The following is a 72,089-nucleotide window of genomic DNA, read 5'->3' on the forward strand; positions in this document are numbered from 1 at the left end:
GTGTTATTTTGAAAATCTTCTCAATAAATTAACTACATTTTTGGTATTTTATTGCAATTGTGGTTATACAGCTATAAATAGCTGACAAAACTCATTTAAATTTGCATTTAAATTTATTGAATTTTATTGCGTGCAAATTATACAGCACTAAATGTGATTTAATTTTTTTACAATGCAAATTCATTTCACCTATGTGCATGTACATATGTGTGTGTGAATGCATGCACATACAATACGGAGGAGGAGTCCGGGGAGATTGTTAGTGGAAGGAGTGGGGACCGAGGAACACAAGAGTGAAGAGGTGATAGTGGGAAGGAGGATGAAGTCGGCCTCCTGGTCATACCTGAGGGACACAGTTACATACACGAAAGGAACCAGAAGTTGAAAGAACAATGCTTCTTGAAACTACTTCGGTCCCTTCTTTTAAAAGGAAAACACAGAAAGAAGAAAAAACACAAAACACACAAAAATGCAAGCTTTTTCCTCCTGAACCCTTTCCCCATCCTCTGTCCACCAAGGCCTCAGCAGCCACCAGCAGACACAGGGGAGCAGAACAAGGATGACACAAACAGGAAAATCAAGCAGGCTGGTAACAAGTTGGGGAGCAGATTCTGGACTTTATTTCTTCAGTTTAGGCAGCAGGATACAGCAGTGTGAACTGTGGAGGAACTGGGTGTGTGCTTTGCGTTCCCAGGGAAGCCATGGATATGCAGAAGAAAGTCTCTGAACGCCATTAAAGAGAAAGATTTTGGGTTTCCTGACACCAGGCCAGAGAGATTCTCCAGGCAAGACTTCAAGCTTTTGCTGGAACCTCTCAGCTATTCAGGCAGATTCGGAAGGAAGAGGAAGTCAAGGTCCACTTCAGCAACAGCCTCCAGAATGCTGGCCGCTGCCCGCTCCGCAACAGCTGGATCCCCCTGAGGGCTGGCTGCAGCAGTCAGAGCTCTGGGGTCTGTGGCAGTGGGACCTGCGGCGCCTGTGGTGGCTCAGGCAGCAGCCACCTCCCCCAGAGCTGCAGCAGCCCCCAGAGCTGGAGCCACAGCAGCCCCCAGAGCTGGAGCCACAGCAGCCTCCGGAGCTGACACTGCAGCAGGAAGAGACTGGAGGGCACTTAGGGGGACACTTTGGGGGACACTTAGGGGCAGGGCACTTGGGAGTGCACTTGGGGGTGCACTTGGGAGGGGGCTGGCACTGCTGCTGGCTCTGCTGGCAGGACATCTCGGCAGTAGGTACTTAGGAGCTGAGGGAGAGTCAGACAGAAAATCAGACCTAGGCAGAGGTCACCCCTGCCCCTCTGACAGTCTTAGCATGACTTATACTTATAGAAACATCATGTCCAGTAGTTTCACTTCCAATACTTTCCCCAAATTCTCTCATCATCTCTTTGCAAGCTCTGGATACCCTTGTATGTTATCCGTTACACAAAATAGTAAATTAAGACCAAACAATATTACAAAATGCATTTGACAGTCTAAAGTGTTGTAAGTGAATGAATAAATTATTCCTAAATATGTCTTCACATCCTGAAATTAAATGATTTATAGGTCATTTAGGGAAAATTATTTCTTAAAGACAAAAAATAGTCACTACCTTTTGTAACTTGCAAGGTAGTTTTACTCTGTAAGATCCATACTACGAAAGATCTTGGATATTCCTGGCTCAGTAAACTCACTTTGTTGAAGCAGAGACAGACAAACCCATAAATTCCTGCAGCCCTGGAATTTGAATCCTGGCCTCTTGATCTCAGGCTGGAGCTCAGACTTCCTCAGCTCACCACTTGCTAAAGCTGATGGGCTGGCATGGTGGGTCTCAGGCTTGGTGTGTCCTAATCAACCTGAGAAGTTTGTGAACGAATCCCAGACCCATAAAAATGTCAGTTCCATAAGCCCAAAGGAGCCTCTGGTCCCCTGTCCATGGCTCCAGCTCTTCCCTGCAGACAGGGACAAGGTTGTATTTTCAGAGGTGGGCTCCCTTCCTGTGGCCTATCAGAGTGCCCCAGGTCTCTGCGCTTCAAGGTTTCCCATCCTGAGGGGCCTGCTCCACCCTAGAGCAGTGTTTTCGGAGCCCAAAGGCACAGCCAGCCCGTTCTTCTTTCTGTCCCAGTTATTACCAGTCTCCTCCCTGTCCCCTATTCCATCAGTCTTCTCAAGAAAACTCCCCACCTCTAACAACATGGCCTCCAGCCGCGGAGGCCCTGCCCACCACCCCTCCTACCCTGATCTGAGCATCCCTCTGTGGAAGCCCCTGCTCCTGTTCCCAGAGGACACATACCAAAGTCACAGGCAGCACAGGGTCCTTCAGCACCTCAGGATGTGAGTGAATGGGGTGCTCTGGCCCTGAGCCCTTTTATCCCAGCCTGAGTTTCTGCCTCCTGTGGTGAGACAGGGCCTGGGCATGAGAGGACTCGCCTCCTGATACCCACGTGGGTCCTGTGATGGGTGGTGACTGGCAGCTCCTCACCTGTCTCCCTCCCCATGTTGAGGGCAGCTGCTGCTGAATAGGAGTAGGGCTGCTTAAAAAAAAAAGGGTGAGGACAATTTATACATGACTTTCTGCCCCATTCTTCCTGGTAAATCCCAGCCTTGACTGCTTTTTAGTTCTAGTTTTTGCACATTGGCTCCCAATTCCTTTGTTCCTTCTTGTTGCTCATGGAACTCATTGGCTCTTGGCAGCTGAGTTCGGACTGTAATTTAGAGATTCTTTCACATATTCCCACTTAAGTCTAGGTAATCCTCCCAGGCTACCAGGGGTCAGCTAACTTCTGTCTGCAGCCCAAATCTGCCTGCTTCCTGATTTGGATAGCCTGCGAGGTTTTGATGTGTTTAAATTGTCGAGAAAAGAAAGCAAAAAAGGAAAATGTTTACAACATATAAAAATTATATTAAATTCAAATTTCACGCTCCATAAAGTTTTATTTCTCTGACTCAGAGAATGAGCCACATTCTTTATTTTACTGATTGTGTCTGTGGTTCTTTTCACACTACAATGGAGAGCTGAGTAACTGGGATAGAGATGCTATGGTTCCCAAAGCCTAAAATATTTATTCTCTTACAGCTTGTAATAAAAAAAAAAAAAAAAAAAAAAAAAAAGAAAAGAAAAGAAAAGAAATGCTGACCCCTGATGCATTCCATTATATTTAAGAGCTTGCAGTCAGACAGGCTAGAAAACTGTCCTGGTTCTGCCATCTAATGTCTGTGTGTACTTGTGAAAATTACTTTACTTGACTCCTTTTTAGTTTGTTGTTCTTGTTTGTTCCTCAGTTTAAAAGTACAGATAGTGATACAGATATCTCTAAGGGTATTGTGCCAGCCAGTAAAATAATATAAGGAAAGAGTCTGGTAGAAAGTCCGTGAGATGACAGACCCTTAAAAAATGTGATGCCTACATATGCATCAATAAAGGAATAGGTATCATTTTGAAGTCATAGCTGCTTTCCAAGATGGAGGGGGTGGGGTGTAAATCTGGGATTTGGGATTGTTCGGTTTTTTTGATTGTTTCCTTTTTTAATGTTTAAGACCCCTTCCTTTGTTCTGCTAAGTATATTGATGTATTTGACTATGAAGTAGGAATGACTGTGAGTGTGAATAGGGAAGGCATTTGTGTGGAGTGGGAGAACTCCAGAACTCTGTATCGTTCCACACGGAGTGAAAAATCCCGGAGTTTCCAAGGACCCTATGTCAGGAAGGAGGGAAAGGCACACATGGGGAGATGGAAGGGGAAAGAGGGACTGGGGGGAAAGCCAGGCCTTAGGTGCAGGACACTGTCCACGACATGGTAGGAGAGCCTCTAGGAGCTTTTCACCTCAGCAGCTCCCTCCTCCTAGGTTTCCCCCTATTGTCTCTGCTTGAAAAGTGTTTTCTTTCCCTCTACTTTCAGTAGATGAAGGGAAAGCGCAGGAGTTCCTATCTGGTTCAAGTTTGTATACAACAATATGGTGAGCTTTTCCAACATAAAATGAATTCATGAATTAGAAGAAGGCGCACTACAGCCAGAATAAACACATGAGGAAAAGCCCTCTCTTTCCTGTCAGGGGTAGAAACACTGGGGGAGCATCTAAAATTCTCCAGAGCCTGGAACAATATAATACATTAGTGATATCTAGGTCATAAGCAGAAGAGTGAAGCTAGTTCACAAGTAGTTGCAAAATATAAATATGTTTGTCATATGTATTCGGATATCCAAATAATATATACACTAAATGTGTGTGTTTATATAAACATACACACATCATATATTTTATAATGACTCTGTGTGTGCGTATTTTCTTAGCTGTTTCTCTGCCTCTTGCCTTCTTGGTTTCTCTCTCTAGCTCTTCTTCATTAGAACTGTTCTAGAAATAATTGCCTGTGACCTTAATAGAGTGACCAAACATCCCAGTTTGCCAGCAACAGTTTGGGATTATGCCTTTTGTCTCAACATATATTATCACAAACCTTCTTTTTCATCTCGAATGTGTGCCAGTTTGGATGAAAATGTAAATAGTCATGCTACCATTGAACAAGTCTTCTCAAAGGCTTTTGCTGATTCATGATAAAGCCAAAACTCTTACCTTTCACGTTCAAGGACCTGTGTGATGTGACCTTATTCTGTTTCTACAAGTTTTTATTTGCTTTGCTTTTCTTTTTATTGTTTTTTTCCTTTTGAGACAAGGTACTGCTCTGTCACCCAGACTGGAGTGCCATGGTACAAATCAGGGGTCACTACATCTTCAAACTTTTGCTAGGACTGCAGGCACACACCATCATGGCCCAGGTAATTTTTAATTGTTTTGTAAAGTTGGAGTCTCATTATGTTGGCCAAGGTGTTCTTGAACTCCTGGCCTCAAGTGATCCTCCTGCCTCAGCCTCCCAAAGTGCTAGAATTATAAGCGTGAGCCACTATGCCCGGCCGACTGCTTTGCTTTTTTAGAGAAGAAATCCTCTTCAGCTGACTTGGCCAGTTAACTCTACTTTGAACAAACTACTCCTTGCCTTAATGTGTTTTGCTTTATGTGACATATCTCTGAAATGAGATTGAATATTTTGTCTGGATGTGATGTTTGTATCTTTTATCAGCACTTAGAGCAAGGATATGCATGTAATCATTTCATCAGCATTTCATAGCACCTGAGAGCTTGCAAATAGCTTTTCCATCTGACTGGAGATCATCCCATGTGGGATTGGCCCTAAGACATGCACAACGATAAGTGCTTGTCATATCCCTCAGATGCCTCTGTATTATTCAAGGATGATGTCTGTACTTAGGTTGTCCCAAAAGGCTTTGTTATTGACGGAGAGGTCAGGGTATTGATTCCTTGGCTTACTCAGGAAGTACTACTCATATGTCCAGCTCACTGATTCCTGGTATGGTGGGGCTGACATGCCACTGAGCCATGCCTCTGTCTCCAGGAAGGGCAGCGCCCAACAACAATTACTCTGACTTGGGTTTGGTGATAAATCAGCAGCGTGGTTGTAGTATCATGAGGACTCATTGCTAAGCCTTGGCTATTAGATTTAAACTGGCTGGATATCATCTCAATGGAAGAAACATTTCCTGATAAGTGATTGGCTTTCTGGGGTTATCTTTTCATGAAAGGTATCTGCCTCTTATAATCTCAGGAGATGACAGGACACATGGCTGAGATCCACAGGAAGTAATTCTAACTGTATGGACTTCACTCTGTTCCCTGGACCCTACAGCCCTTTCCAGAGAAGGATCTTGTACATTAGCAGTTTTTGATTTGTTCCCCCTTTTTTTCCCCCAAAACCTTTATTTTGTTTTGTAAATTCCTTTTAATGCACACTTAGATGAAGATATTTATGTTTTCTAATTCGTTGATAAAAAATTATTTTGCGTGAAAAAGGGAAAAGGAAATATAAAAGAAAAACAAGTGCATTTTTAAAACTTAGAAATCGGCCGGGCGCGGTGGCTCACGCCTGTAATCCCAGCACTTTGGGAGGCCGAGGCGGGCGGATCACAAGGTCAGGAGATCGAGACCACGGTGAAACCCCGTCTCTACTAAAAATACAAAAAATGAGGCGGAGCAAGATGGCCGAATAGGAGCAGCTCCAGTCTCCAACTCCCAGCGCGAGCGACACAGAAGACCGGTGATTTCTGCATTTTCAACTGAGGTACTGGGTTCATCTCACTGGGGAGTGCCGGACGATCAGAGCTGGTCAGCTGCTGCAGCCCGACCAGCGAGAGCTGAAGCAGGGCGAGGCATTGCCTCACCTGGGAAGCGCAAGGGGGAAGGGAGTCCCTTTTCCTAGCCAGGGGAACTGAGACACACAACACCTGGAAAATCGGGTAACTCCCACCCCAATACTGCGCTTTAGGAAACAGGCACACCAGGAGATCATATCCCACACCTGGCCGGGAGGGTCCCACACCCACGGAGCCTCCCTCGTTGCTAGCACAGCAGTCTGTGATCTACCCGCAAGGCAGCAGCGAGGCTGGGGGAGGGGCGCCCGCCATTGCTGAGGCTTAAGTAGGTAAACAAAGCTGCTGGGAAGCTCGAACTGGGTGGAGCTCACAGCAGCTCAAGGAAACCTGCCTGTCTCTGTAGACTCCACCTCTGGGGACAGGGCACAGTAAACTAAGACACACAGACACCTCTGCACAGACGCAAACGACTCTGTCTGACAGCTTTGAAGAGAGCAGTGGATCTCCCAACACGGAGGTTGAGATCTGAGAAGGGACAGACTGCCTGCTCAAGCGGGTCCCTGACCCCTGAGTAGCCTAACTGGGAGACATCCCCCACTAGGGGCAGTCTGACACCCCACACCTCACAGGGTGGAGTACACCCCTGAGAGGAAGCTTCCAAAGCAAGAATCAGACAGGTACACTCGCTGTTCAGAAATATTCTATCTTCTGCAGCCTCTGCTGCTGATACCCAGGCAAACAGGGTCTGGAGTGGACCTCAAGCAATCTCCAACAGACCTACAGCTGAGGGTCCTGACTGTTAGAAGGAAAACTATCAAACAGGAAGGACACCTACACCAAAACCCCATCAGTACATCACCATCATCAAAGACCAGAGGCAGATAAAACCACAAAGATGGGGAAAAAGCAGGGCAGAAAAGCTGGAAATTCCAAAAATAAGAGCGCATCTCCCCCGGCAAAGGAGCGCAGCTCATCGCCAGCAACGGATCAAAGCTGGACGGAGAATGACTTTGATGAGATGAGAGAAGAAGGCTTCAGTCCATCAAATTTCTCAGAGCTAAAGGAGGAATTACGTACCCAGCGCAAAGAAACTAAAAATCTTGAAAAAAAAGTGGAAGAATTGATGGCTAGAGTAATTAATGCAGAGAAGGTCCTAAACGAAATGAAAGAGATGAAAACCATGACACGAGAAATACGTGACAAATGCACAAGCTTCAGTAACCGACTCGATCAACTGGAAGAAAGAGTATCAGCGATTGAGGATCAAATGAATGAAATGAAGCGAGAAGAGAAACCAAAAGAAAAAAGAAGAAAAAGAAATGAACAAAGCCTGCAAGAAGTATGGGATTATGTAAAAAGACCAAATCTACGTCTGATTGGGGTGCCTGAAAGTGAGGGGGAAAATGGAACCAAGTTGGAAAACACTCTTCAGGATATCATCCAGGAGAACTTCCCCAACCTAGTAGGGCAGGCCAACATTCAAATCCAGGAAATACAGAGAACGCCACAAAGATACTCCTCGAGAAGAGCAACTCCAAGACACATAATTGCCAGATTCACCAAAGTTGAAATGAAGGAAAAAATCTTAAGGGCAGCCAGAGAGAAAGGTCGGGTTACCCACAAAGGGAAGCCCATCAGACTAACAGCAGATCTCTCAGCAGAAACTCTACAAGCCAGAAGAGAGTGGGGGCCAATATTCAACATTCTTAAAGAAAAGAATTTTAAACCCAGAATTTCATATCCAGCCAAACTAAGTTTCATAAGTGAAGGAGAAATAAAATCCTTTACAGATAAGCAAATGCTTAGAGATTTTGTCACCACTAGGCCTGCCTTACAAGAGATCCTGAAGGAAGCACTAAACATGGAAAGGAACAACCGGTACCAGCCATTGCAAAAACATGCCAAAATGTAAAGACCATTGAGGCTAGGAAGAAACTGCATCAACTAATGAGCAAAATAACCAGTTAATATCATAATGGCAGGATCAAGTTCACACATAACAATATTAACCTTAAATGTAAATGGACTAAATGCTCCAATTAAAAGACACAGAATGGCAAACTGGATAAAGAGTCAAGACCCATCAGTCTGCTGTATTCAGGAGACCCATCTCACACGCAGAGACATACATAGGCTCAAAATAAAGGGATGGAGGAAGATTTACCAAGCAAATGGAGAACAAAAAAAAGCAGGGGTTGCAATACTAGTCTCTGATAAAACAGACTTTAAACCATCAAAGATCAAAAGAGACAAAGAAGGCCATTACATAATGGTAAAGGGATCAATTCAACAGGAAGAGCTAACTATCCTAAATATATATGCACCCAATACAGGAGCACCCAGATTCATCAAGCAAGTCCTTAGAGACTTACAAAGAGACTTAGACTCCCATACAATAATAATGGGAGACTTCAACACTCCACTGTCAACATTAGACAGATCAACGAGACAGAAAGTTAACAAGGATATCCAGGAATTGAACTCATCTCTGCAGCAAGCAGACCTAATAGACATCTATAGAACTCTCCACCCCAAATCAAGAGAATATACATTCTTCTCAGCACCACATCATACTTACTCCAAAATTGACCACGTAATTGGAAGTAAAGCACTCCTCAGCAAATGTACAAGAACAGAAATTATAACAAACTGTCTCTCAGACCACAGTGCAATCAAACTAGAACTCAGGACTAAGAAACTCACTCAAAACCGCTCAACTACATGGAAACTGAACAACCTGCTCCTGAATGACTACTGGGTACATAACGAAATGAAGGCAGAAATAAAGATGTTCTTTGAAACCAATGAGAACAAAGATACAACATACCAGAATCTCTGGGACACATTTAAAGCAGTGTGTAGAGGGAAATTTATAGCACTAAATGCCCACAAGAGAAAGCAGGAAAGATGTAAAATTGACACTCTAACATCGCAATTAAAAGAACTAGAGAAGCAAGAGCAAACACATTCGAAAGCTAGCAGAAGGCAAGAAATAACTAAGATCAGAGCAGAACTGAAGGAGATAGAGACACAAAAAACCCTCCAAAAAATCAATGAATCCAGGAGTTGGTTTTTTGAAAAGATCAACAAAATTGACAGACCACTAGCCAGACTAATAAAGAAGAAAAGAGAGAAGAATCAAATCGACGCAATTAAAAATGATCAAGGGGATATCACCACCGACCCCACAGAAATACAAACTACCATCAGAGAATACTATAAACACCTCTACGCAAATAAACTGGAAAATCTAGAAGAAATGGATAATTTCCTGGACACTTACACTCTTCCAAGACTAAACCAGGAAGAAGTTGAATCCCTGAATAGACCAATAGCAGGCTCTGAAATTGAGGCAACAATTAATAGCCTACCAACCAAAAAAAGTCCAGGACCAGATGGATTCACAGCTGAATTCTACCAGAGGTACAAAGAGGAGTTGGTACCATTCCTTCTGAAACTATTCCAATCAATAGAAAAAGAGGGAATCCTCCCTAACTCATTTTATGAGGCCAACATCATCCTGATACCAAAGCCTGGCAGAGACACAACCAAAAAAGAGAATTTTAGACCAATATCCCTGATGAACATCGATGCAAAAATCCTCAATAAAATACTGGCAAACCGGATTCAGCAACACATCAAAAAGCTTATCCACCATGATCAAGTGGGCTTCATCCCTGGGATGCAAGGCTGGTTCAACATTCGCAAATCAATAAACATAATCCAGCATATAAACAGAACCAAAGACAAGAACCACATGATTATCTCAATTGATGCAGAAAAGGCTTTTGACAAAATTCAACAGCCCTTCATGCTAAAAACGCTCAATAAATTCGGTATTGATGGAACGTACCTCAAAATAATAAGAGCTATTTATGACAAGCCCACAGCCAATATCATACTGAATGGGCAAAAACTGGAAAAATTCCCTTTGAAAACTGGCACAAGACCGGGATGCCCTCTCTCACCACTCCTATTCAACATAGTGTTGGAAGTTCTGGCTAGGGCAATCAGGCAAGAGAAAGAAATCAAGGGTATTCAGATAGGAAAAGAAGAAGTCAAACTGTCCCTGTTTGCAGATGACATGATTGTATATTTAGAAAACCCCATTGTCTCAGCCCAAAATCTCCTTAAGCTGATAAGCAACTTCAGCAAAGTCTCAGGATACAAAATTAATGTGCAAAAATCACAAGCATTCTTATACACCAGTAACAGACAAACAGAGAGCCAAATCAGGAATGAACTTCCATTCACAATTGCTTCAAAGAGAATAAAATACCTAGGAATCCAACTTACAAGGGATGTAAAGGACCTCTTCAAGGAGAACTACAAACCACTGCTCAGTGAAATAAAAGAGGACACAAACAAATGGAAGAACATACCATGCTCATGGATAGGAAGAATCAATATTGTGAAAATGGCCATACTGCCCAAGGTAATTTATAGATTCAATGCCATCCCCATCAAGCTACCAATGAGTTTCTTCACAGAATTGGAAAAAACTGCTTTAAAGTTCATATGGAACCAAAAAAGAGCCCGCATCTCCAAGACAATCCTAAGTCAAAAGAACAAAGCTGGAGGCATCACGCTACCTGACTTCAAACTATACTACAAGGCTACAGTAACCAAAACAGCATGGTATTGGTACCAAAACAGAGATATAGACCAATGGAACAGAACAGAGTCCTCAGAAGTAATACCACACATCTACAGCCATTTGATCTTTGACAAACCTGAGAGAAACAAGAAATGGGGAAAGGATTCCCTATTTAATAAATGGTGCTGGGAAAATTGGCTAGCCATAAGTAGAAAGCTGAAACTGGATCCTTTCCTTACTCCTTATACGAAAATTAATTCAAGATGGATTAGAGACTTAAATGTTAGACCTAATACCATAAAAATCCTAGAGGAAAACCTAGGTAGTACCATTCAGGACATAGGCATAGGCAAAGATTTCATGTCTAAAACACCAAAAGCAACGGCAGCAAAAGCCAAAATTGACAAATGGGATCTCATTAAACTAAAGAGCTTCTGCACAGCAAAAGACACTACCATCAGAGTGAACAGGCAACCTACAGAATGGGAGAAAATTTTTGCAATCTACTCATCTGACAAAGGGCTAATATCCAGAACCTACAAAGAACTCAAACAAATTTACAAGAAAAAAACAAACAACCCCATCAAAAAGTGGGCAAAGGACATGAACAGACATTTCTCAAAAGAAGACATTCATACAGCCAACAGACACATGAAAAAATGCTCATCATCACTGGCCATCAGAGAAATGCAAATCAAAACCACAATGAGATACCATCTCACACCAGTTAGAATGGCAATCATTAAAAAGTCAGGAAACAACAGGTGCTGGAGAGGATGTGGAGAAATAGGAACACTTTTACACTGTTGGTGGGATTGTAAACTAGTTCAACCATTATGGAAAACAGTATGGCGATTCCTCAAGGATCTAGAACTAGATGTACCATATGACCCAGCCATCCCATTACTGGGTATATACCCAAAGGATTATAAATTATGCTGCTATAAAGACACATGCACACGTATGTTTATTGCAGCACTATTCACAATAGCAAAGACTTGGAATCAACCCAAATGTCCATCAGTGACAGATTGGATTAAGAAAATGTGGCACATATACACCATGGAATACTATGCAGCCATAAAAAAGGATGAGTTTGAGTCCTTTGTAGGGACTTGGATGCAGCTGGAATCCATCATTCTTAGCAAACTATCACAAGAACAGAAAACCAAACACCGCATGTTCTCACTCATAGATGGGAGCTGAACAATGAGATCACTCGGACTCAGGAAGGGGAACATCACACACCGGGGCCTATCATGGGGAGGGGGGAGGGGGGAGGGATTGCATTGGGAGTTATACCTGATGTAAATGACGAGTTGATGGGTGCAGCACAGCAACATGGCACAAGTATACATATGTAACAAACCTGCACGTTATGCACATGTACCCTACAACTTAAAGTATAATAATAATAAATAAATTAAAAAAAAAAAAAAAAAGATATAAAAAAAAAAAAAAAAAAAAAATACAAAAAATTAGCCGGGCGCGGTTGTGGGCGCCTGTAGTCCCAGCTACTCGGGAGGCTGAGGCAGGAGAATGGCGTGAACCCGGGAGGCGGAGCTTGCAGTGAGCCGAGATCCCGCCACTGCACTCCAGCCTGGGCGACAGAGCGAGACTCCGTCTCAAAAAAAAAAAAAAAAAAAAAAAAAAAAAGAAATCTACATAGCAAATAACATCACAAATAAGACAGAAAGAAAAGTAATCGGTTGGAGGAAATTGCAATACATTTGCTAAGAATATAGAAAAACAGTCCTTACAATTTAATTGGAAAAATGCAAGTATGCCAATACAAAGAACAATCAAAGGCCATGAACAGGCAACACACATACTAGAAAAGAAACACAAATGGGAAAAACATGTTAAAAATATGTTCAATGTGGCCGGGCATGGTGGTTCATGCCTGTAATCCCAGCACTTTGGAAGGCCATGGAGGGTGGAGTTCAAGACCAGCCTGGCCAACATGGTGAAATCCGTCTCCACCGAAAATACAAAAAATTAGCCAGGCGTGGTGGCAGCACCTATAATTCCAGCTAGTTGGGAGGCTGAGGCAGGAGAATCGCTTGAACCCAGGAGGCAGAGGTTGCAGTAAGCCATGATCAGGCCACTGCACTCCAGCCTGGGCGACAGAGAGAGACTCTGTCGCAAAAAAAAAAAAAAAAAAAAATTCCATGTGACTAATAATCAAAAAATGAAAAATAACAAAAGGAAATATTTTGGGTTTTTCTGATGTAGGTTGTCTATCCAGTTTATTCATATCAGACTGGCAAAGATTACCTAATAAAAACTCAGTGTTGGGGAGCATTTGTGGAATCGAGCACTCATGCTTTATTAGTGTGAAAATAAATTGCCATAATTATTCTTCATTACAATGTGATGATCATTTAACACACACTTGATGGTGTGTAAATGAATTAAAAAGTAAAATGAACATACTCTTTTACAATGTTTGAACATCTAGAATTTCACCTAAGGAAATAAGGGAATGAAGGAAAGAATATATGCATAAGAATGTTCACAGTAGCAAATTAGAAATAATAGGAGTTCTGTAAGATTTCAGAATACAAGACCAATATTCTTATATCTCTGAAAATAATGGAAGATAAAAAATTTAAAGATGTGACTTTAAACAGAAAAATGCATGTTTTATAATAATATGTATATTTTTAATGAACTACATACTTAGGAAAAAGGATCACATGACAACAATGAGAAACTGTTTCACACTCATCACTGGACAATTATATAAACATCTAATATCACACAGTGTTGCCAGTATGTGAAGCCACAGGCATTCTCACACTGATGGAGGGAGTGTGAGCTGGAGATCAATGTGACAGCATATTGTAAAGTTAAAGATGAGCCTATCCACAATTCAATTGTGTGATCCCTCAGCACATATCCTAGAGAGACGTGCCTAGGCATGGATGACAGAGAATTTTAAATAGTGGAATCTTTTAGATTTGCAAGATAATTAGAAACAACATAAATATTCCTTAAAAAGAGATTGCTTAAATATGTAGTAGTGTGGTTGTAAGGTGAAATGTTGCATAGCAGTACGAAATGCACACAGCTAAGCCAATTAATAGGAATATCTCACAAATGATTCTGTGATAGGAAAGCAAGTTTGCATAAGATTTCATCAAGTGTATAATGTTTGAGTTGAAAATATGCAAACTAGACTGCATATTTTAAGGAAATGTATAATGTAATAGAAATTTAAAGAAATACATAGGAATACTGAACTCCAAACTCAGGCTATTCCTCTGGAGGGCAGGGAGAAGATAGGCATCAAATGTATACAACTGTTTACCTCTTTGTCGGGTGATGTGTAAGGAATTATTTATTAAACAAGTATTTATACTTTTTAAATATCAATTTCTCATAACAATTACAGATATTTTAACTAAAACTTTAAATAAGAACTTTTAAATTTTAACTTTTATTTCAATAATTTAATTTGAAATTTAATTTAAAATTCTAACTTTAAAATGTATATATATAAATTGTATGCATGCCCTTTTAATTATTAAAAAAAAAGTGAAACATTTTGTCTTTTTCTGATGTAGGGTGTCTATTCAATTTATTTATTTATATCAAATTGGCAAAAATTGAGTGCCTAACAAAAAATGTATTATATTTTATTATATGAAAATTCGGAAATAGTACTCATTGAAAATCTTTCAATAAAATCAAATCTATGTGTGCGGGAATCTTTTTTCTGTTTGCTCACTAGTATGTCTCAACTATCTAAATAAACTCCTAGAATATTGTATGCTCTTAGTAAACATTTATTGAATATTTTATTTACAGTGTTATGGCTTTCTAGTTTGTTTCTTTCATATGATTTTGGATGTACTGAAAATTCTATTTTGATGGTATTAGATCTATCAAAATTTGTCACTAACATTTGTTACGTTTCTTTTGTGCATAAAAACATTTTTCCACTGTGAGTTCTACTTTGTGATTCAATTTTAAAAATTAGCTCCTTAATCCTCCTGAAACTTGTTTTGTTAAAGAATATAATTTCTTTTTTTCTCCAGTTCAACTTACTAAATAAGCCATCCTTTCTCCATTGATCTATATGCTAACATATTTTAAATTCTTTTCACACAAAAGTGTCTCCTGGCTATTTATGGTACTCCATTTCCTCCCATCATATGTGTTCAAGATGAAGATATTTTCTTTGCACTTGTGTGTTTTATTGTGCAAAAAATCATAAGGTCTTCAAAACAGCCCCTTTCATCACTCTGAGACCCGTGGAGATGAGGAGTTTTCCTGAGTTTCTGTGAAGCTAGGGAGGGAAAGGGGAATTCTCAAAGGACTGTGATGGGGCCATCTCCTTAGGATCCTGAACAGTGTCTGTCTTTCTGGGGAAGGTCCACAACACAGCCCAACAGATACCACCCTAGGAGTCCACTCTCTGGCTATCTGTCATGCATTCGCTGAGCAGAGGAGGGAGACGGTGCTGGCATAGATAACTGTGGCAAATATCTTGAATAAATACTTGCATCTAATTCTCTGTGCCTGAATTTCTGACTTTTAAACTGAGGCTAAAAATAGACCTGCTTCATAGAAATTTCAAAGATTAAATAGTATACTGTGAGCACACAGTGCCTGGTGTATTGAAATTTCTCAGTCACTGATGCTTCTTATAATATTACCCATTCATCAGAACACAGAACGATAGAGAGTAAGAGATGTTCTTCAGGGAATGAGCAGATGGGAGTCAGCAAGGTGGCTGAGAAGGTTGTCTTTTCTCTAGCAGCCCAGGATGGTGGCACTCCTCGGCCACTGGTCTGAGTATCTAAAGTGGGAGGAAGTGCTCAGAGAGGGCTTTCTGGATCTTCTCATGCTGCTTGGACTGTGTCACCATCCTGGTCTCAACCTGAGTGGGAATTGTGGGGCATTTGTATGCATGAACAGGAGGGTCTTGTTAAAGTAAATTAAAATGGACACCAGACCTGAAGAGTCCCTGGACAGACAAAGCCAGTTAGGCCTCATAAATGACCTCAACTTTGCTTGATCTCCAAACATAAGGGAAACGTAACTTAGGTTATTTCTTGTAAATGCCTGTATTAAAGAAAAATGATACTTCAAACCAACCAATCAGAAGCCACCAGAGCTACCTTATAATTATGCACCTAGGGACTTTCAGCAGAATAGACTGAGTAAGAAAATGGTGTAAGAACAACCAATCGAATATTTTCTTCACTTTACTTTTGTGTTTGCTTTATAAAAACTTTCCCCTTGTGTTCTCTTGACAGAGCCCTCAAACCACTTTTGGGGTTCATGAATTGCTGTTTGCTCAAATAAACTCTTTAAGATTGTATTATACCTCAGTTTACCTTTTAGCAGTCCCCACAGGTGGAAAGCAGAGAAGAAATGAAGTCCAGCCCCACTCCTTGATACTGGTTTCTGGACTCATCAGAGAGCCAAAGAAGAAGGGAAGACTTACAGGGACCCTGCAGAAAACTGATGTCTTTAAATTTAAGGAGCTCCTGACCTTGAAGCATCTGTGAGTCCCTGTCTAAATAGCTCTGGTCCTTGGAGCTTGGAAAAAGGAGGAAAGAGATTAAAATGTTGTCAGTTTTAGTGGGAGTACTGTGAGATGTCTGCTCCTCCCTGGAGGAAGCCTTCTCAAGTTAAAGCACAGGTTCCCCTGCCTTAGGGAGCCACAGGACAAGGACAGAAGCCCAGCCCTTCTCCTCAGAAATCCCCAAGGATGGTGTAATAACCATATCCCCTGAACTCAGGAAGTCCTTACCCAAGGCCTATATGCTGACTGTGCCTATGGAGTATCCCTGATCCCAATGCAGAGAGGCCTGGTAATACAGGGGTTGCAATTCATAGGGATTCAAACTGCCTTTTCTTCAGGGACTCCATGCCAGATGGGGAAAGAGGAAGCACATCTGGGTGGTTCCAGGAGGAAAGGACACAAGAAGTCATGATAGGAGAGAGGATAGCCTGAGAATACTAATATTGAAGGACTGTAGTGTTAAAATAGTGTGAAAGTAGAGGAAATATGAGGGAAGCTTCCTGGAAATGGAGGAAGCTGACTGACATTCATCCAGGATCCAAACCTCAGGACAATCAGAAGGACTTCTAGAAGCACAGAGGCAGGGTGTCTTTCTTTCACAGAGTTGGACATTGCTTCCAAGCTCTTGACACCTGGGATGAACATTGGTGTGTTTGTGTGTGTGTGTGTGTGTGTGTGTGTTCGGGTGTGTGTGTGTTTGCGTGTGTGTGTCTATAATTTATGACTCCATTTGTATAGGCAGTGGCAAGAACAGAAACTCTTTGAAGTTCATTTGCAGAAGTGAGCTCAGGGGTTTATTTGTACTAGAGCAGTCTGCATTTTTAAAGTACAAGCTACATGGAATCATTTTGCTATGGTTGCTGAAGGAAGAGCATGGTAAAATTCTTTGGGAGAATAGATGGGGGGAGAGTGAGGGTATCAGGAAGAAGGAGGGTGACAGCTGAGTAGGATAATATCTGTCTTCCTTAATAACCAGGGTTATTATGTCATCATCGCTCCACTTCGGTCCTCCCTTCCACATCTGGCCTTGTGATGGAGGGTTGGGACTGCCAACCCTATTTCTCTTTGCCGGCTGTTTCCTGGAGTCTCTGCCAGTAGGGGGAGCTAGAGAGAACTTAGAGACTGACAGCTACAAGGACCAGGCTTCCTTAGATTCCCTTAGAATTCTCCAAGTCACCCCAATATTACTTCTCACCCCAGCAGGAGCAATTTATCCCAGTAGCAACAGTGGTTCCAGTGTGCAGTTTCTCCCACTCACAAAACCAACCTTGTTGGGTTATCATGGAGACAGACCCTAGGACCAGCACCAGCTTGTGCCCCTCCTCAGAAGCCTGAGTCCAGACACGTAGGGCCCCTCGTCTGAGCTCAGGGACCCCGGCACTCTTGAGAAGGGCCCCTTTCCTAGAGGCCTGAGTTTCAATTCATGGGAAACTGCTCCAAGTTTCTAAGTTTTGATAATTTCAAGACACTCCCTTTCCCTGCCATTGGTAGCATGGTGGCAATGGCAGTTACTGCCTCCACGAACTCTTTTTGTCCTCTATTGGTCTTGTCAGTTCTCTGATGCCAAGTAAGCAATTCTTTATATAAACTTCTGTCTGTTAAAGTAAATCTCATAATTCTCTTTCCTGACTTGACCCTGGCTGAGGCACTGAGCGGCGGGGATCAGCTCTGGCGAGGACCAGGAGTTGAAGGAGTCAAGCAAGCTATGCTGCTTCAAGGCCCAGATAACTGGATGATGGAGCTGAGATCAGGCATGCTTATCCCTCTCGGCACATTTACAGGCAAGAGTAACGCAGTCTAGAAAAAGATGATGAGCACATTATTTGTTTTATTGTTTCATGCACAATGGAGATTGCCAAGGAAATCAGGGGAATGAGGTAAGGTCTTCTATTTGGTGTTTCCAGGCCAGGTGCACAGATGGAATCAGAGGCTGGAAGATGAATTTTTGTGAGAGGGCAGATTTCTGCATTCTAGGTCAGAGGAATCTTCCAGGACAGAGTTTGAAGTCCTTACTAAAATGTCCCAGCAACACAGCCAGGCCCAAGGAAGATGAAGTTGCACCTCTCATGCCTCTAAATCTGCTCTTCTAGGCACAAGGTCCACTTCAGCAGCAGCCTCCAGAGTGCTGGCCACTGCCCCCTCCGCAGCAGCTGGAGCCCGCTGAGGGCTGGCTGCAGCAGTCGGAGCGCTGGGGTCTGTGGCAGTGGGACCTGCGGCGCCTGTGGTGGCTCAGACAGCAGCCACCACCCCCAGAGCTGCAGCAGCCCCCAGAGCTGGAGCCACAGCAGCCCCCAGAGCTGGGGCCACAGCAGCCTCCGGAGCTGACACTGCAGCAGGAAGAGACTGGAGGGCACTTAGGGGGGCACTTTGGGGGGCATTTAGGGGCGGGGCACTTGGGAGGGCACTTGGGGGTGCACTTGGGAGGGGGCTGGCACTGCTGCTGGCTCTGCTGGCAGGACATCTCGGTGGCGGGTGTTCAGGAGCTGAAGGAGAGTCAGACAGCAAGTTAGACAGAGGCAGAGGCCACCCCAGTCTATTCTTGTCCTTTCTGCATTATTTCTAGACCCTTCATTTTGAAAGCCTTGTATCAAACATAGAAAAATTACCTCTAATGTTTTTATCACTCTCAGTGTTTACCAAGTGCTTTCATTCATGGATTCTCACTTCAAACCTTATTTGAGATGTTGTCCTGCAATATATAATCTCCAAATATGTAAATAAAGTTTCTGCTCATTAAAAGCTCCTAAGTGTGGGAGAGAAGGCCAGGAAATAAATTGGCTCCAGGCCAACATTCATTCTATCACATCACCAAGAATTCTAAAAATGTTCAATGTTGGGACCAGTTTAGAGGTGAAAAATCTCTTTAAGGAAAAATCAAAAGGAATTTCTATTGGAAGAACTGATGTATTTCGGTTTGCAGAAATAGAGAAAACTATAACCGCAAAGGACGTTGGAGTCCATTTGTTCCAACAGACTCAATATATAAATAAAGAAACTGAAGCCAAAAGAGGTAACTTCACTGGCCCAAAGTTATTCACTAGCATGTCACATTTGTTCCTGGGTCCCCTGGTTGCCATCCTGGGCTCTGCCCTTTAGCACATGCTGCCTCCCCAGGCCTGTCCCCAGGCGCTGTCACATGCCTTCTAAACTTCAGTGTGGACTCAGTTTTCCACTACAGATCTTCCTGTTGGCATCTAACAAGATCCACAGGTGTCTCTGATCCTTTCTTCCTCTAAGTAGCAATGTCCTCAGCATATCTTTTCTACAAATAAGTATGTCTGTATTTCCAAAATTATATTCCCCCTATGCGACCCACTCCAGCGTAATCTAGTGGCCAATGTGTTTATTCTCTAAAACCAGAGAAACACACTGAGCAACTGAAAACAATTTGGTTCCTCTAAATCTGTGTCATACAGCCCTCCAGATCTTACCAGTTCTTCTTAAACTCTCTCACTCCACCCCACCCCTCTACCTCCTCTTTCCAATTTTCTTCCCCTGCCCCATTCCTTGCCAATCACAATTCCAGGCCCCTGAGGCCCTGACTAGACTCTACTAGACTCTACTCCTGCCTTGGTCTGAGTATCCATCCCCTCCCTCCCTGGCCTGAGCATTCCTCTGTGGAAGCCCCTGCTCCTTTTCCCAGGGCACACTTACCAAGATTACAGGCAGCACAGGGTTCTTCAGCACCACAGGAGGTGAGTGGATGAGATGCTCTGGCCCTGAGCCCTTTTATTCTGCCCTGGGGTGCTGCCTCCAGCTGTGAGACAGGGCCTGGGCATGAGAGGACCTGCCTCCTGACACCCACATAAGTCTTGTGACGAGTGGTGACTGGCAGTTCTGCACACACCTTCCTTCATGGGTGTTCAGGGGAGCTGCTCTCAGCTAGGAAAGAGCTTGGTGGAAATGGGGGCTTGTGGTGGGTGAAAATGAACATCATGGTTCCTGGAGTCCTCAGTGGCCTATATCCTATGAAGATGGCTCTTCACAGTCTTGTAGTCACGCTTATGAATTCTGCACAAACAACCCCTTTTTCCTTCCATCCTAGATACTAATTTTCCATCTAGACCTTTGGCTCCAGATAGCTTGGTTAAGAATCCACAAGACTGCATTGTGGGGTTTGTCTGTGCACACATGCGCATGTGTGTGCTTCATAGTAGTTGAGAAAAGAGGCCTTGGAGACCCTGGCCAAGTACTCAATATTTTTGGTCATTGGCTTTCTGATATTTTAAATACAGATAATAAGAGAAATATATTTTTTGCAGGATTTACAAATTAATTAAGATGGCAAAGGGGAAGTAGCTGAGATAGTATGTGGCATGCGGTTATAATCAGGAAATGGATGGATAGATAGATAGATAGATAGACAGATAGATAGATAGATAGATAGATAGACAGAGACAGACAGACACAAAGAAAAATAGAGGGAAACCTGAGGTTTTAATGGACATTGGGAATTTTTAAAGCCACAGGTGCCTTTTAAGTTAGGTGGCTCTTATTAAAACTAAAGGTCATTTGTTTTTTCTCCCACATGCCTCAGTGAATTGGGCTTTCTGAAGGTAGATCCAGAGTGGGTATAAGAAAAGAGGACTAAAGAGATGTATATTGCCCTAAATTACAGCATAAAAGAATTTGCAGTTTCCTGAGGAGAATCTGAAGGGATGAGGTAAAATAAAGATGGGAAGAGTGGAGAGAAGAGAACAGCCAATGAGGTGGCTTTAAACTGTGACTTGGAGTGGTGTAGCTGGTATAGACAAGAATAGACATAGTCAATATTTAATTTGAAAGTATTGGCTTTGTTGCAATATACATTTCCTGGGTTTCATTTTCCAGTTTCCCATGCTCAAAATTAACCAAATGCAAAATATAAAAGTGATAAACCAATATTTGAAAAATAAATGTGGTCAAAATTATATATAATATCAACGAATTATTGGATGTTTTTAGCAGATCATAAGTTGCAGAAGAACAGATTGGTGAACTTGAAGAAATTGTTCAAACCGAACTGAAGAAAGGGAGAAATATTGAAAAAATGAACAGGTGATCACTGACCTGTTGAATAATATCAAACATTCTGGCACCCATGTATTTAGAGTTTCAGGAAGAGAGAATAAATAGAATGGGGGAGGAAATATCTTTTTAAATAATGGTCAAAAACTTTCCAAAAGTGATAAAAATTATTAACCTATAGGGCCAAGAAATTAATAAATCCCAAGCAGGATAAATACATAGTAAGCCAATAAATTGTACTATAGGTCCAGAAAGAGGATACCATTTAGTCTTGGAAGACTGGTGGAAGAGAGAGGGATTCTGAGGGAGGGTGTCTAGGACAGGTTTGTTAAGGGTATCTGATAGGATACAGGCTTTAAGGGGTGGTGAGGTTTAGATAGCTTAGAGAGATGGAGGTGGTAGGGAGTAGGGAGGTATGTGGAGAAGAAGTGAGGGGTATGACAATATATACAGGGCAGGAGAGGTCTTTTGTGGTTGAAATGCAGGGCATGTGATAGAGAATAAGGCACAAAGTGCAGCTAAAAGAAAGACTGGGTTCAGCCTGTAGAAAGTACAGGGCAGGAGGGGCAGGTGGTCTTTTGTGGTTGGAATGCAGGGCATTTGGTAGAGAACCAGGCACAAAGTGCAGCTAAAAGAAAGACTGGGTTCAGCCTGTGGAAAGTCCATTGTCAGGGCAAGTCACTGGCCTGTCTGTATTGAGTGTTCACCAGAAATCCATCTCCTGAAGGCTTTAGTTTAATTTTATTTTTTTACTTACAGGTTTATTGTTTTAGAATGGGAAGAATGATCACATCAGTGCTGGATTCTAATATGGAAGAGGACTTTTAGGCAGACCCTGTGAGAGAGGGTGACATGGTTTGGCTGTGTCCCCACCCAAATCACATCTTGAATTGTAGTTCCCAGAATCCCCACATGTCATGGGAGAGACTCATGTGAGGTAATTGAATCATGAGGTTGGTTACCCCCATGCTGCTTTTCTCATGATGGTGAGTTCTCAAGAGATGTGATGGTTTCATAAGGGGTTTTTCACCCTTTGCTCAGTACTTCTTACTGCCACCATGTGAAGAAGGATGTGTTTCCTCCCCCTTCCACCATGATGGTAAGTTTCCTGAGGCCTCTCCAGCCATGTTGAACTGTGAGTTAATTAAACCTCCTTCCTTTATAAATTACCCAGTCTTGGGTACATCTTTATCAGCAGCGTGAACACAGAGGGCAACAGCAGTAGAAAATGAAATAAGAAAATACCATTGATGATACTTGCCAAATATTACTACATATCCACACTCTCATAGTCACAATTTCCAATTCTGGCACCCCTAAAAACTGACTTTTTGTCTGATTGTTGACAATATTCATATGGTGGGAAAAAAAAAAAAAAAAAAAAAAAACCTGACCTGAACAGACAGTGAGCTCACTTCACTGTAAATATTCTTATGTTCTGTTGTAAAAATATAAATGTCCTCCCCAAGGGGAAGGATCTGTGAAGCCTTAGGGATAACAGGTGGTCCTGGACTGCCCACCCTCACCTTGCCTGCCTAACATGTGTTCAAGTCCTTGGTTCTAATTCCATGGTATTGAGACTGAATATGGCCAATTTTGAAGCACACTTGTAGTGTTACTAATGAATTCGATTCACTGTATTGCCCTCCTTAAAAAAAAAAAAAGTTCTAAATTTCAAAACACATCTGTTGCCAAGGATCTAGGATGAGTCATTGGAGGAACAAATAAATCTAGCATTTTTCAGGAGTAACAATCTATCTCTAATAATCACCACTTTGTTTAAGAGAACCTTGTATCAGTCTGTCTCCCAAATTCTCAGACTTAAACAAGCCTCAGATTCTCCCCATTTTTAACTGACACCCCAAGATTTTCCCCACTCATAATCATATCACCAGCCCTAATTCATAATGTGCTCCTATACGTGTTTTTCTTTCTGTTTTTTCTTTTTTTTTTTACTTATTCTCAACTAGTCTCCTGTATTCAGTGGGCATCCAGAAGAGCATCTGTAGGCCTGCTCTTGAAGCCCTCCCAAGGGCCCTTGTGCATTTTTGTCTTTTTCTCCTTCTACCCATTAATCCCATTGACTAATCACCAATACAAATAATTCCTCTTTGTGTTAAAATGGCCTGTGTTACACTTTTCCAGGACAATAGAATTTCCTGCTTATATTTTTCAAGGTGCCACTAGCACTGCATGGCAACTAAGTAGGAAGATTAGAAAGTGAGTGTTCTGAGCTCTTGGACAAGTTTGCCAAATAATGATGATAATTACTGGCACAGGTAATCTACTCACAATTGCTATAATAGCCAAGATAAACTACTCTTCCATAATCAGCATGCAGATCCCTTGGGGAAAAATAAAAACCTTCTGTATATCCTTAAAGTTGTAATTGCTTGCGTGTATTTGCATGTATTCCTGCCTTACAGACAATTTTTATTTTTCATGAATGGGAGGTTCTTGGGATGGAGGCAAGGGGAAGATGTGATTCACTGTTGGCTTGGGATGGCCTTGAGGACAAAGCTTAAGACTTTCCTCCAATTCAGTGGTTCTCAATGGGGTGAGGTTGGGGATGGCCTGACTACCACACCCCAAAAGAGGGCATTGGACAATCTGGATAAGTGTTTGATCATCACAGCTGCTGTCATCTAATTGGTAGAAGCCACGGATACTGCTAAGCACCCTTCAAATCACAGAAAGGAAGAATTATGTTGTCCAAATCGTCGGTAGTGCTGAGGATGAGAAACCCTACTCTGGTACAGGAGGATGAAGACTATACTCACTGGAGACACCTCCTGGATTTCTCACTGAACAAAACAAACCTCTGAAGAATGCTGATGAAATGCTGTGGAAATGACTGATGAATTAACTTATTGTTCAATCCGGATTTCACATTCAGGCCAGGTCAAGGAAGGACACCTTTCAGTGACTAAGGACCCAATCCCAATTCGAGCCTAAATAGTATTTCTGATTGACTGCAAAGCCTCCCCTTTCTGGTATTTCCTCTCCCTCTGGTTGAACTAAGAAGCCGTGCTGATGGCACACTGGCTGAGTGGCGTCAATATACTGATGACCCTCTGTGATGGCTGCTGACGTTGCTGTGCTTAACCCCACCCTCACCCTGGCATCTGGGCTTCCTTCCCCCAGATCTTATACTTCCTCTAGACTCAGTGTTTTGCTTAAGGCATTTTTCCAATTCACCCCATCCCTGTCCTCTCTGCTATTCCATATCCCACCACTGCTTCAATTCCTCCTCCTTGAAGCTTCCTGCTTGCCCCTGCTGACCACGTGCATCCCTACGTGTGCGTCCCTGCGGCTCATTCAGACTGCTCCTGCCTGGGCTTGACTAACCCTTGTGGCCCACCTCCTTCTTCAAACAGGCCGTTCTCCAAGCCAATCATCCCCCTTTTCTCAAGGTGAATATTTCACTGCCAAAAGCAAATATATTTTTAGTGTTTTATGATATACTGAATATTTTAAATAGCTTATCTCATTTAATCCTCAGTGTGATCCAGACAGGTGGACTTATTTTCAGCCACATTTTATAGATGGGGGAACTGAGTGCCAGAAAAATTGCCTAAGTCACGACTTCTCAGCTAATGAGTGGTAGAACTGTGTTCAAACCCTCCTCTCATGATGCCTCTTCCATGCCCTTTCCATTGCTGAGTGTTTAGGCCCCACAGCCTTTCAGCCCCTTCTTCCATACATCTAGCTCAGTACTCCTCCACTTCTTATATGGTCTGGGATGCCTGCCCAGGTCATCCTCATAGCTATATATGTTCTTACTTACAGATTAGTTGTATGTTTTGATTTATTATATAATTTTTAAAAATATGCCCAATATTTATTTGTTTTTCTCTGCTAGACTTTGACCTTGAGAACGAGGGTCTTTGTTTTGTTCGCTGATCTATCCCAATCATCCAAAATACCATCTGGCACATAATAAATATTCAATTAACAATGACTAAATATTTGTTGAATGCATGGAAGAACAATATGTTTCATTTCCAAACAGTTCTGACTGTTACTTTTTCTTTATTTCTAGCTAGAATCTTCTTACAGTTTCCATGCATTGCATCTGAGCTCTTTGTTTTATCAAAAAAGCTGATTCTTTTTCTAAATGAAAACACTATAAATAATGCAGGATGGAAGCATGCTAGTCCTTTCAAAATGCAGTGTTACTCTTCCTTCCACAGGGAGGTAGATCAAGTTTTGGAGCAAGATTAACCTAGGCTTGAATTCCATCACTATCAGGTCTTAGATGTGTGACCAGATAAGCTAGTTAACCTCTCTAGATTTTGTGTCTTCTAATGTCTGCAAAATGGAGTGAATGCTATCACCTTTCCAAGTTGTGAGCATGAGGAAGGATTTCCCACCTCAGATGGTGGTTGGTACCTAGTAGTTCACCATCTTCCAGCCCCCCACACTTGACCTGAGCTGACCACAGTGCTCAGGTGTGCACATATCTGTCCAGGCAGAATGACGCCATCACACAGAGCTATTCAGAACAAGAGTTCATTGCCATTTGGCACAATCTCACTCTTGGTCCACACTAAGATTCTAATCAACCAAAATTTCTTCATGTGTGCAACTGTGCATATACCCACTCAGCTTCTACAGGTATGGCTAACCATTAATGTACGTTAAAACTTAATGTTTACCTTAATGACATTTTATTTTGTCAAATTAAATTCATTATTCTTACCCATGTTAAATCAGAATTTTACTCTTCAATTCTCCTTCACGACTTGAAGTAACCTGAAATTTAAGCCAGTTTCTTTTCAAGTTTCTCCCCAAGGTGTTGATAAAAAGTTCATTACAACAGGGCTGAGTATGGAGTCCTGGGACCAGCAAAAAAACTTCCATATAGTGTTAGGAACCAGGAAGGATATTTAACTAATGAGGACCTACTCCTCATCGGGCCGTCTGTCACTAAGTCAATGACGCTGATAGCATGCCTGCTGTTATCTCTGAGAAGGGAGAAGACTCCCCTCTCTCCTCCATCATCAGCCAACTGCCACTCATTTGTCTCATCTCTGGCTTGTAGTTGCCTCCTTTAGGCCCTGGACTTGCTGAACTGCCCCATCTGTGGGTTTCCATAGTACTCTGAGTTTCCCATATTGAAGCTTTTAACATATTATTGTCTGCATTGCTCACTAGTGTATCTCCAGGATCAATACCAGTTCCTGGAAGATAGCAGAGCCTCAATAAATATTTGTCAAGTGAATGGATGTGTTGATGCAAGTTCATAAGTGGTTTCCTCCCTCCCTGATGGGCATGCACTAGAGAATAGAGGAAAGGTGTGGATCTAGCTCAGGGTTCCTATGATAAGATGTGATGGGTAGATTTGGCACAGCTTGGGTTATTCCTAGGCCTCTAGATAGGTCTAGCTTAGCCTTCCAGAACAGGAAGTGCCATCTTTTGGAGGAATGAGCTGGATGGTCTCCGGCAATGAGAAGCACATAGATCATCAGGCATCACCCCGTCTTCCTGACTAGTCTCAGGCATAGGCATGTGGATCCTCTTGATTTTATTCATGCCATGCCAGAATTCATGCCATGCCAGAATTCAGATGATTCCAGAATTCATGCTGTCTACCTATGAATTCTAATATGAACGGCTGAGCTATTCTCTGATGCATAACAGTTGTATTTGTTTATGCACTACAGGCTGTTATAATGTGTAGGACAAGCTGTGGGATGTGGAATTTCTTTCTCTTAAGGTCCAGGTAATGCCCGGGTAGAGGAGAGATATACTATAGCTAGGCCCCCATCTCCCATATGTCTGTAACATGTGCCAGACCCCCTCATTCTGGGTGCTTTTGGTGGCAGTCAAATTGGGGATTTAACTGTGAAAAAGGAAGAGATTCCTTCATCTTAAGGTGCTTCTAGACCAAGGGGTGGATAATTTGTGTCCCCACATGGACAATTACATAAAACCTCCTACAAGAAACCAGTTAACAGTCAGCTCTGTCTTCACCACCACTGCCACATCCTACTCATGCTGGGCCAGATGTGTACAAATTTCAACCCTCCTCCTAGGTATTGAGTAAGCTCACACACCTGGGTATTCATTATAGAAATGGTTTTCACTTCTGATTGATCAGAATAATTCTCAAATGCAGGTCCCCGATTTTCATTCTGAAAGTTCAAGCTAAGTAGTTCTAGGATGTATCCTGGGATTCTGTGTCGTTAAGTGAGTATCCCAGGTAATTTCCCTCTAACATACTGCCTTCCACAAAAAGGAATTTTAGATAACCCACCTGGTCTGGAAGGAACTTCTGAGAACATCTTTCATTCTATAGTGAAGATTCCACAGTGGAAAGCTTAGAAAGAGGAAAAAGATACAGAATTGCAGAAGAATATAAACAGGATTCCAAAGTGAGAAGCATGATATTCAGGCCCAGTCTCTCTCATGTTCTCCCCCTCTCTGGGAGCCGAGCCCCGGTTCTGAGGCAGCATGGCTGGATGTCAGGCATGGACGTCTGGACAGATCACTGCCTCACACTTTGTGACTTGGCCAATTCATGGGCAGTTCTGAGCAACACAGTTCACCAGACTCTGGTACAGAAGCTACACAACCTGTGTGCTGCCTAATATCCGTGTAGGATTTGAAGAGGAGCCTCTCTGGTTGGTTTTCGAGTACATTGAAAGGTCTTATAAATGGTCTCTTTTGCTCTCTTGGGTCTTCAGCTTTGGTTCTGGAGTCACTTTAAGTTTTGTTCAAGTGGTTGACACAAAAGGAAAGGTCAGAAAGCCAAGATGCCTGTCATCAGTGAAATGATGGATGGTGGAGAGTAGAAGAGATGACAGGGATCATCAAAGCTGTTGCTGAAGGACTTAGGATATCCTAAAGCATATTCTGAGGCCACAGCTCCTGTTGCCAAATGCATTTTAAAAGCTCCAAGCTTTTAAAGCAGACAGTTAGACACACAGACACATAGACACACAAAAAGAAACATGAAAAACAGACACACATCCCTGTGTGCCTTTTTCCTCTGAGGTGTTTGTCTCTGGCTGTAGAAATGTTCTGGGAGCTGGCTCCTACATAGCCCTGGGCAGTGGAGAACACCAAGCCATTGGGGGTTTCTTGGCTCTGCTCCAGGCTGGCCCAACCAAAGACCCCTCTATTCTACTATCATTCTGGGAACCAGAATCTATCCCCAGAGGATGGTGCAGACCACAGAGCATTGCTCATTCAATAAAGATCCTGGATGGGGACCTGTCGCCCAGACCTAGGGGAGGTCAGGACTTCTTAGAAGTGACCACCACCTTGGCACAGCCAGTTATGTGTTTCTTCAATATTTTGCAGGGGTGAGTGGTCGGCCCCCAAGCATCCCCAGGCAAGGGGTTCCTTGTCTAGCAGTTTGTTTTCGAGGACATGGGAGAGATCTAACAAGAATCCCTTCCCAAACTGGAGCTTCCAAGCCTCTCCCTACCCTGCCCTCCTCACTCCCACCCAGAGGCCTGGGTGATGGAAACCTGGAGATGCTCTGTGGGGCCAAATTCAGGCCCTGCCAAGCCCCTGGGGGACGTGCCACACAGCAAATTCAATTCTAGAGCAGCCTGGATTTTAAGGGAGGAGGTGGATGTGGAACTAAATAACCTATTCGGTGACTGAGAGAACTCCAAGATTGTGTTGGGAAAATAATTGGGTTAAAACTGGAAAGATCTTTGGAAGAGGCAGGGACTATGACTAAGATCCAAGGTGCCATGTGTGGTATTAAAGAGTGCAGACTGGGAGTCACGAGTGGCCGTATGGCTTGGGCAAGCGCTTAAACCCTGAGTGCTTAGGTTTTTAATTCTGCAAAAGAGCAAAATAATAATGCCTGCCTGACTGAATATTATGGGAATTAGAGGATGGATAGATATGTAGATACGTGTCTGTATACACACACACAGATATACACATACTATATATGTATATTAATATTCTATCTGCATATGGCATTTCACCAAACCAGTGATGACCAAATGTTCCTGGGCATCAGCAACACCAGGAGAGCTTGTTGAAACACCGCTTGCTGGGCCTTGCTCTCAGAATCTTTACTTCATTAGGTCTGGGGTGATGCATTTCATTTGCATTGCAAACAAGGTCCTAGGTGTTGCCAATGCTGCTGGTTCAGGTACCATATTTTGAAGACCAGTATACTAGGTTGTGCACTGACAGTAAACAAGGTTATGTCTATCTCTCTAACCAGGGCCATCCTAGCAGATGAGCAATAAATATTGCCCAATAAATACATGAATGAATGGATTTCACATGAAGGGCCTCAGTTTTCCTTTATATGACACAGGGTTCTACTAGTTGGTTTCTGAGGTCTCCACCATCAGCCTGGCAGAACTAGATTCCTTGGGCAAGGGAGATGCATACTCAGAGCCACGTCCTGGATCTGTTTCCCAACTATGGCTCTGTAGCTGTGAGGTCCTCTGGGGAGTGGACTATGAGGAGCAGGGCTACGGATCAGACCTTCAGAGGCCCAGGCCAGAGATGCCCTCTGCTGTCATCCTCCTAAGTGGAGCTTTTACATTCTCTCTCCCTGAGGACCTGTCCTCCAGCACCCTCATCCTCCAGAGCCACATCCCCACCCAGCATTCATCTCACCTGCAAGGACTAAGAGGAGAGTCACTGCTGTCTCTTCCTCCCCTCCAGCCCTTACCTTCATGCTGCCAAGACCGCCCATGCCTAATGGAATCTGGGAGCAATTGAGGAATGCAGAGTTAGGCTCAAATGCTTCCATAAAAGAAAACAGAAAGAAAAGTAAACAATTTGGTTCTTTTTTTTTTTTTTTTTTTCTGTGAGATGGAGTCTTGCTCTGTTGCCCAAGCTGGAGAGCAGTGGCACGATCTTGGCTCACTGCAACCTCCGCTTCCTGGGTTCAAGCACTTCTCTTGCCTCAACCTCCCGAGTAGCTGGGATTACAGGCACAGGTCACCACACCTGGATAATTTTTGTATTTTTAGTAGAGAGACAGGATTTCGCCACTTTGGTCAGGCTGGTCTCAAACTCTTGACCTCAGGTGATCAGCCCTCCTCGGCCACCCAAAGAGCTGGTATTACAGACGTGAGCCACCATGCCCGGCCTAGTTCTGAAAGAAGAGGAGTGTCCCCAGAGAGCCTCCAGGTACTTCATTCTTCCCTTCCTCTTTTCCAGAGGCAACAAGGCTGTGACTATGGCCCTAGAGCTAGGCAAAACCCAGTTCACCAAATCCAGGCCTGAAGTCTCTCACTCCCAGACCAGGGGGCAGAGTCATTCTCCCTGTTTCCTCATCCCCTTGCCTTTTTCTTCGTCCTTTCCATCTGGGGCCAAGGAAACTGAGGGAAGATTGAAAACCCACAAGACAACCCACTTGGTGTAGGCTTAAAAAGCTCACACCGTGGGCACAATAAACTAAACAAGAAAGGTAATAAATTAAAATGAAAATTAATACTATGTCATATCCATCAAGATGGCTATTACCAAAACAAGAGAACAAACAGAAAATAGCAAATGTTGACAAGGATGTGGAGAAATTAGGACTTGTACCCTGTTGGTGGGAATGTAAAATAATGTAGTCACTATGAAAGATAGTATAGCAGTTCCTCAGAAAATTAAAAATAAAATTGCCTTACGATCCAGTGATCCCACTTCCAGATATCTATCCATAATAATTGAAATCTGGGATTCACAGAAGTATTTGTATACCCATGTTCATTGCAATACTATTTACTACAAGAAAAATGGTGAAAGCAACCTAAGTGCCCATCCATCCACTGATGAACAAATAAACAAAATATAGTATGTACCTGCAATGGAATATTAGTCAGCCTTGAAGAGGAAGGAGATTATGGCACATGCTACAACTTGGATAAACCTTGAGAACATTATGCTAAGTGGAGTAAGCCAGTCAAAAAGGACAAATGCTGTTTTTCTACTTATATGAGCTACCTAGAATCATCAAATTGATAGAGACAGAAATGGTGGTTGCTAGGGGCTAGAAGGAGCAAGGAATGAGGAGTTATTATTTAATGGATGAAGATTTAATTCAGCAAGATGAGTTCTGTGGACAGATGGTGGTGCTGGTAGCAAAACAATGTGAATGTACTTAATGCCATTGAACTGAATGCTTAAATATGGTGAAGATGGTAAATTTTATGTTACATGTGTTTTATTATCACAATTTAAAATAGCAACAATAAAAACCTCATCTCAGCAAGTCAAGAAATAAAAGCAGGAATGACTCAGGACTCAGGCAGTGAGTACATGATGATCTTTATTGTCACGTGGCCTCCTCTCACCTCAGTTCCTACAGTTGAGCATCAGGACAGAACATGGTTCAAGTTACCAACCCACAAGCCTTGCTAAGCAGCAGCCAGCCCCAGGATAGACACTGAGATTTAGAGATTCTCTGACTCCACTCAGTTGGGAGTTTAGAACCTAGTTGGGCACATAAGAAAGATATGCCTGCAAAGTGAAATAACAATTCAAGAAATATCACCAGGCAGTTACCAAGTAGTGCGGAGGATGCAGTGAAAGATGGGTTGGATTTCAGAAGCTGGGGAGGAGAAGAGAAGTGGTCTAGGAAGAGGGGGGAAGAGTGAGCAGAGGCTTGGAGGCAGGGTCATCTAAGGTATGGCCCAGGAAACACCCAAGCTGTGCCCGATGGCCAGACTGGTCTGGCTAGAGCTGAGGATGTGTACAGGCGAGGAGTGACACGTGAGGCTGGAGAGGCATCTGAAACCCAGGTGTGAATCTTTGGATGATAGACAAAGGAGTTTGGACATCACCTTTGTAATAGGGAGTCTCTGAATCTCTCTGGAGAGATTCAAACAAGAGTGCACTGGAAATTGTGGAACAGGAGGAACAACATTTTCAGAGGCAGGAGACAGGGTTGTGTCAGTCACCTTTCCTTTAAAAATAAGCACTCTTTGCTTCCCCTTTCACTCCAGCATAGGCATTGCCTTGGTCTCCATGGCCATCCTGACCCCTCCTCTCTGGAAACACATCACCAGGCCCACAGCCAGCACCACTCTTTTGCCCCTGGTTATAACTGGATGGGCCACAGTAGGGAGCTTCGGTGTCTAGGCGGTGTGGACTAGACTCATGACAGCCTACGTCTCCTGAGTATGGAACTGGATTTAGGCCCCAGCACGGACTGGGGCTGCGCCAAGGCTGCCTGCAGGGCTCTGGGCTTGGGCAGGGGGCTGGCAGGGGAATTGGCTCTGGCCGTGGACGAGGCTCTGGGTGCTCACAGGGCTGCAGGTGTGGACGTGGCTCTGGAATCTCACACTGCGCTGGGCGAGGACGGGGAACTGGCCGCGGTGTTGGACGTGGTGCTGGAAGTGGTTCCGGATACAAACAAGGTTCTGAACGTTGTCGTGGTAGAGGACGCGGGCGTGGTTCTGGACTTATGCATGGTTCTGGGAGCAGACGTGGAAGTGGAGCAGGAGGTGGACATCGCTGCAGTGGTGACTCTGGACGCTGGTCAAGACGCCGTGGTGGACAGAAGCTTGGGAGCGGACGTGGCTCTACGTGTGGCCTCAGCTCGGGGCAGGAGGTGCCCCAGGAGGGCTGCGGGCCACAGCTCCGGGAGCGGCGTCTGATGGGAGGAATCTCAACAGGACACCTCTGTGGGGGAACCTGCCTGGGGCAGCACGGGGAGGAAATCTCGATTCGGCACTTGGGGCCACGTCTCTGAGAGCAACTTGAAATGGGTTGTCGAGGACAGCGACTGTTATAGATGGGTTCAGAACGGCGGGGTGGGGTGCAGTAGTTAGGAAAACCTTCAGAGGGTCTTAATGGCAGGTAGCTGCTGGAGCAGGGCTCAAAACGTCTTGGTGGGGAACAGCTGCGGGGAAAAAGCTGCAGCTGCCGAGGAGGAGGAAGGCATCGGCTGGTGCTCCGAGAGCGGTGCTGTTCAGTGAAGCTCCCATAGGAGCCCTGGGTCTGGCATTGGGGCACACAGGGGCTAAAAGAAGCCCGGGACCGATACTGAGGGACACAGCTGCTGTAGGAAGGCCTCGATTGGAACTGGGGGGTGTAGCTGTTGTACGCAGCCCTTGACTGAAACTGGGGGCCACAACTGCTGTAGGAGCCTTGATACTGGCACTGGGTGGAGAACCTTCCCTGAGTCTGGCACACTGCAGGATGCCCTCTATACATCTGGACAGGCTGAGGAGCTGGACAGGGTACATAGTTCTGGACTGGGCATTCTACATAACAAGTTTCTGTATAACAAACTGGAGCACATTCTACGAAGCAAGTCTGAACAGGCTGTGAGGCTTCGCACTGCACGTAGGACACCTCAGATTGGCATGGAGCCTGGCTTTGAACAGAGGAAGTTTGAGATTGGGATGCAGCCTGGCCCTTCACCTGGGTGGTCTTAGACTGACATGGAGCCTGGCCTTTCACCTGGTTGGTCTTAGACTGGCACTTCACCTGTGTGGTCTGAGACTGGCATGGAGTCTGGTCTGTCACCTGGCAAACTTGAACTGGGCATGGTGCAGGGCACTCCACAATTTGCATCTCACAAGGGGCTTGAACCACCACTTGGCTCTGGGCAAAGGGGGAGTGAGAAGAGTAGAAGGAGGGACCCTTGACGCAGCACTGTTGGAGCGGCAGGCAGCACTGGATCTGCTGCTGGTCACACATGGTTCTGATGCAGCCAGTCGAGCGTGACCTGAGGGCAGAGAGACCAGGGTCAAGAAGATGAGAGTTGGAGAGGGAGGGCTGGGACCTAGAGGAAGACACCCTTCATTTTCCCTAGCTTTTCCTCCTCCACCCTCAACCTTCACCGAAGTGTCCTGACTTAGTTGGACCCAGGATTAATCTGTTAAACCTGCCCTGAGTCTGTCAAAGGGCTTGATTGTGCACATCCAGGGTTGCAGGTGTCCAGGATCTCCCTGGGAGTGGATCTACCAATGCCCAGAACAAGAGGGCACTGATGACAAAAGGATTCTCTTTTTGTCTCCACACTTTCTCATATCCAATGTGGTCTGAGCAGCCCTACAGGAAGTAGAGATAAAACATGCTTCTAAGGCTGTAGCCCAAAGTGGAAACTCCACTCCCACAGGAGCTAGGATTTACTCATACATGTGCACTGGCAGTATACATACATGTGCAAATATGTAAAAATGTACATATGAGAATAAGCACTCGACACCATCTGCATTCACATAATGTCAAAGCATTCACTGGAAAGTGGGCAGCTCAAACCCAACATTAAATGTTTGTTTCTTTATATTCAATGTTTTTAGATAAATTCATTTAAACATGACACAATGTTCTGAAATAAAGTCATTTAAACATGACACAACGTTTTGTAATAAATTCATTTAAACATGACACGTGCAAAGCTTTCCCATGCAAAACACACCAGCCTTGGAAAGACTCTGACCACCATGGCAACTCGCCCAATCAGGTTGCTGTTGTTAATCACCTGAAGTGTGACAGCCTGCAGGCCTCAGAAATGTTTTTCCCCAGCTCCTCTTAGAGGCAAGGTGGAGTTACCCAAGATGGAGTAAGCCAGAAAGTCCAAGGTTCTTAATCAGAAGACGGACATTCTGCCATACTTAATCATCTATGCAACTGGGGCATTGCAGACCTGACTTGAGGGCTGCAGGCATATACCCTGACACCACGCTTAGCCGGGGAGAGCACAGGGCAGCCTCACTCCACTGCTTGTCCCAGATCCACGTGTTTATGTGGATTTGCAGGCAGCCCACTGACCAGCAAAACAAGATCATTTGACAGCAGGCTCATCCAACAAAACGCCTTTCAATAAGCTCCTCAAATGCTCCTGATGAGGGTTCAAACCTTCCATTTTCAATTTATAGAGAATACCTACATATCTATTTCCCTGGGGAAGGTAACCCTTCCACACACAACTTTGCTCATAAGGTGTAAATTGCTAATGTGCCTTTTCCAGAAAGATTATGAGGGGAAATGGTACCTGAGGATAAGGTCAGGGTTATCAAAGGCAAATACACTGAAGTCACAGCCCTAGCTCATCTCATAAACTCCATAGCTATGCTTCTGTCTCCTAAAAGCTCACCAGACTTTTCTCCTCAGGTTGATGCACTCCTTGCCCTCCCCGGCTCCTAGCTTCTCCCTTCTTTGTGCCTCACTACTGTGAACCTGGGCTCCCTCGAACATCACACCCACCCCAATCCCAGGATCCAGTTCCTGGACTCACCCTCCTCACAGGCAAGCAGTCGCTCAGGCTGAGGCATCTGGGAAGAGGGCTGTCTTTATATAAAGGGTTCTGGGTCTGGCTTGGGCCATGAGACAGCTGGTTGGCATCTGCCTGGCGCATCACCCAGGCTGGCATTCCAGCAGCCGGTTCCCTCCCTGTGTACCTGCCCTTGCCGTCACCTACAGAGTATGGGAGTGTCTTGTCTTAGTGTTGAAGTCTCAGGACTATGAAGAGCAGATTCTTGTTTTCTTCCTCCTTCATTACCCTAACAGTTTCTTCTCCATCCCTAGAAGACCTGATGGTCAGGAGATGAGGAGTGGCAAAGGTATCTTCTCTCCTAAAAGATGATTGTATCTGCCAACTTCCACTTTGCTTCAGATTCTTACCAGAGTGATAAAAAAGAGGAAATGTTTTCTAACTTGAAGTAATTTAAGTTACTTCAAAGATAGAGGCAACTCTATAGAAGGATGAGCCCATGGGGTCAGAGGTGAGTCTAACATCCCAGGCCATGTAGTTATAGCTATGCAACCTTTATAACCAACCTGAGTATCAAATTACTCTTCTGCAAAACAGAGATAATTAAATCTTGTTTCTGAATGTTGTGAGGATTAAGGCAATTATTATATTTTTAAAAACCTATCCAAGAATGATGTTTAAAATATCCCAAATACACTCAGGGTAAATGCTGGCCATAAGCTACAGGCACTGCTGAGTCTTGGGTGTCTGCTCCCTCCCCATCCTGAGCTGAGCAAGTGGATGGCTGCACAGCAGGTGCTCAGCCATGCTGCAGAGCAGTATTTGAAGGCAGCACCAGGCAGGTAGTATACTGTGGAGTAACCCTTAAAGGCAGTACAGTGCAGGGCAGAAATAATAATCTGGCACTCTGTGACTCACATAGAGTCAAAATGGACAGCTCTTTATGTTTTCCCTCATAATACTGTCATTAATCATTAGTATTTAAAAATAGGGAGATTTAAGATTCCAGAAATTCAGATTTTCTTCTAAAATGAAGAGATCTAGCACAGTTGAACCTACCTTCCATCATCCTGATTAGCAGCTGCCCACCTTAGATAGGGCATTGCTATAGTTTGGGTGTTTATCCCTTCCAAACCTTATGCTGAAATTTGACCCCTAGTGTTGGAGGTGGAGCCTAACAGGAGATGTTTGGGTTATGGGGGAGGATCCCTCATGACTAGATTAATGCCCTCTCTGGTAGGGGTGGGGGTTAAGGTCTTGCTCTATTTGTTCCTGTAAGAGCTGGTTGGAGTTATACCTGATGTAAATGACGAGTTGATGGGTGCAGCACAGCAACATGGCACAAGTATACATATGTAACAAACCTGCACGTTATGCACATGTACCCTACAACTTAAAGTATAATAATAGTAAATAAATTAAAAAAAAAAAAAGAGCCTGGCACTTCTCTCGCCCCTCTCCTGCTTCCTCTCTCTTCATGTGATGTCCGCACAGCCTGCTCCCCTTCACTTTCTACCATGAGTGGAGGTAGCCTGAGTCCCTCACCAGAAGCAGATACTGATGCCATGCTTCTTGTTCAGCCTACAGAAATGTGAGCCCAATAAGCCTTATTTTTTTTTTCTAAATTATCCGACCTCACATACTCCTTTATAGTGACACATTTGGACTAAGACAGGTAAATATTTTGCCATTCTATAATTCTCCATTATTCTTTTCTATGTCTACAATGTAATTCAAAGTGTACATTTCCTTATGTTATTTCACTTGTGCTTTTATTTTCCTTTGCTAAAATTAAAAGTGAAATAATCCTTCTACCTGGATTATTTCACTTGTTTATATCACCCTTCAACCCCTTTCAACAGAATCTTAAAAGATTCTGACCAAGCTTGTGAGCATAGACTTTAGATTTAGACATGTTTTGGGTTGAATCTGAGCTCTAGTAACTTACTAATGGCATGAAAGCTACTTAGTCTCCATCAGCCTCAGATTGATTATCTAATTCTAAAACGGAAAGGAGGAGAAAGAGGAAGAAGAGGGGAGAGAAGAGAAGGAATTAGAAAATATTTTCTCCTACAGAGTGGGACAAAATCTTCACACTGAGGATCAAATATCAACATGAGGTTTGGAAGGGATAAACACCCAAACTTTCACAATGCCCTATTAAAGGTGGGCAGTTGCTAGTCAGGATGATAGAAGGTAGGTTCAATTATGCTAGATTTTTCGATTTTAGAAGGAAAGCTGAATTTCTGGAATCTTAAATAAAATCTCCCTATTTTAAATGCTAATGATTAATGACAATATTTTGAAGACAAAACATAAAAAGCTATCCATCTTGACTCTATGTGGCTCACAGAATGCTCATTTGTTACTTCTGCCCTGCACTGTGCTGCCTTCAAGGGCTACTCCACAGCACTACCTGCCTGGTGCTGCCTTCAAACCCTGCTCTGCAGCACTGGCTGAGCACCTGCTGTGCAGCCATCCACTTGCTCAGCTCAGGATGGGGAGGGAGCAGGCACCCACGACCCAGCTGTACATGTGGCTTATGGCCGTAGGGTTATTATGTTAATTAAATGAGAAAACTAATCTAAAGTACTTAAAACTTAATTAGCCACTTCAACAGAGTAAACAGACAACCCACAGAGTGGGAGAAAATCTTCACAATTTATATATCCAACAAAGGACTAATATCCAGAATCCACAAGGAACTCAAACAAATTAGCAAGAAAAAAATAAACAATCCCATCAAAAACTTGGCTGAGGACATGAATAGAAAATTCTCAAAAGAAGATATACAAATGGCCGGCAAACATGAAAAAATGCTCAACATCACTAATGACCAGGGAAATGCAAATCAAAACCACAAGGTGATACCACCTTACTCCTCCAAGAATGACCATAATCAAAAAATCAAAAAATAATAGATGTTGGCATGGATGCAGTTAAAAGGGAACACTTCTACACTCCTGGTGGGAATGTAAACTAGTACGGCCACTATGGGAAACAGTGTGGAGATTCCTTAAAGAATTAAAAGTAGAACTACCATTTGATCCAGCAGTCTCATTATTGGGTATCTACTCAGAGAAAAAGAAGTCATTATACGAAAAATATACTTGCTCATGTGTGTTTATAGCATGTCAATTTGCAACTGAAAAAAATATGGAACCAACCCAAATGCCCATCCATCAACTAGTGGATAAAGGCACTGTAATATATGTATATGATGGAATACTACTCAGCCATAAAAAAGAATGAATTAATGGCATTCGCAGCAACCTGGAGGGAATTGGAGACTATTATTCTAGGTGAAGTAACTCAGGAATGTAAAACCGAACATCGTATGTTCTCACCCATAAGTGGGAGCTAAGGTATGATGATGCAAAGGCGTAAGAATGATACAATGGACTTTGGGGACTGGGGGAAAGGATGGGAAGGGGGTGAGGGATAAAAGACTACAACTTGGGTTCAATGTATACTGCTTGGGTGATGGGTGCACCAAAATCTCACAAATCATCACTAAAGAACTCACTTATGTAACCATTTCCCAAAAACTCACAGAAATAAAAATTAAAGAAAATAATAAATAAATCTGACACCTCACAGTTTAAAAAAAAACTTAATTAGCCACTTAGCTGTCTGGACTTTATTTTCCTCATATGAGGATAAAAGTGATAATACTGACTTTACCAGGTTCCCACAAAGATAAAACCAGATAATGGGTATGAAGGTGCTTTGTAACTCATAGTACATATGCCAATTATGTGCATGGAATCTGTCCCAGGGGGATGTCTGCCCAACTCAACATGATCTCAGATTCCTAGTTCTGGATCCCATCACTCATTCCAGAGGAGTCTCCAGATACCATTTAAAACTTGAATAGGATCATAGATTTTCAGAATGTCATGCCAACAAAAACCCCCAGGAATTATCTGGTCCCACCTTGTCATTTTACAAAGGAAGACTATAAATCCCAGAGAGAGGAACCTGTCTAGGGACCTGAAGCTAATGACTGCCTTGAAGGGATTAGATTTCAGGTAGCCCAAGTCCCAGATCAGGACTCTTTCCACTTCCATAGTGATTTCTCTGATCACACACTTTGGCCAAGGTGCTATGAACTTGAATAGCCCTGGGACTATGTTCACTAAGAAGGTAGTCAGGAAAGCCGTGAACAACGAAAACTGAGAGCATAGATCAGCTGGCCTCAAGAAAATACAAATTATTGAATCCTAATGGCTACGTCTCTCCCACTCATCTCTTGATAGAGTGTGCACTTTTTGAAGGGATAATCTCTATCTTATTCATCTTTGTATCTCTGTATCCTGATATATAAGCCTGTTGATGGATAGATAGGTGAGTGGAAGGAGGTAGGTATAAAACTGGCCTTGATTCATGTATCCTTAATCACTAGAGAATGACTTGGCATTGTCTCATCTAGAGATCAGAGTACTGCAACGTTTGTTACTTTTTGCTTTTTGCTTCTTATGAAGAGAAATGAAGGATAGGGATGGGGGTAGAAAGAGCCTGAAAGTTAAGTCTTAGAGATGACAATGAGGTTAGCTGTTAGAGTTGTCAACAATATTTTAGAAACTGATTGTTAAGCTAGAAGCAAATGATTTGACTCCTGAAATTCTTCCTTCTCTTGTGTGTAAGGCTCTAGAATTAAAAAGTTGTCATTGCTTAAAGAACTGGAACAAGTAATGAGATTGTCTAAAGGCAGGGTTAAATATGGCATATTCTCTTTTTCTCCAGTGAAGTTTAGAACTCTTTCAAAGGCATTCTAATTTGGTGATTTATTCAAACTAAATAATTTATTTAGCTAGTCTTCAGTGTGCCCTTTTAATCTCTGTGAGTCTATGTATATTTATAGGTGTTTTGCTTTTTGGCTCAACCAACTCAACGTGGACAAAAATAAATTTTCATCTCCTCCTATACATTTTCTTTTTCCAAAGTCCAGTTTCTGACAATAATCCATTCACAACATTTTTCATTCACCCTGGATGGTTGTTCCACCTTAACTTAACATACAGTCACCACACTATTCATTCTGCTTTGTACTTGCTCTCAAATATACCCCTACTGTTCCCGCCTCTGCCCCTGCTGCATCTAAGGTCTTCATGACTTCCTACATGGTGCGATGATCTCTTAACTGTTTTTTTCTGAGTCCAGTCTTTTCTTCCGTTTAACTTACAAATAGCCACAAGAGTGATTATCCTAAAAATTAAATAAAATTAAAAACAAAACTGATTATGTTATTCACTTTGCTTCCCATTGTCTATTGGAAAATGTTCAAACTCCTAAGCAAGACATACAAATCCTTTCATAAGCTGCCTCAGGTCTACCCTTTTGGCTTTACGTCCTCTCATCATTACTACCTCCCGACCCACCTACCACTCCAGAGAGCATCAAAGGAAGCATGCATATGGCTTTCATTCTCTATGCATTCCTTGATATTTCCCTAAGTCAGATCTTTGCAAATGCTACTTCCTCTGCCTGAAATGCCCTTTCATCTCCTACCCACATGTGGAACTATTGCTCATCATCCAAGACAACTACAATGACACTTCCTTTGCAGTGTTCCCTGTCCCCTAAGCCATGACTCAACTCTGAGCTCTGGCAGCAATTCAGACACACCCATCATTGAAGTGATCATGTGTTTTGTGATTATTTACATTCCTGTCTTCTACACCAACTGTGAATTCCTCAGTGAAAATAAGTTTTGGTATGTAAATATTTGTATCCCAGAAAGAGGTGTTGTGCTAATGCTTAGTGTCCAGTTTACCTTGTTGATTAAATATTTCATTTTCATTTTTACAAATATACACATACCCTTACACATGCTTGTATGCATATAAGCCTAGCATATGTATATCTTATATTGCATTTTATGGATTGATTCATTTTATTATCTATTGAAATATAACAAACAAATAAATGATAACATATAAAGATCATACTAAAAACCACAATGATAGCAAAGAGCTCAGTGATGATATATACGGATAATATATTGTATATTGCTATATACAATATATGCTATACATATAACTGTAGATAAAAGGATGTACTAAAGGCAGAGACTATCTCCAGAGAGAAGTCATTAATTTTAGTGAAAGATATTGTGGCTATTTAGATAAATGGAGCTATTTAGAAATAGTAATATAGGCTGAAATACATGTGGCTAGAAATATAATAATATAAATCTAGGAATAAATGATAAGTATGTAGTGATTTATAAAATTGGCATGAACTATCAGAAGAGAGCTGAATATAAAGATATTCATAAATTATTAAAATGTAGTTAGAAATAATGGCATACAGGGTAAAAGATGAAGTTTCAAATTTAAATAAATACAGATGTGTAAGTGGAGCAAATTAGAAATGGGCAGATCACATGAAAGAGATTGTGAGGCACAGGAATAGCAGGATACGTTAATTAACAAAAAGATGGAGGCAACTTGGAAAGCACACATAAATCTGGAGATAATTCATTGAGGACTTGCTCTATTACTGTCATTTAGCTAGGGAACTGAATTATGTTAACTTTTAATCTTTCAAATAACCCTGCAGGGTACCTATCACTATCCTTATTTATTAAAAAATGAGAGAACAAAGGTTCAAAGATGAAGTAATTTGTTGTAGATAACAAGCTTGGAAACAGCAGAACCAGGATTTATAGCCAAATGATCTGGTGAGAGAGGCCTCTGAAAGTAGACATATAGTGATATGGAGTTATCTTGAGTTAGAGATACAGAGACGCACTCAATGTTTTATTAAACGATGAGATTATTTTCATGAGTTATGAACCTTTGAGACCCTGAATTTTCATTTGAAAGAATTTAATGATATCTTGATCCTGAGAGCTGGGACATCCATACTTGCCCTCTGCTCCAAAGATAGGTGTTTTCCACAGATTCAAGAACAATCTTTTCCCTTGTGTCATTTCACAATCTTTCCACTTAATCTCCCTCCCATCACTGTAATAAACGTATGTCTTGGGACTCATCCCCAACATGAAGGTGGTATTTGTAATCTGAGGTATCTTCCAATATTTCAATATGAATGCTTAGTGCCTTGTGACTTCTACCTTGAAGCATTGAAGAAATCAGGGTTTTACCTGAGTGCTGTTGAGCTTTCCTCCCTAAGCCCAGCTGTGGTAGATCAGACACATATCTCAACTGCATAGTACCTATGTGTCAAGTAGGGTAAAGGTGAAAAATAGTATCACAGGTTTTCATCATACGACTGTTAAGTCGATTAAGAGACAAGGACACCCAAGAGCTGTATCAGGAAGAACAAAGTTGACCAGCCATGGTGACTCATGCCTGTAATCCCAGCATTTTGGGAGGCCAGGGTTGCAGGATTGCTTGAGAGTAGGACTTCAAGACCAGTCTGGGCAACATTGGGGGACCCCTTCTCTACAAAAAATAAAAACATTAGCCATGTGCAGTGACACACGGCTGTAGTCCTGGTTACTTGAGAGGCTGAAGTGGAAGAATCGCTTGAGCCCAGGAGCTCAAACCTTCAGTGATCAACCACAGCATTTCAGCCTGGGTGACAAAATTAGACCCTGTCTCAAAACCAAAAAAAAAAAAAAAAAGTAAAATAAAACAAAAAACAAATACATAAAATAAAGAAGAATAAAATTAATACTAAGCAGAGAGGAAGAGTTTGCCAGTGTTGTCTGCAATCACCTCTAACAGGGGCATTAAAAGATTGAAGAGAAAGCACAACAAGGATAGTGATAGCGAAAACCAAATAGATGCATAGGGAGAGAGGAGAGACTGGAGCTGGGAATGTATAACCAGAGAATGTAGAGAAGCAAGGGAAGTAGAACTATATATCTACCTCAACCCTTCTTCACATTTGCAAATTTGATGTTGTCTCAGTTCAATTAACAGAAATATATGTATATTTCATTAACAGGACAAAAATGAGGGTAGACAAGTTGTACTCCTGCTTGTACAGATAATTTAAGTTTCTATACAGCTCACTATCTTGCAATGCTCATTTTACTTAAACAATAATATTTTAAGCCTAATATGAAGCTAAATCATCCACTTTTTGAAATCATAGGAAACTCTCAGACCATCACCACATTTGGTGAATGGAGAGCCTTGCTTAATCACATCTTGAGTCTCATAGAATGTTAGTAGTATTGCTGGGTTATCAATATCCAATGATCTAGAAAACAGCAAAAGGGGCTCAGTTATTGGCAAGGATACACCAAATGCCAAGTAGTCTTTGATTACTTAGAAGCCTTAAGCTACATCCAACTCCTCAAAATTGCTCCCTATGTAGGTTGGTGCTTCATTCACTTCCATTTCTCAAAATTCTTTCCTCTGCTAAGAACACTCTCTCCTCACTCACCCCTAGTCCCATTGTATGCCAAACTCCTGCCAATATTGTAGGACCTACTGGTATTGCATTTCCATGCTGATGTGTCAGGTTTCTACACTAGATAATGAACCTCTTGATGGCAAAAGACTGTGCCCAGAAGAAAGCTGGCTTTCTAAAAGTGCTCATTAAATGTTTGTTGAATGACATAATAAAACTAGTGATAAGCCCCAGAGGACAATGAAAGTAATTGGTTATTTGATAGATAACAAGGATGACTTCAGCAGGCATAAGTTGGCTAGAAAAAAGATGACTTTCATGCCTGTAATAAGAGCACTTTGGGAGGCTGAGGTAGGCGAATCTCCTGAGGTCAGGAGTTTGAGACCAGCCTGACCAACATGGAGAAGCCCTGTCTCTACTAAAAATACAAAATTAGCTGAGCACGGTGATACGTGCCTGTAATCCCAGCTACTCAGAAGGCTGAGGCAGGAGAATCTCTTGAACCCGGGAGGTGTAGTTTGCAGTGAGTCGAGATTGCATCATTGCTCTAAAGTCAATTTATTACTATAAAATTTATTAATTGATGATAAATACACTTTATTACAATAAAGAATACATTAGAAGTTACATGGCCTCCAGCAAAATCACTTGAATTATCTGGGCCTCAGTTGGACTAAATAAATCCTAAAATTACTTCTGGTCCTAATATTAGGTTCAAATTAGAGAGACAAAGATGGAGTTAGAAAAAGAGAGAGAAAGAGAGAAGGAGAGAGAGAGAGAACTATAGATTGAGGAAGAACAATGAAAGAAATAGACATAAAGCTGTGAAAACGGACTATTGTCATTAGACATGCATATAGAAAGATAAGAAGAGAAATTTGTGCAATAAGATTATACAGAGTTGCCTGTAAGAATATACAGACGAAATTAAGATAAAAAATATATGATTCCTCACATCATACACAGAAAGTTACTCAAAATAGATTATATACCTAAATGTAAAAGCTAAAACTATAAAACTCTTAGAAGAAAACATAGGAGTAAAACTTCATGCCATTGGGTTAGGCAATGGTTTTTTAGCTACAATACCAAAAACACAAGTAATAAATTAAAAAATAGAAAAACTGAATTTAATAAAATTAAAAATTTGCAAGTTGCAAATGATACCATTAAAAAGTGAAAAGATGACCCACATAATAAGAGAAAATATTTGCAATTCATATATCTATAAAGGGCCTTTTATCTAGAATGTGTAAAAACTCTTGAGATTCAATAAGAAGAACATAATACAATTTAAAAATGGACAATGGATATGAATAGACAGTTCTCCAAAAAAGATATACAGACAGCCAATAAACACATGAAAAGTTGCTCAACATCCTCGATCATGATGATGGAAATACAAATTAAAACCACAATGACATACCACTTCATACCCACTAGCATTGTTACAGTCAAAAAAAATAGACAAGAACAAGTGTTGGGGAGGATGTGGAGAAACTGGAACCATTAATACACTGCTGTGGGGATGGACATGGTGCAGTCACTGCGGAAAACAATTTGACAATTCCTCAAATAGTTAAACATAGAGTATTACATGATCCAGTAATCCCACTCCTAGCAAAAATGAAAATTCCATGCAAGCAAAATGAAAACATATACCCACTTAAAAACTTATACATGAATGTTTCAAAGCAGCACTATTCACAATAGCCAAAATGTGAAAACAACCTATGCATCCATCAACTCATGAATGGATAAACAACATGGTTAACCTATATGAGGGAATATTAATTCGCCATGAAGAAGAATAAAATTCTGATACACGCTCCAACGTGGCTGAACCTTGAAAATGTTATGCTCAGTGAAAGAAGTCAATCACAAAAGGCCACATACTGCATGATCCCATTTATATAAAATATCCAGAGTAGGCAAATTTGTAGAGATGGAAAATCGGACTTGGGGTAGTGGGGTGTGACTACTTTGGCTACAGAATTTCTTGGGGTGAGGAAAATATTCTAAAATTAGATTGTAGTGATGATAACACAGCTCTGTGAATACACTAAAAACATTGAGTTGTATACTTTAAATAAACGGATATGTGAATTATCTCAATAAAGATTATATATGTGTGTATACATATGTGCATATACATATATGTTGTATGCATAAGTACATATATATCTCCACACACATATATATACACACATGTCTGTGGGAATATATCTGTAAATCTTGGTGAAACCTAAATTACATTTATGAACCATAGAATCACAAACTCCTTGAGATCCAACCTCTCTGCCATACATAATTCCCTCTAAAAGAAGGAATCAGTCTCTGTTTGAACCTCAGTTAGCCATCTTTCCCAAGCGTGCTGGGGATACTAATCACCTACATTGACGTGTTCACAAGATGTCAACCCATAATCCGGGAAAACAGTATATTTTCTTTGGTGATTACTACATTTTAAAGGTCTTCCCTGTTAATAGTCATTATCTCACACACTCTACTTGGAACAGAAAAGATCTTAGTTTATGAAGTGGAGCTTATTCAGTCTAGTTCACTCAACACATATTTACAGATCACCTACCAGGTTCCTCACATTGGATTAAGAATAGTCACCATCATTTATTCCACAAGCACTCCCTGAGCATGTATTCACAGCATCTTCCCACAGGGACCTTACAGTCTAATAAGGAAAGCACAAAGATACACAGACAAGGTACTACCTTCCAAAGATTTTACCATCTGCTCTGGAGAAACAGCCACGCATGTCAAGCAGTGAGTGAGAGGATGGTCTGTGAATCTCCAGTTATGAAGTTGGGTAGCCCACAGCATAAAACGGCCAATGTGTGGGGTAGGATTTCCAGATTTAGCAAATAAAAACACAAGATTCAGATAAATTTGAATTTTAGGTAGACTACAAAATTTTTTAGTGTATATGTGTCCATGGGATATGAAGAGTTAAGAGAGATATTTCAATACTAGTAATGATGAAAGGATGATGGTGATAATACTAAGGATACTGATTCAATCATTCATTCATTCATGCAAGTATTCACTCAGCAAATATTTATTAAGCATTTACTATGTAAGAAGCACCGTGCTATGCCCTGTGGAGACAGTGGTAAGATATGCAAACTATTAAATACAATTCCAGTGCTGAATGAGCTTTTGGTCAGCAGGACAAACCCAAGGGTCACAGAGACAAATAGCCAATGCTAACCTTGATTACTGTTTGGCAGGAGAAGTCCACAGAGCAGAAAAAGCTCCCTAGTGCTGGGTGCACAGAACAGGGGAGAGCTAACTGGGCCAGGGAGGGCTTTCCTGAATGAGCGGCTATGGGGCTGGGATCTGAAGGAAAAGTAGGAGCAAAGGAGTGGGAAGAGCATGCTAGAAAGGGAACTCCATGTGCAAGAGGAGTGTGTGTGGGGCAGGAGGGATCATGGCATCTTCACAGAACTGAAAGCAGCCAGTGTGGTGACAGCAGGAGAAGGGGCCAGTTGGTGCCTGGTTTTAAGAACCAGGTCTATGTCCTTAGACTGATAGCAACTGTTTTAGGTGGAGTTGTGATAGGACCAGTCTCCGGCTGCCCTGTGAGGGATGGTGTTGGGAAGTTGAGCAGAAGCAGAGAGACAGGGATGGAGACTATTTGTTTCAACACAGGAAATGAATCACTGACCCTATACTAGCACTAGGCACCATCAGACAAAATACTCTCTTGTTTGAATCTCAAGAAGCAAAAACTGCAGTTAGGAGGCTGTGTCCCAAAGAAACAGCAAGGTCTCCAAATCAGACACATCTGCACTTATCCTGTTGCTTCCCTCCAGCCAACCGTGTGTCACACCAAGTCACGCGCTCTCTCTGAGCCTTTTTAGTTTCATCATACATACAGTGCAAACAATAGCTGCCTCATAGGTGGTTGTAAAGGCTAAAGAAAAGATATGTGAAGAGTCAAGCCATGAATAAGCCCTCAATAAAGGTAATTATCATTATTGCCATTATATTATTATTATTGCTTAATTATAGCCATTTTTGTTACATCATGATGCCACCTAGTGGAAAAATACTCATTTCTGAAACAGCTTACAATGAGCCAGAATTATTTGGAGTATGAAATCACATAGGCTGATTATGTGACATGAGGTGTGATGGAAAGGGAAACAGACTGGAGCTTCGGGCTAAGGTCCCAGTGGGCACTCCACATCTCTGTCTTCATCTTTCAATTCTGTTTGTTTTGTTTTTCTTGTTTATTTATCAAAGAATGCTATAAAAATACAACGGAATAAATACTACAATTTTCTCTAAATTAAAATGTCAACATAAGCATAGGAGTGTCTTCCCCTTGACAAATGTGGCATTTCTATTCCCTAACCCTGGGACTGGCAGAAGGGAAGCAAGTACTATTTCCAGATTACATGATGAGGTCACTCTGAGGTTGTCTGGACAAAGCAGTGTGTTTTCTGGGATGTCTGGAGACTGAGTTGGGCCATCTTTCCTGGAAAACACTAATCAGCTTGGAGGAGCAGGGTTACTGGGGAGGCAGTATGTGTGTGTGAGGATCAAGAACAAGGAGCAGGTGGTACTGGAAGAAGAAATTTTATGTGATTTAGGATCTGATGTTCCACAGAGGGGTTTTGCATGGGCATGAGGTTAGGAGCTCAGGGAGTGTGTACAGAACACAAGGTTGAGTCCTCTGAGAAGAGTTTGTCTTAGCATCTCTAACACCACAAGGGAAGAAAGAATGTGAGGGGAGGAAAACTCAGAAAGGGAGGTCCGTGTTTAGTTGGGTCCTCCCATCACTGCTCCTCTGCAGAAAGGGCCCAGGTCAGCAGCAGCCCCTAGAGCTGTGGCAGCAGCCAGATCCCTTAGTGGGCTCACACTCACAGCAGTCAGGGTTCTAGGTCTGGTGTCAGCGGAACAGACGGCCTGTGGTGGCTCAGTCGGCAGCCACCAATCAGAGCTGTAGCAGTCCCCAGAGCTGGGGCCACAGCAGCCCCTGGAGCTGACACTGCAGCAGAAAAAGACTGGAGGGACACATGGGGCAGGGCACTGGGGTGCCTCACTTAGAAGTGAAACATTTGGAGGGCACTGGAAAAGGGGCTGGCACTGCTGCTGTTTTTAATGGCAAGACATGTTGGGAAAGGTTCAGTCAACCTGAAATTAAAATAAAAAAGAAATCAGTGCACAATATCAAGGACTATTTTGTTTTCTCCTGGATTTCATAGAAACCTACCACCTACAAAAAGCTGGTTCGTGAACTAACTTCTACAAAGGAATTTGGAAACCGATTTGGAGGAAAGTAAGTCTAATAAATACTCTCCCTGACTTCAGTCCACTTTGCCTCTGCTGAAGTATTCTGGCCTTCTCCCTCCATGCCCTTCAAAGTCAGCCCTACATAAGCCTTCTTATCCCCAAGGGAAACAAGGTAGTTTAGTCATTTTCTGACTCCTAATCTCAGGGATTTCTGGTGGGAGGATGACATTTCCAAGAACATTCATTTTTTCAGGTAAATAAATTGGAAGACAGTACTACTAAAAACCACAATGCCTGTAGGTTTCAGCATCCTTCCCCTCCTCCCTGGCCCCCAGTGATGCCTTCCTCTTTGCCTGCCTTCTTCTGTTCCTCTTTTCATACAGTCCTATTACCCCTGGAGCTGTCTTTGCCAGGCACTCACATGGCTCAGTGGAGGATGCAGGAGCTGTCAGTAATAGTTGACAAGGCTGAGGACTGAGAAGCCCTGCACTGGAGCCCTTCTGTCCTGGGCCTGGTGTCTCCCTGGGAGTGAGGCACAGCCGGCGTGTGCAGAACAGTCACTTTCACAACCTGGGAGCAGGATGACTCTTGTCACACTCCTAGCCCTGAGGCTCCAGGATCTCCCCGGACAGAGGCCAAGAAGAATCTCAGGAACCAGAGATGACCCAGGTGTCTGCTCCACAGGCCTGCTGCGAGCCAGCCATTCCACCTTCATGCATTCACTCATCCATTAATTCTGTAAATATGTATTATCTGTCTTGGGCTTTGGTTTTGTAAGATGCTCTTGTCATAAATATAAGCCAAGTTGCCTTGAGGACATAAACGTAAACAACGCACTATGAAACATTCTATTACGTGCTGTAAGAGGGCACCATGACCGAGCGATGGGCTCCTAAAAACTTTTACACCAGGACAATGTCACGTCCATTTGTATGTCTTTCTGCTCTTCCACATGGATAGCATGTTGAAGGCAGAATCTATACTAGACTTTATTCATCTTCATGTCCCTAGGAATACCATAAACAGAGAGGGCAGCCTTGAAGAATAAATGAGTTAAAGATTGACTGACTGAATAAAAGAACAAATGATTGGCTGCTTTATAGACACATGGGCAGAGGATGTGTCTTAGGATAACATTCTTTGGGCTTCAGAAGTGCCCTGAAGAATGGAACACATTAGGTTAAATAGGACATGACCCTTGGATGTGATTATCTGTCAATGCCTCCATAATACCCCATTAACTGTTAATATTCCATTAACAGTCCTACAGGGATACCATTCAGATGGAACATGAGGATGTACAAGCAGGTCAAGAAAGGCAGTGAAGCTCAGGTCACCAATGAGGGAAGAAAATCCAAGGGGCAGTGAAGTGGGGGGTAGGAGACAGCCTAAGGCATTATAGGGTCATGGTGGAGTCAGTGCTATGAGAAGCTGTGGGGGTGAAGAGGGGGAAATAACAAATTCTGCCATTTGGTCACAGGAGGGTTCATTGGACTTTGCTTTAAGGGAGGGTACAAGGGTAGAGAATACTCCGATATGTGAAAATCCATATTCTTGCCTTATTGATACATCTGAAACTAGAGACAAAATGACTTAATTTGGCAGATAGTTAATTTGTTCCACCTTGGCAGAGGCAATCTACTAAGTATTCAATATACAAGGATAATTATTCCTTTCCTGAAGGATTCACAGGCCAGTGTGGAAGACAGAGAAATACACAGATAATTTCTGTTAGATAAGTCCTGAGAGCCACTGGAGTGTAGAGGGCGCGTAACTCTGCCTAGAGCCTGAAACAGGGACCTGGCTGATGCCAGGAGCAAGGAGGAGGGCACCACAGTCATTAGGACCAAAGAGGTTCTGGGACCCCAGGCTTTCATAGTTGGACGGCAGGTGAGGAAAGAGTATGAACACTGCATAGAATGGTCAGCGTTAGCCAAAGAGAAGGCAAATATTAAGAATAAGTGGTGCATTGTTATTAAAGATAGAGAAAACTCTATGAAGCAGATGATCCCTATTGTCAAATGTCCCAGTGGGCCCACTCCATTTGGCTGTTTGGACATTAATTGTGACCTCAGAGCATCTAATTTCAGAGAATTAAAGCAAACGTCATGATTTAATCTTTCTACCAATGAATGGGCTTAAGTGATACATAATCAAGAGTTAGAAGACAACTTTATAAGGACTTAGAAAGGACAAATATGAGAAAACCACCCCTGAGAATTAAGAAAACAGAAAACTATTAGGACATAAAGCAGTATTCAATTGAGGGTCAAAAACATGGAACTTACTGAAAGAATTTCAGATATTTACAAAGGAAGTGAATAATAGGGCTGGACCAGTTAAGGGAGGTTTGCTCAAAGGATCAAGGTCACTGATGGGAGTGGCCATGATCATGGTGATGATGTTCTTGTTAGTGATGAAGGTAAGTTTAACCATGTGGTGATGGCAAAAGAGCTTCACTGCATGAAATAAATGGATTCCTGAGGGCTTTGTGTTACAATGATGGCTGTGGTATTAAAACAAATGTGTGTTTGGCCTTTGTCCCTAGTTCCTGACGCACAGCTCCTAAAACCCTTGGCAGTGAAACCTTTTTTGTTTCTCATAACAAGCCTCTTTAGGCCACACCTGAGTTTATGCTAATGGACAGCTTGTGAAGGACCCCCTAGATAGCTTCAAGACTGAAGGCTGGTCACCAGAAAGGCCAAACACATGACTAGAGAGTAGGAACTTTCAACCTCACCAATAGCTGGTGATTTACTCAATCATGCCTACATATGGAACCTCCATGGACACCCCTGAAGGACAGGTTCCATAAGCTTCTGGCTGCCAACCTAGAACATACTCATTTTCTGGAAGAATGGTGTGGCCAGAGAGGACTTAGAAGCTCTGTGCCTCATATCCATACATACATTGCTTTATGCGTCTCTTCCATTTGACTACTACTGAGGTTCATTTGTTTTATAATAAACCAGTAATCATAGATAAAGCACTTTTCTGAGTTCTATGAGTCAGTCTAGCAAATTATTGAGCCTGAGGAGGGGGTCATGGGAACCTCTGAGTTTGTAGTCATTTGGAAACCCATCTGCAGCTGGCATCTGAAGTGGGGGCACTCTTGTGAGACTAACTCCTTAACTTGGGATGTCTATGCTAGCTCTGGGAGTTAGCGTCAGAATTGATTTGAATTGTTGGACACTCGGTGTTGAAGAAGGCAGAATTAGTGCAGAAAACAAACATGCATTTGATGTTGAAAGAAAACCACCCAGCTATCCTAAACTCATTTCATCCTCACAACAGCCCTATGGTTAAAGCAACTATTTTAATCCTCTTTTTACAAAGTCTATACTAAAGCGCAGAGAAGTTAATAACTTACTTCAAGGTCACACAATGATAATTTTATTGAGATAATATATAGATTTCTAATTCATTTGTATCACCAACGAAAAATCATTCTCAATGACATCATAAAACACTTAAAATGACCTGTGTAAGTAAAAATAATTATTCATTTATATAAAAATATTCTTAGGCAGTGGTCTGAGTGTCATTTGGTTTAGTGAAATTTCAGCCTCTTCCTCTAGAGAGGAAGTCAGGAAACCTAAGGAGAAATTTCATAAGCCATTAGCACAAATGTCAGGCAGATATGTATGTTGTAGACAATGAATTTCATTGAATCCTCACTCCCAAACAAGTTATTTTGTGAAGATGATCCATAAATTGAATTTGGAAACTGATATGAAATGAAATTGAGCGCAAGAAAAGCTTTTTGTCTTGTGTTTCTTTCTCTTTTTTTTTCCCAGTGAAAAATGCTAACCATCTTTCCACATGAGCTCCAAAATCAACCCCATAGAAGTCTTCCTAACTTGGAAACACGGTTGGCCATATGTTTGTAAACAATCCCTTAATGATATAACCATTCTTCTGCAAGTCAGATGGGTGTCTCTGAGGACATTTATTGGAAGGGGATTATAAGGAAAGAGATTGGAGATATAAACCTGAGCCCCTCAATTCCTGTGACTACTCTTGCTTTGTTCCTTCTCCTCTTCCTCTACCCCACTGCTCATGATGCATTTCTTCTTGTGACTCTCCTTCCCTAAGTTAGACATTCACAGCTCCATGGTCTGCTTCTGACACATATTTAGCAAACTAAGAGAAGTGGAGGGAGGTTGTCACTAACAAGGATACATAAAAACAAGCCCAGACCTAGGTCAACTGCAGGTTGAAGAATTTTCACACTTGTCCCTCCAAACCCACGTGACTTCTTCCTCTCTCCCTGCCTTTTTCTACCCTCTCTCCATGCAGTCCCGTCTGGCACCCACGAATCACCATACAGAGCCTTCTTTGAAAACCACTGACCTGGTTAGTGGAGGAGCAAGGGCTGTCACTAACAAGGCTGAGGACTGAGGAGCTTGGCACTGGAGGCCTTTTATCCTGGACTGATGTCTCCCTGGGAGTGAGGCACATCCTGTGTGTGCAAAACAATCACTTTCATTGCCTTAGGATGAGCTCTTCTCACACTCCCAGCCCCAGGGCTCCAGGATTTCCCTGGACAGGAGCCAAGAGGAATCCCACAAGCTAGAGACTACTCCATACATGCTCCATAGATCTGCTGCAAGCCAGCCATTCCACCTTCATACAGTCACTCATTCATTATTCCAATAAATATGTATAGTCTATCTTGGGACCATAATTTTGCCAGATATCAATGACACAGATGATGTAGATTGCTCTGAGGACGTTATGGTCCCAGAGTACAAATGTATAAACAATGATTTGTAAGTTTTTGTACCATGTGATTTTGAACTCTTGTTCAGGTCTCATACAGCATTTCCCCAAGGTGGTTTTACAGTCTTTGTACTTGTCTGTCCAATCTACGAACAGTGTGAAAGTATGGCATGTTTTGTTAGCCTCCATATTCCATATGCTTTTACAGTATCTGGCACAATAAACATAGGAAAAAGATTAAATATCAGGAAAGACGAAGGCAGATGTTTAGAAAGCACTGAGGCAGATACTCAGGTCATAATGGTGCAGCCTCTTGGATTTTAGAATCCCTTGTATGAAGATAGATTCCCAGGAAGGTATAGTGTTATTTCACTAACACAGAATACTAATTCCTGAGAAATAAGTTATTTCAGAGCATAACTCTGTGGAAATGAGACCAGGTTGGCAGAAGGTGGACCTAGAGGAATCCACGTGAGCATGAAAGTAAAGGCTTTGGGGAGCCTGATGGCCCCTAGAGGGCAGTGGGCACATGCAGGGCTGGTATTGCCATCAGAGAAGGCAGGGGGCTTGAAATGTGAATGAGTTAGAATAGAGACAGATATTATGTTGAACTCGGAAGTTCTAACAGACTTTTTATTTGAGAGTTGAAGGTAGGGGCTGAAAGTGCTTGAGAATTAGAATAATTGCATTATTGAGCATGTGCATAGGTAGATACTTTTAGAGAAGGAAAATAAAATAAGACATAAGTGGATTTAAGTTGACATTGATTCACACCTACTAGTTAGTAAACACATCGTTAAATTGCTGTGAATAAGGAGTTAGCACTAACTGAAGGAGCTCCTATTGTAGTTAAGGTGCTTTTTTTTTTTTTTTTTTTTTTTTTCAGAGAACAGAACAGAGCGATCCTGTGATAGGGTTTTGCCAGGGCTCAATACAATAGGCAGATAGAGGAGAGTGTCACCTAAGGCAAACCGGATTGCCTCTTTGGTAATTAAATAACCACCGAACACATGCAAGTGGAGAAGGTTACCAAAAAAGAGTATGCATGCTGAGAGAAAAAAAAAAAAAGACAAAATGAGAGGGAGAACCAGGCACAGAACCTTAAGGGTATTCCAACTGTTAGTGGGTAGGCAAAGGAGATGTAAAAATTAAGGAGTCTAAGAAAGTTGAGGCACATAGCTGGAAAAATAAAGAGAAAATAATGGCATTTTGAAAAACAATGGGAAAAGAAATTTCAATAAAGGACATTATCTCACATTATCAAATGCTAGGGAGACAGAATCCAGAGCGACACTGGAAACAGTAGTTTCACAGTGAGGGCTAAAACTGCCTTAAAATAATTTTGGAAAGAAACAGGAGAGACAAGCAGAGATCACTATTTCAAAGAGTTTAAGAGATAGATGAACAATGAATTTTTTAAAGATGGAGAAATCACAATTTCTATACGTAGAAGTAAGGTTACAATGGCAAATTGTCCATGTGATGTGTGATGTTGATTCAAAGAACTACAGCAGTTCAGAGAGATTGATTTTTAAGAAAAATCCTTGAATTTTTAAATAAAAAGCTCTAATTTTAAGGGCAGGGGGTTTTAAAGAAAGAGCTACTTAAAAGCCAATGACAACTGATGAAAGTGATGATGATACTGACCCTAATTATACCTCTGGTCAAGAGAAGCTTGAGCTGACATTAGAGACACAGGAGGTTGAAAGAAAAGAGGGATCAGGGCACAGTGACTCATGTCTGTAATCCCAGCACTTTAGGAGGCCAAGGCAGGCGGATCATGAGGTCAGGAGTTCAAGACCAGACTGGCCAACATGGTGAAACCCCGTCTCTACTAAAAATACAAAAATTAGCTGGGTGTGGTGGCGGGTGCCTGTAATCCCAGCTACTGGGGAGGAAGAGGCAGGAGAATGGCTTGAACCCAGGAGGCAGAGGTTGCAGTGAGCCGAGATCGTGCCATTGCACTCCAGCCTGGGTGACAGAGCAAGACTCTGTCTCAAAAAAAAAAAAAAAGACAGAGAGAAAAAAGAAAATAGGGAGGTGACTAAAACAAGTGGGAGGTATTTCAGAGTATTAATTTAAAAGGATAGTTTTGGGGTCAGTGAGACAGTGAGACTTAAGTTGACATTCCTGCTTCTTGAGAAAGTTGTGCAAACTTAAGCAAGTTATAGTTAGGGTACAGTTTCATTGTCTTCAAAACAGTGATCATAGTTCTGCTCATCTGTAAGCATGAAGTGAAATATTACCTATAAAGCACTGAGTACAGGACCATGTAGGTAGCTAGAACTCAAAAGGTGGTACCAAATTCTACGTCTACTATTCTTACTACTCTACTGATTATTATTGTTTCACCTGCTTTGGTATTTTAATAGGCATCATTCTGCCTAGTAAGGCTCCTTTGTCACAAAGAAATGATATTACCCGATATAATTAGAACTGTTGATTTTGTTCTGTTTTTCTTGTTGAACTCAACTAAGGCCATATGTGAATATTTATGAAGGTACATATGGCAAAAAAAAAAAAAAAATGAGGGTTAGGTGTGTCTCATTTTATGTCACCTATTAAACATATTTAATGTGCAAAGTATTGCAGCAGGTAATATGGAAGATTCAGAGAGACTTGGAAACCACACTTATCTTCAAAGATGTACTTATAAAGTTTACCATCTAGAAGACCAAACAGACAAGTACTTCACCATTCTCTACAAAATCAAGGTGTGACTGGAGACAGAATCTTAGCAATGAAAATAAGCAGGTGAATGTAGAGATGTAGAAATCTACACTGATAGCTACAATGTGCAAGAATGAGACACAGAGAGGTGGAAAATAAGAGGATTCTGGCAGGAAAAACGTCTCCATAACTGGAGGAATAATAATTTGAGAACAATGAAGAAGAGATTGTTGTACAAGGTAATTCAGAAAGAGATATACATCTCCTTGCACTTAACATAGAACTAAAAGACCACACATTACTCTCTAATTGAATCAATGATTCTAAATGTTGCAGAATTTCAGAGAATAAAGTTTTTCTTATGGGCTGAAAAAATTAAAAGTTGTTTTTAGCAGAATTATAACTACTGAATATTACAATAAGATTGACACCAGTGGTGGTTGCATGATCTTAATTCAGTGGACACAACCATTGACAATGACTGAGTCAAATAAATATATTATAACCTGAGTATTCCCCTTTATTTCTTATAATACTAAGAACTACCTTCTTCCTAAACTATGTATTTGCCAACTTCACAGTTAAAAGTAGAATAGTTTACCTAAAAGAGTGATTTTAAAAGTCAACTATGATAAAAAAACATTCTAGTTATAATAAATGAATTTGGTTTTCTTTTACATACTGAGGTCCAATTTACTCTTCTTAAGATTTTGAGCTCATGCCTGTAATCTCAGCACTTTGGGAGGCAGAGGCAGGCAGATCACCTGAGGTCAAGGGTTCGAGACCAGGCTGACCAACATGGAGAAACCCCGTCTCGACTAAAAATACAAAATTAGCCGGGCGTGGTGGCTCATGCCTGTAATCCCAGCTACTCGGGAGGCTGAGTCAGGAGAATCACTTGAACCCAGGAGACGGAGGTCCAGTGAGCCAAGATCGTGCCATTGCACTCAAGCCTTCCAGCCTGGGTGACAACAGTGAAACTCCGTCATAAAAAAAGAAAAAGATTTTGAGTATGTCTTAAAGAAGGATTGAGAATTCTTCTCCTCACCTCACCTTAAACAATGAAGAAGGCTTGACTCTTTTCAAGATACCTGCAGGCATATGGATTTGTATTAAGGCATGGACATAAGGACTCAGGGGAATGAGGGAAGGGCACAGGGCAACATTTTTACTTTGTCCTTGTTCCAGAGGAAGATAGTGGTTTGCTCTTACTGAGGGGACATGGTCAGATATTTCCACCTAGAAATAAAGAATACAGATTCCTTTTCCACAGATCTCTTCATTCATGGCCAGACACTTTCCAGGAAATATGCAACACTTTCTGACCTGCTAGGGTAGGCAGCAAGTCTAAGAATTGACTTCTAATAGGAAAGAACGCAGCTCTATTCATACCTGCTTTACAGAGAAGCTGGGTCTGAGAGAGACGTGAATAGAGAGATAAATAGGTTGAGGGCAAAGGTAGGTACTCAGTTACTTCTAAGCTCTTCTCCAATTCTGTATTCACATTGGACGACTAGATTGAATGGACTCTTAGCATTTTGTTCCAAAGGCCTGACCCACTCTCTTCCTCAGTTTTAGGCAGTAATAATTAAGGATAGTATCTGTGGAATATCTACTGTGCACTAGAGCCTCTGTCATCATTTTATGTTACACATCTCATCTAGTCTCTACAGAAGCCTATATACTAAATAGTGATAATAATTATCATCAGCTTTGTTTGCTTGTTTGTTTGTTTGTTTGCTGAGATGGGGGGTCTCATTCTGTTGCTCAGGCTGGAGTGCAGTGGCATAATTATAGCTTGTTGCAACCCCTGACTCCTGAACTCAAGAAGTCCTCCTGTATCAGCCTCCCAAGTAGCTGGGACAACAGGTGTGTGTCACCATGCCCAGCTAATTTTTGTATATTTTGTAGAGATGGGATCTCACTATAATGCCCAGGCTGATCTCGAACTCCTGGGCTCAAGTGATCCTCGAATCTCAGCATCCCAAAGTGCTAGGATTACAGGCATAAACCACTGCATCCAGTCTATTATTTGGATTGGGGACACGTGAAGACTGAGGCAAAAAGAGGTTAAGTAACTTGCCCAAAGTTTGAGAGTTATTAGTGGCCTAGTGATTTAAACCCTGGCATGCTAACTCCAAAACCATAAAACAACATTATCACCCTAATTCTTTTCTGGCAGTTTTTCTTCTTAGTTCATTTTCTGCTACTATAACTGAGTATCTCAGACTTTGTAATTTATAAAGAACAGAAGTTTATTTGGCTCATACTTTTGGAGGCTGGGAAGTCCAAGAGCACAGCATCACATCTGACAAGGGTCATCCCATGGTGGAAGATGGAAGGCAGAAGAGAGCACATGAGACAGAGTCACCAGGGGCTGGACCAACTTGATTTTTATTTCGAGACAGGGTCTTGCTCTGTCACCCAGGCTGGAGTGCAGTGGCACAATCACAGCTCACTGCAGCCCTAATACCCTGGACTCAAGTGATCCTCCTGCCTCAGTCTCCCAAGTAGCTGGGATCACAGGTGTGCATCACCACACCTGGCTAATATTTTTAAATGTTTTGTACAGAAGAGGTTTCACTGTGTTGGCCAGACAGGTCTCAAACAATCTTCCCGCCTCGGCCTTTCAATGTGCTAGAATTACAGGCGTGAGCCACCACGCCTGGCCCAGATTCACTTTATAACAACCCACTCTCGAGATAATTAACCCACTCCCATGATAACAACATAATCCATTCACGAGGGCTCTGCCATTCATGAGCCCTCATGACCCAATTTCCTCTTACTAGGCCCTACCACTCAACACTGTTGCATTAGGGATTAAGTTTCCAACACAAAAACTTTTGGGGAACACATTGAAATCACAGTGCCTTTCTTCAAAATTTGGCTTTAGGAAAGAAGGCTGATTCGCTAAACACAACTATTTTTCATAAGCAAGTACATGGGCCCTTTGTATTCTGAAGGAATGTGCAGCCATCAGAGTGCTGTAGAAATCACACACAATATACAAGGCACAAAAATCCAAGAAATTCCCATGAGAAGAGTTCCTGTGCTTCATGAAATGTAAATTAATTTCTGTCTTTCTTTCTCCAACTCCATCTTTGACTCCCAGTCTCAGATACCTTAGCAAGTTCCTCTCCCCTCACTCCCTTCCCCCGTCACACAGACTCTATTTTAATCTTCAAGTTGTGGGGTGAAGCTCACCTCACCCATAAAGCATATATATGTATATACAGACATATACTCTAGGAGAAGCACTACCCCAGGGTCCAGCAGAGCAGACGTCCTGACTGGTGATGGCCAGGGCACGGCAGGAAAAGCATGGGTATGAAACCGGAGGGCATCACCCCCACTCCGCAGAGCAGCAGGGCCACCCCAGCCAGTGCCCACTTCTAGGGTACTCCTCTCTAGTGAGCCTGGGACCCTAGGGACCTGGGGTAACAGTGAGAATCTTGATAGGTCTGCATAGTTTGAATCTTAGAATTCTGTACTTCTTTTCTGACTGCTGACTCACTTTCATTTTTGTAGTGAGTTTAATGTATGGCACTCCACAACAATACTCAGAGGCTAACGATAATGATGCACAAGTTAGACACATTGTGATATTTACTACATTTTTGAAACCTTTTTCAAGAAAGCATTATTTGAAATAATGTCCGCAATGGTTCAGATAGTCTACAAATATTAATGTCATTCAGTCCTTAAAATAACACTGCAAGGCTGATAACAATATTTGTCTTTCACAAGTGAAGAAATTAAAACTCAAAGAAGTTAAAATATCTTGTCTCAGTGCAGTAAACTAGTAGGTGGTAGAAGTAAAATTATAATTTAGAGGCATTTGACTCCAAAGCTTGTGCTGTTTTCACTCTGTCTCGCTGAGAATTTAGAAGGGTAAACTTTATATAATATATTTTATACCACAAAGGGATTGGCATTAGGATTGCTGGCATTGAAAAGATACCTGTCAGTGCCTTTTGTGGAGATGTTGATTATAATTGAGTTAAATGGTGGGAAAGCATGCCAATGTCCAACACATGTTAGATCCTCAATGGTTTTTAAGGGGAATCTATGATAAACATCAATAAATAGTCTCGTAGGTGTGTCATGAGATGGCTCCATCAAACATCCAATGGCCCAGAACTAGCCCAGGAATGTGGAACTGCATAATAATTAGAAGGGCATAGGCACTGGAAATATGTAGATTCTTTTTCTTATCTCCATGAGAAAGTAGCTCAGATCTTTAAAGATACAGTGCTTCCTGATGCCTATTTTCTTAATGATATGAAAGATGAAACTGCTGGAAATAGAAATGTTCTTTTTAAAAAATATACTCCATAATTGGTGTATATATCTAATGTAGCATTTCTGTAAAACCAGCTCTTTTGTGTGTGTGCAACTGTATATATGTATGTGTGCGTGCATTTACACACACTCACACTAGTTAGGAATAGGAATTACCAAGCAAAAACTAAAGAGAAAATGAGAGAAAATAGAAACTATGCAAGAGTAATTTGCTTTTGCTCTAAAGATAAAATCAACATAATCAGCCTTTCCTTTTGCTCACCTTACTTGATGAGGACAGAAGTCAGAGCCCAGTCCCCTGACGGTGTGTAAAATCGAATAGTAGACCACCCTGGAGTCAGCTGGACTCACTCTCAGGGGAGGCTGAGCTGGGAGAAAGCAACTGCGAAGGCTTGCCGCCGTGCTCTAGACACTCCCCACTGTGGACTTTGTCACAGGTGGTCCTAGAAGAGGAGACCCTCTGGCCTCTGGCAGAAGCAAAAACAAATCGTCCCTGCTGGGAGACACTTGTGTCCTAGGCAAGTTGTTTTCACAAGTACATTTTCAGGTCAGTGACCCCTCGCTGTCCTCTCTGACTGAGGAGCTTCTCATCTCTTGAATGTTGTAAGACTTTTCAGAGGTTGTCCTGACCTCCAGGAGATGTTGAGCATCTTTCCTCTCTTCCCATAATGTCTTGTTTGCTATGTTTATCATTTTGTTTTTGTTATCTGACATGCTGGTTCAGCCAGGAGACTGCGCTCCTCAAAGGCAGAGACCCTGCCTTCTTCATGTTGGTGTTCCCCACAGCCAGCAGTGAGTTCAATACATGTTACCAAGTGAAAATATAAACCCTTCCTGAGGGTCTGGGTGAGGAGTGGTCCTGTGTGTGAACAGGCAGGTAATTTCTGAGATGTGTGGCCACACCCACCTCAACCTGGGCTTTCCAGAGCCCTCTTGGTTTATCCCCAGGACTTAAGTCCCCAATAATGGGGATGATGCCAATCATGCCTTCAGGAAGTCTGTCATGGAAGGAGCAACTAATTCTGAAGAGCTTTTGCAATATGCAAGGAGGAACATGAGGCTCCAGGGGGACCAGTAAGAGAAGGATGAGGAGAAGAGAAGGACACAGTGGAACCAAGGGGCACCAGCTGTCACAGACACAAGAATGGGATCTGTGTACAAAACTCCTGTTCTGGATTTTGTCCCACCACATACTTAGTCACCAGGATCAATTCCAACTTAACTTCTTAACTTCTCTGAACCAACTTAACTTCTCTGAACCTCCGTTTCCTCACCTGTTATAATGGAGCAGTTATAAATATTTACTGTTGCATATGGTTGCTTTTTAAATGGAACATTGGATTTTAGATTGCTGTATAATACAAAAAGAGCATGTGAAGTAGATTTTACCTGGCAGTTTTTTTGTTTGTTTCTTTGAGACGAAGTCTCACTCTGTTGCCCAGGCTGGAGTGAGTGCAGTGGCGTGATCTCAGTTCATTGTAACTTCTGCCTCCTAGGTTCAAGTGATTCTCCTGCCTCAGCCTTCCCAGTAGCTGGGACTACAGGTGCCTGCCACCACACCTGGCTAATTTTTGCATTTTTAGTTTCTGCCACGTTGGCCAGACGGGTCTCGAACTCCCGACCTCAGGTGATCCGCCCACCTCAGCCTCCAAAAGTGCTGGGATTACAGGCATGAGCCACTGCACCTGGCCTACCTTATAATTTTTAGTTATCATTACTAGTAGTATTTAAAAGGAGACCTGGAGAGAAAAGGATGCACAAAATGAAGAGAGGTTGAAGATAAAAGTCTTGTTCATTTGATAGGAAGCAGATTCTCAAATGCCGTGAAGGCACAGAAGCCTTCCCTATGTAGAATTTACGTTCTAAAGTAGAGAGAAAAAACACACACTGGTTGAGAACTAAGGCTCTGAAGTAAGATTGGGTTAAAATCTGAGCAACAATTTGTGTGGTTTTAGGCGAGTTACTTAACCCTAGGAGGCTATCCTTAGCTATAAAATGAGGATAAAGCTTACATCTACCTCTTGGATTATGAATGAGAATTAATCACTCTTCCAATAAATATGTATTAACTATTTGTTATGTTATGTTATATTATGTTATGCTATGTTATGCTATGTTATGTTATGTTATGTTATGTTATGTTAATGCAAGACATTGCTCTTGGCATGAGGATACAAATAGTGAATAAGATACACAGGACCCTTGACTTCAAGGTGCTTCCATCCTAACAGGAAAGGAAAAACAATTAACAAATGAATATGTAATGTAGTATCAGGCAGTAAAACAGTCTAGGAAGAAAAATAAAACAGGGTAGGGTGAGGAATTGGACAATGTACTCTCTGAGACAGGGTGGTCAGAGGACCTGGCACTGTGACAGGCTCAATGAACAGTAGATAGTGTTTAGTTGACATTTTCCGGTCTGAGAAATCCACAGAAGCCAAGCCTAGGAGTCCTTTCTGATGCTCCCTGAGTAATTAGACTGGATTTGCACAATACAGGAAATCTCCATAGGGTAAACACTTAAACGGGGGAAAATTTATTCCTTTATTTGACAGGAATATATTGAGTGCCATCCTGTGCTTGGCTATGGGTAAATCAAAGCAAACAAGGCAGGGTGCCCAGTCTAGTAGGTTAAGACAAACAGGTCTCCCAGCAGAACGTCCATGTAAGCTGAGCACAAGCGCTGGTCATGAGGATCTCTGAGAAGATGACTCACTGCCCGCCTTTCTCAGCCCTTTGGTGCTGCACATACTACCCTGCCTCCTCTTTCTCCCCGGGTGGCCCAGCCCGCCCCAACACCCATTTGTTTCACGCAGTAGACATGCTAAATCAGGCCATATGCTGCCATCAGCTGGGTGGAGATCCTTACACAGATGACAAAGAAACATATCTGATCATGACATTTTCCCAAGCCAACTTCTGTCTGAGGACCCGGTATAGATTCCCCTTTTTTTCTCAAGCACTGGCTCCAATCCAGGAGCTATTTTTCGGGTGCCCCACTTCTTATGCTCCATTATGGGGTGCAAGTGGTGATCTCTAAAATCACTGCCCCATTTCTAGTATCTTAGGGAGATACTGTCTCTGAACTTTGAGGAAGATTCAAAGAATGGGAGCTACAGAGTATTAGAGGTAGAAAAGGCTCTTAGTGATGGTCGCACCCAACTTCCCCATTTTACAGAAGAGGCAACTGAGGCTAAAATAGGTGAAGTGGCTTATTTAATGTTACAAAAAGAATTTGTGGCAGAGCTGGTATAAAAACAGAGGTAGGAGAAGCTGGGAGACAACGGTCACTTGTAATGTCAGGTTACACATTTTCATAACTTTGTAATGAAAACCTTCTCTCACTACATTTTGCCATAGAACTAAAAATTCCAAACCACAACCCCCCCCTTAATACTTTTCATCTAATATGATTGTGACCCTCTTAGCCTCTAAGTTGCGTTTCATATTTCCTGTCAGAGCACCTCCAACCAGGAATAGGGAAATGGCTTAACACATTATGAACCTATTATGTGGAAGGCATTATCTTAGGCAGTTTAAGACACAATCTCTCTGAGCAGAGAGACCACAAACTTGTCTGGAGTCATAGGGTCAGTAAATACACGTGTCTGACTCAAAAGTCCAGATCTTACCACAACACTGACAACACTGGCCTTCTCCCAAAACCTGCCGGCTAATTTAGACCAGTGTTCCCATTGTTCAGATAAGGAGAACATCACACGCAGAGTGACTAACACAGTGCCTGGCACACATCATAGGCCCTCGATAAATAAAGGGCAATTATCTGTCTTTTCCTTTAGGTGTCAGGAATAAACAGATTTGAGTCATTTGTCTTATGGGTATTTACTAATATTGGCTGTACATTCACAATACATGTATAATATACATGTAAGATACAAAAGTTTAGATGTATGTGACTATGTTTTATTTAGTAATTTTGTGAAATATTACAAAGTCTCTCTGCAGGTGTTAGCCTTACTTGTCAGGATATTTGGCAGAAGTATTTTCCTGCAAGAGAAATCATCATAAAAACTATCTTACCCAGGCAAGTGGGGTTAGGATTCTACTCAGTAGACTTTTCTACTCCGGAAATATTATGGGAAAGCAGATTCATAGTAGATCCCAGGATAGCAGCATCTCAGCCTGTTCAAGGAATCTCTGTCCAGTTTCCCTGGGGTTTCGTTCCGTGTTTTGGACTTGTCATTGTCTCTAAATGATTTACTGTTAAATCTCCAATAAATATTGTAGAGGTATCAAGAGTCAGGAAGTTGGCCGGCTGTGGTGGCTCACGCCTGTAATCCCAGCATTTTGAGAGGCCAAGGGGGCGGATCACAAGGTCAGAAGATTGAGGCCATCCTGGCTAACATGGTGAAACCCTGTATATACTAAAAATACAAAAAATTAGCTGGGCGTGGTGGCAGGCTCCTGTAGTCCCAGCTACTCTGGAGGCTGAGGCAGGAGAATGGAGTGAACCCAGGAGGCGGAGCTTGCAGTGAGTTGATGTCATGCCACTGCACTCCAGCCGGGGCGACAGAGAGATATTCCACCTCAAAAAAAAAAAAAAAAAAAAAAAAAAGCCAGGAAATTTGGATTATCTTACATTAGAAACAGTGCATCAAGATTACACGGCACATGTATATATATGTAACAAAATGTGCACATGTACCCTAGAACTTAAAGTATCAAAAAAAAAAAAAAAAAGAATTTGACGTCAAAATGAGAGACACAGGAATTGATGTTAGTAGGAGCTGAGTCACATTTGTAGGATCAGCTTTTATCAAAAAGGCCACAGACTCCTGGAACTGAAGTCCTTGTGATTTCCTCAGTTTGTTTTTCCTGAAATTCAAGTGTTCCATTTGTTACTTAAATCTGTGACTACTCCATTTCCAATAAATCCTTTGTCACCTGAAACAAAAACAGAAACAAAAACAAAAAAAAAACGAAACAAACAAAAAAACAGAATATGGTAGAACTTTTGGTTAAACAAAAAATTTCTTGAAACTGAATATTCTGAAGGCCATAACTCATCGGTTTTAAAATGAGACCCTGAAGTCCTTGTACCGGGAGGCAAAGATCACCTGATGCTGGTGCTGAAATGCACCCTACTCGTCTTATGGCCCAAGCTGCCATCTCACAGACATGAAAACCAGACCCAGAGAGGGGAGTTACGCATGGCAGGGCCAGGAGAGAACCAGGTACACTAATGCTCTTGGGCAATTGTTTTAGATTCTCCTTTATATGCTCTAAAAGTATAGCTATTTTTTTTTTCTGCAGAGAAAATTAAACTTTAAAAGGCACAAATCACATGGCCTGTTTGCAACCTGACAGTGGCTGCTGGGATGCCCTACACTGAGGCTGCCCTTAGCTCCCAGGCACTTCTGCCCCTTTCTGCTTCAATTCTCACTCTCTCATCACCAGCTTCTTACACTTGTTCTCTGCCCCTCCCGCTCCCTGCAACAGACCCTGCCTGTGCCCTTGCCTCTGCGTGGAAAAATCTTCCTTCACTGCTTTGTTAGTAACTCCTGCTCAACCTTGGGGTCAAGCTGCACTTGCTCAGGAAGTCTTTTCTGATCTTCCCGACCATGTAAAATGTGCATATTACAGAGTATTTGAAACGCTTTCTTTATAACTCTAGTCCTAGATGCAACTTTCATTTGTTTATTGAATTACTTGATTTTTAAAATTCTTCCTCTCTGCTGTAAACTCCAAACCAATAGAGATGGTACCCAGAATGACACAGAAGTTCAATGACTGTATATTAGATAAATGAATTATAATCTGACCAGAAAGTTGTTATAGACCCTTCACACTGGCCAGGTTACTGAGGGTTTCTCAAGCACTGGTCACAGGCTGCTCAGTGTCCTCTGCGCTGTGTAAGAGCAAGGTCATGCTGCTATGTGTTGGGGTCACTGGTAGGTGCTCTCAGAACTCACCTGGATGCCTGGAGGACCTAGACCTCAGGGCTGATGCTTCTGTTTACATTGTCTTTTCTACATATCCACCTAACACACAATCAGGGCTCCTGCGAAGGTTTGGGGTTATATAAAGCTATTTCTGCTCTAATCCATCTCCTATCTCCAAATTCAGCCTCCTAGTTCATGGTAAACAGAGACTTCATTTGTTTTTAATATGACATTAGATTTCTGGGGTCCAGATGGTGGTTACACGTGTGTGTTCAGTGAGTAATACACTTATAATCTGTATACTTTTCTAGAAGTGTGTTTCATTTCAATAGAAAATGTGAAAACATTTTTAAAAAGCATTAACAGCAACTTATATAGTAATAATAAGAGACAAACAGAGACAGAGAGAAAAACAGAAGAGAAAGAGAGAAATCAAAAAGGGCAATTTAGGGGGGTGGTTAGATAAATCTTTGAGCAACCACACTAAGAAAATATTAAAAACCAAACAACAAAAGGAAATAAGATACAACTATATGCACTAACCAAAATTTATGTTCAACATTCATGTATTAAATGAAAACAGCTAGTCATAGGGCAACATGTATTATGATCCTATATAATAAAACAGAAAAGTCTAAGATATGCAATCAATTGAGATGTACTAATGTGTAGGTTTTTGCTCCTTGACTTTTTCTTCCACTCATGCACCCTATTAAAGAAAATTATATTTTTGCCCTTTGAGCTTTATAATTGTGCTACTGAACTAGATGTGTGCTGCCTGTGCGCTGTAAGCCAGGACAGCCAACATATCTCAAATCCACCTTTCCAAAGATATGGTTTCAGAGATATTTATGGGATAGAGGAGCAAGGTAGTTCAGGGCCTGGGGAAAGGCAGTTGGAGGCGAGGAACAGTGAGGCAAGTGGCGATCTGCAAATGCACAGTCGAGCTTCATGGCTCTTCATAAGAAGCATGTTCAGAAAATGGTGGTATTAGCATAATCTGAGGGAGGAGCTTCTGACCCTCTGACATCAAAAGGTCGCCTCTCAGGCATTCTTGCAGGCCCAGTTGAAGGGTCAGTGGTTTCAGCTTGAACTAGAAAACAACCAACACCAAGTTCTTAAAAAACAACAAGGGACCATCAGCATGGTAACTTATGTGTCAGGGATGTTCTCTAAAAGGAAGCTAGCAGATTGCTTAGCTGTGTGACTTTTAGCTACACAGGTTTTAAGATTAACTAGAAGTAAGTAACTAAAAGCAAGCAAGGCAGGTTAAGTTTGGTGAGCTTCATCAGGTTAGCTCTTGGTTTCAACTACATTCCTCCCTCTTGTACAAAGTCAGTAGAGTGACTTAGAGAGAACATTAGAACAGCTGGAGAAAAGAGGAGAGGTTTTATTCTTAGGTTAATTCCTGTGGAGCAGAGAATACTAAGATTGGGTAAGTACAGAGAGAATTAACAAGGGAGACAGAAAAACTCAAGTCATTTACATAACCAGTACCAGAATCAGGTGGGATTGAGGAGGAAAGGAGAGTAAGCAAGGAGAGAAAGAAATCAAAGAAGCCACAATGTCTGGATGTTAAGAACATTTGGGAGAGTTTAGTGAGAAGCTGATGAACAGCTATGGAATATGAAGGAATTCAAAAGGATAGAAATGGGGTTTTTAGAAGTATGCATTGGATTTTAAAGAGGATTCCCTACAATATTTTCAGTGCCGGGTTGGGCTTTGCAGATACCATTCTCTAAAGAAACCAGACCACAGGGAACTTCAGCACCCCATCCTCCTACATTGCAGGACCCAGTTGGTACAAGAGGGAAGTGTGGCCCTGGCCAAGGCAGTTCCATCCCTGAGTGGGTTTCCAGTGACTGGGCTGCAAGTTTAGGGAGTTTGGATGAAGGGATGGTGTGCTCTTTGTGGAGCTACAGGTGTTTAGACATTCAAAGGCAGCAGAGTAGTCAAGATGACCTTCTGCTAGTGTCCAGGGTTAATCCACAGAGACAGTTTAGAAACAAACACATGATTCCCTGCTCTTTTTCATTCATTCCTTTAAACATTATTTATGCATCACCAAACATATTGTCTCCTATGAACCAGGCCTTGTGGGGTTGTTTTAAACACTTGTTACTCCTCTATTTTTTAATGTGTGTATTTTGGAATCTCTAGTTACAGAAGTCCACCCCAAATTCTCTAGAGCTAGCTAAGCAATGGAGAAGAAAGAGCTAACTAGGATGAGGGGCCCAGAATGGGACCCAGAAGCCCCTCACACAAGATTCACCTTCCTTTGGAGGTGGCTCACTTACTACCCGGACTGACCTGGTGTATAGCTACCCACTTCAGGGGACTCCTAGCCTCTTCCCTCAGGCCTTCAACCTATAGTTTCAAGAGAGCAAGCCTGTCAGATGAGAAAATGTAATTCATAAAATCCTGCATGGGTTCAAGCCCTCTGCACGGTGGTGGGGACATGGTCCAGTGATACTCCTGAGTGGACACAATTTCACAATCCCTCCAACACCCAGGAAGATGAGAGTCTCTTCATGGTCAATCCCGCTCTGAGACTCATCAAAGGGCAGCACAAAAACAGCCCCAACTCTCAAATCTCCATTATCAGATGCTTCTAACTTGCATGGGAAAGTTTATTCACAGCATTCTAGAAGGCATGGGGCTCCCAGGCTGGGATTTCACCAGCTCAGTCCACTTGTTCATGTTCATGAAGCTCTTTCCTCTAGCTGAGAAACAAGAGTAAGAAGAGAAAGACGCAGAAGAGTGCCTGATAGAAAGCATAAATATGGACCAAACAAACAGACAGAAAATGAATTGCATTCAGAGCTTTATTCATGCCAAAGTTTGGGGATTGCGCTAACTCTGGCAGGCTGCCTTGGTAGAGAAGCAAAGCACAGAGGCGAAGTGATGAGGTTCTACCTCACTGGCAATAACAGAAAGGGGGCCAGAAGCTGGTGTGTTTTCCAGAAGGGGTAGCTGGGCAGTGCATTCCGGAGTTGAGCTGTGGTATGTTTAGCAGCAGCAGTCATCCTCATGGTCACAGCATGCAGGACCTCGGGACCTCATGGGGATGATTCCCAAACAGCAGCACCCAGAGCCACAGCACCCAGAGCTGCCACATCCACAGCTGCAGCCACAGCCCCCAGAACCACAGCATCCAGAGCTTCCCGAATTGTCACAGCAGCCAGACGATCCTGTGTTGCAGTCCTGGGGCCGCTGAATCCAGCGTCTCAGGGGACTCACGCCGAAGGTCCGGGGAGCCAGACAACAGTAGCTGGTGGAACAGGGAGCAGAGCATGGGTCAGGGGCACAGTACTGGGAGGTTGAGCCACTTGCAGGAGCTTGAACGTAATAGCTCTGGCAAGGAGAAGCACCCTGGACACAGCACGTCTGGGTCTGGCAGGGAGCTGGACTTTTAATGTAGGTCGTCTGGCAGGGAGCTGGGCACTTCACGTAGGTTTGGCAGGGAGTTGGGCATTTCACATAGGTCGTCTGGCAGGGAGCTGGGCACTTCACATAGGTTTGGCAGGGAGCTGGGTATTTCACATAGGTCGTCTGGCAGGGAGCTGGGCACTTCACGTAAGTTTGGCAGGGAGTTGGGTATTTCACATAGGTCGTCTGGCAGGGAGCTGGGCACTTCACGTAGGTTTGAGTCTGGCATGGAACTTGGTACTTCACATAGGTTTGAGTGGGGCATGGAGCAGGGCCCGTCACACAGACAGTTTTGGTCTGGCATGGAACTGGGCATTTCACAGAGGCACCATTGGTACCCTGTCCAGCCCCTAGTCCCGAGCCTTTCACACAAGATGGAGGGAACTGTGGCTGCTTCTGCTGGTCACACATTGTTCTGTGGCTTTGCAAAATCTGTAAAGAAAGGTTTCATTAGAACTATATAACTATGAAGGTTTCTAGGGGAAACCTTCAACATCCCCTTTGAATACAGTGATTTGCAAGCAGGGCTTTCTTGAGAAGGATGCAGACATCCAGAGGCTGTATACTTGGCAGGAGGTAGATTCAGAGCCAGGGACTCTCAGCTCTGCTCCTGTGCCTGTACCTGGCTATGTGGCTTGGTACAAGTCACCGCTCATCTCTGGGCCTCAGTCTCTATATTGGGAAATGGAGGCTTGAAATGGTGCTGCCTGTGTTTCTACCCAACTCTCCAAGCCTCCCCTCATCTTACTTCAGTGTCTGCATTGTGAATTACCCTTTGGAAACTGCTGCTCCCAGATGATTGCCCCCTGCCACCAATTCTCTCCAGGGTGACTTCCCCTCTTCCTCCTGCCCAGACAAGGAATACCCAGGAAAGGCAAATTTGTGTCAATGGACCCTGAGCCAACATGAGCCTCAAGCTGTGCCCGGTAAGGAGCAAAGAACAAGGCTAAAGTTGAGCAGGTTTCCACCACGTGCTCCCCGAACCAGCTGGACTATCAGTTGGCCTCATTAGCCCATGGACCCAAGAGAGGACTGCACAACCATACTCAGCTAAGGGGATGGGGAGCCAGTTCTCTAAAGTCCCTTCTTACACAGGAATACCAGCTCGTCTTGCCCCCCTCCCTTTCCTCTCACACCCCAGGCTCCAAGTTTCCCACCAGCATTGCCTTCAGCCTCCTTCAGCAGATTTCCTCAGTGTCTAGTCCTCACTCACCCTTCATCCCATAGCTCTCATTCCACCCCAGCTTCACCAAGGCTCTGTTTCTCACCACGTCTTTATCCAGTATAGAGACTTACCCTCTTTGCTGATAGGAATAAGACTGGAAGAACCCAGTGATCTGAAAAACTGGCAGGTGGGGAGACCTTTTATAGGGCAGCAATGAGGCAATTTAATGGCATCTAAATGAAGCACCAGAGATCACAAGGAGGAGGGCTGGCATTGCATTGGCAAGATTCCTCCCCAGTATGCCTGACTCCTCAGTCAGAGGCAGAGCATGTCTGTGCTTGACGCTGGGTTTTCCCAAACACTAGATAAATGATTCCTGTTCCCTTCTTCAGGAAACAAGTCAGTCTCCTTTTCCTAGAAGTTATGAGTGATGCCTATGTGATCTGTCTCTAATGAAGCTGTTTCTAGGTCACTTGAGTCTTCAGGACTTATCCAAGGTATAGTTAGATTCTCAATTTTTCATACACTGTGCCAAAAGCTAAGTGTAGCTTAGATAATCTAACTAAAATTGAGAATCTAATCTAAAGCTAAGTGTAGCTTTTGGCACAGTGTATGAAAAATTGAAAATTGAACTATAGATTCACTTCACTTCACTCAGCCTAACTGAGTGTTCTGTGGGCTTCCAAGGTAACTTCTGCTGGTCTAGGTTGCTGAGCAGTTTGGCCCAGTGGTCTCTGGCCCAATATGACAGCAACACCTCCAAGAAATGGTTTGTTTCGTGTAACATCAGGTTATTCTAGGTTCATTTGGAAACTGGGTGGGTGCTTGATGATCCTAGGCTCCAGGCTGGGGTCTAGACTGCCTCCCTTCAGCCTTCT

The 72,089-nt window shown here is 42.5% G+C and overlaps 4 protein-coding genes across 4 annotated transcripts; all 4 read right to left on the reverse strand.

Moving 5' to 3' along the window:
• Nucleotides 1-94: 94 nt before the first annotated feature.
• Nucleotides 95-2,322, reverse strand: LOC713408 (late cornified envelope protein 1C). Its single transcript, XM_015151293.3, has 2 exons — nt 2,272-2,322; nt 95-1,240 (listed from the first exon to the last, which is right to left on the reverse strand). Exon 2 carries the CDS (start codon nt 1,216-1,218, stop codon nt 862-864), a length of 357 nt encoding a protein of 118 aa, XP_015006779.2. The 5' UTR covers nt 1,219-1,240; nt 2,272-2,322; the 3' UTR covers nt 95-861.
• A 15,763-nt stretch (nt 2,323-18,085) lies between these two features.
• Nucleotides 18,086-19,982, reverse strand: LOC107000794 (late cornified envelope protein 1C-like). The gene is made up of 2 exons (XM_015151279.3): nt 19,932-19,982; nt 18,086-18,760 (listed from the first exon to the last, which is right to left on the reverse strand). Exon 2 carries the CDS (start codon nt 18,736-18,738, stop codon nt 18,382-18,384), a length of 357 nt encoding a protein of 118 aa, XP_015006765.1. The 5' UTR covers nt 18,739-18,760; nt 19,932-19,982; the 3' UTR covers nt 18,086-18,381.
• An 11,533-nt stretch (nt 19,983-31,515) lies between these two features.
• Nucleotides 31,516-35,571, reverse strand: KPRP (keratinocyte proline rich protein). Its single transcript, XM_002801790.4, has 2 exons — nt 35,455-35,571; nt 31,516-33,939 (listed from the first exon to the last, which is right to left on the reverse strand). The coding sequence occupies exon 2, from the start codon at nt 33,909-33,911 to the stop codon at nt 32,172-32,174; it is 1,740 nt and encodes a 579-aa protein (XP_002801836.3). The 5' UTR covers nt 33,912-33,939; nt 35,455-35,571; the 3' UTR covers nt 31,516-32,171.
• A 34,027-nt stretch (nt 35,572-69,598) lies between these two features.
• Nucleotides 69,599-70,457, reverse strand: KPLCE (KPRP N-terminal and LCE C-terminal like protein). Its single transcript, XM_002801789.4, has 2 exons — nt 70,161-70,457; nt 69,599-70,106 (listed from the first exon to the last, which is right to left on the reverse strand). The coding sequence occupies exons 1-2, from the start codon at nt 70,455-70,457 to the stop codon at nt 69,627-69,629; spliced, it is 777 nt and encodes a 258-aa protein (XP_002801835.2). The 3' UTR covers nt 69,599-69,626.
• Between the last annotated feature and the right edge of the window lie 1,632 nt (nt 70,458-72,089).

The sequence above is a fragment of the Macaca mulatta genome, chromosome 1 (genome assembly GCF_049350105.2).
Source record: "Macaca mulatta isolate MMU2019108-1 chromosome 1, T2T-MMU8v2.0, whole genome shotgun sequence".
In the NCBI taxonomy this organism is placed as follows: domain Eukaryota; kingdom Metazoa; phylum Chordata; class Mammalia; order Primates; family Cercopithecidae; genus Macaca; species Macaca mulatta.

Bases quoted from the DNA above. Each gene is read 5' to 3' on its own strand.
- LOC107000794 (XM_015151279.3), bottom strand. From the start codon at position 18,738: ATGTCCTGCCAGCAGAGCCAGCAGCAGTGCCAGCCCCCTCCCAAGTGC.
- LOC713408 (XM_015151293.3), bottom strand. From the start codon at position 1,218: ATGTCCTGCCAGCAGAGCCAGCAGCAGTGCCAGCCCCCTCCCAAGTGC.
- KPLCE (XM_002801789.4), bottom strand. From the start codon at position 70,457: ATGTGTGACCAGCAGAAGCAGCCACAGTTCCCTCCATCTTGTGTGAAA. The intron at 70,107-70,160 runs GTGAAATACCCA...GCTCCCTGCCAG, and splicing joins CTCCCTGCCAGACGACCTAT to ACGACCTATGTGAAATGCCC.
- KPRP (XM_002801790.4), bottom strand. From the start codon at position 33,911: ATGTGTGACCAGCAGCAGATCCAGTGCTGCCTGCCGCTCCAACAGTGC.